Below are 62,136 nucleotides of genomic sequence, written 5' to 3' on the forward strand. Positions count from 1 at the left end.
TTATAAGTTGTTTTGACTTTTTTTCTAGTTAAGATTTGTTAAACCCGAACAAATTCACATGAAAAAAATAGTAACACTTAAAATATTAAATTATTTTTAAAAAATCTAATATTAAATATATTTTGATAATATATTTGTTTTGTGTTAAAAATGTTATTATGTTTTTATATAAATTTGGTTAAATTTAAATAAATTTGATTAGAAAAAAATCAAAACGACTTATAATATAAAATGGAAGGAATACATTCCAAGTCACAACAAAATGGGAAGAAATGATTGACATGGAAATTGAATGATTGCCACGAACAAGTATCGCAAGCACTACAGATTAACAGAAGCCGCAGAGGCAGATTAGAGACGGAAACATACATTGGTAGGAAGTCACAGTACTATCCACGTTTACAATTTTTTTATTCCTAAACTATCCTTATTGAATCAATGGTGCGTGTTCATCCGAGAGGGAGGTACTGGAGGTACCTCTCAAGCACAGTAAAAGCGTTTTGTGCACTCTCTTCGGTGAAGACCTGATAGTAAAATTGAGTACCAAAAAAGAGAAGAGCGTGCCACTGATTCGCAGTTTTGCAGGCTAATAACAACTTATCAACATTTAGAACATCTAATTGACGCTATCAACCGAATAAAAGGGCGAAATGTAGAATACTCTTGCCACTAAATATCTTTCAGGTCTCATCTCTCAAGTCTCAAGCCGTTCTTTTATTGGTAAATTGGAACCATGCCATTATAATTTTGCAAAGTTTAAGATATGTCATCGGTATCTCAATGATATATAGAACCCACATGAGTCAATGACACGTGGGTCAGGATGGCATATCTTAATTTTTACAAAATTATAATGGCATAGCTCTAATTTTTCCTTCTTTTATCTCTTCGATAACTAAGGGAAAATTCTGTATAAGAAGAAAGTAGCCGTCGGTGACCACTACCTTCTTGAAGTTGCTCTCCGCCATGAAGAAGTCGAGGCACTTGCTCTTCAGCTCCGGGCAGCCGTGCATCTCGGCGCAGCCCAGCGTCGTCGCCACCGTCTCCACTGACACGCTCTCCCACAGCTTCTGGGCGCACATCAGCTTCAGCCCGTCCAGCGCGTACCTGTCCGCCGCCGCGAGCAAACGCTGATGATGAAGCAGATGATCGCTCGTGCTCGCCGTCGTCGACGACGATGAGCCCTCGATGATCTGCAGAACGTCCGTGTACACGAAGTGCAGCAGAGCTCTGAACGTCGTCGGCTCGATGTCATGCAGCGTGACGCACGGCATGGTGGCCTCCGCCGTGGAGCCGAGGAGCTCCACCCTGAACACCGGCGAGCGCGCGGCGAGCACGGCCCGGTGCGCGTGGAACGTCTCACCGCCGACGGAGAAGGACACGTCCGAGCCGTCGGCGCTGCCCACCATGGCGCCGAGCTGGCCGCCCAGGTTAGAGGGCGGCACGGCTATGGCACCACCGTCGCCGAGAATTACGAGCCCACATATGAATGTAGCCATGCCGTCGATCACATAAATCGACTCGAGATCGCTCCGTGTGATGAAGCGATGCCATCCAATGGAGCGATGCCATCCGATGAAACGATGCCATCCAAGGAAGCGGAAGCCGGAGGATGTTCCCCTAATTACATCTATAGAGCTATTCTTTGCACAGAGTGAAGATGGTTTACCATCTTTGTTCATCAAGAAGACCTCAAAGATAACATTGATCTTGGGGTCGATCTCAGTAAGCAGCAGGAAGACAGCGATGTACTCACCATTACGGCCCTCACATCCACGCGGGAATAACAAAATCGTCGCATTGTGCTCCCCGGCCGAGATTCTTATTCCGGGCAAGCACTCGCCGATGGCAAGCTTCTGGGTTTCGAGGTAATCAAGTTTGTACTCGATGAAACTAGAGGCCAGCATGCTTGCTGCCGTGTACTCCATATTTGTTGTATGGGGGCACTGGTGGAGAAACCCTTTGTAGTCCCGGTTCGTAACCCCCCTTTAGTCCCGGTTTCCAAACCGGGAGTACCAATCCGGGACTAAAGATCGCTATCTTTAGTCCCGGGTGAAATAACCGGGAGTAAAGATCGATCTTTAGTCCCGGTTGGTAACACCAACCGGGACTAAAGATGGCTCAGCCACGTGGCCGGCTGAGCCATCTTTAGTCCCGGTTGGTGTTACCAATCGGGACTAAAGATCGAGCTGACCTTTTTTTTTTTCATGGCCCTGTTGCTGCATGGTTTATATATATATATATATATATATATATATATATATAAACCATGCATATATATGTTTCAATACATATATATGCATACATATATATATGTATATATATATTATATTATATTATATGTATATACATGCATAATATATATGTATTTATACATATATATGTTATGCGAATGCATATGTATATAGATATATATATGACCAAAATATATTTACATTATAGAAAATGTGTACACATGCATATAGAAACATATGTAGTCATGTATTAATTACAATCCATTATATGTCCTAGCTAGCTACGATTTTGACGTAGTAGTACTCGCTGCTAGCTCAGAAGCTAAGGACCGGTGAATTGTGTTTCCGTCGTAGTAGAATTCACCCTTGGGATCAAGGATTTCTTCGTTGATGAATCCCATGAGTTGTTCTTGAACCGCCGCGATAAATTCCTTGTGTGTGGTCAGGTTATCCCTCATGCGAATAAACTATATGAATGTATGAAATTGATTAGTAATTAAACAAGAAATCACTACGTAATGAAATTTTGAATTTATTTGTACGTACATCGAGCTCTCTTGTGGTGATGATTTGGTCTGCAAGGCAGTGGCAATACTCGCACACGTAATAGCCGCACAAGTTAGTTCCCTGCTTTTGCTTTGCGCACTACAAATAAATGACAAACAACGAGAGATCTAATTAATATACACTTGTATGTATTTGAATCGGAGAAATATAAATGTAGAGCATGTGTACTCACAGAAAATTTGAACTTCCGCCTAAGTCTTTCTCTCCATTTGCCGCGGACCAAATGACGGAACCGATACCAAGCCCTACATGGAGTTTAAAGCTATGATTCGTAGTAGCAATTAACATAACAAGATTTTCTTAATTAACAAAGGAACTTATGACGGTACCTGTCTATAAGTTCGAAAACCTTGTCAAACGTAGACTCTTTTTTATCCATTGAGTCATATACGTTGACGGTGCAGGCCTCCAGGTCGATGAGTAAAAGCACCCAGTGGAATCTGCAATGTGCGTGGGATGCATTACATATGAAACACTTAGCAAGTTCGTACGGGAATGAAATTTGGTATGTAGGAAGACAGTAAAATTAAACTAACTCTATGTTGTATGGCAACAGTATGAACGTCTTGTAATGCTGCGCCTTCAGGAGATGGACGAGATTGTCCTCTGTTTCTTGTGGATATTGGTCGAGCATTGCGACGTTTACTTTTCGAGGGTCGATGAATCCAGTATCGAAAACCCTCCGCCGTCGGGCCCTTTGAATCTCCATTCTACAATGATAAAAGGGAGTATATTATTTTCTATAGTCTACTTATATACAAGGACCTAATTAATTAAAGGAGGTGTATAGTAAGAAATCTAACTGAACGATATACTTACAAAATCCAGCAACTCATAATAGAGACGTCGAGGGCGTCCAGCTGGTATAGTTCGTAGATTCCCCTGAAATTGTTCCAGAGAATGTCATCTCCTTGCAAGAAGTCCGTGTCCCTGATCCTCGCTCCGATCATCTCTCTACCGGTGGCGCTCATCTCCATGTACAGCTGATGGAACTTGTACATTTATGTGGGTAGGGACTGCAGCAGCTCAGGCTTGACAAGCGGTTTACCGAGTTCGTACATGTATTTCACTTCCGCCTTTTCGATTGGTGCGACTCCTAGCAATTGATCCGTAGTTAGACCGGTGTCAGTAATAAATTGTTCTATCATCATTTCTTTACCGGTCACCAACGGCTCGATCTCCTGGTTTGGTTGCTCTCCAAGCTGAGGGACTGGTTTGGACTTTCCAGAAGATGCTTTCTTCAGCGTTCGCTCATAGTCCGATAGCTTGATGGCCTCCTTGACAGATGCAGACATACCCCTGAAGAAGTTCCTGACACTGGGGGTCTATAGGAATCTTCTTTTCTGGACTTCGAGGCTTGAATTGTCTCTTGACTTCTGATGCAACGTAAGCGTCAAGCTCCTCTTGCGTGCAATCGTACCCCGGGTCCTTGTTCTTGGCGGCGTCAACTTTCGCCTTCTTCGTTGCCCTTGTGTGGGCAGGCGGTGGAGCTGGGGGGGCCCTTGACTTTGAAGGTGCCGGAAGAGGAGCTTGCGGGGGAGTAGGTGTAGGAGCACGAGGAGGAGTCGGTGCAGGATCCTGAGGAGGAGTAGATGCTGGAGCCTGAGGTGGAGACGGTGCTGGCGGAGCATGAGGAGGAGACGGTGCAGGATCCTGAGGAGGAGATGGCGGAGCCGGAGGAGATGGTGCACGAGACGCCGCTTGTCGCCCAGGGAGGATGATGTACCGCCTGCGCCATAGAATAATGGCATGGCATGTGTCTCGTAGATGCGTCTCACCGTCTCCTCCAGGGTAATCCAGCTCGAGGTCCTCGTACGCGCCTTCGACCAACTCAACTTCGACCTTCGAGTATCCTGCTGGAATCGGCCTGCAGTGGTAAGTACCTGAAGGGTCCGTTGGGATGGCCATGCCCGACGCCACCTTCATGTTGTGAGAGATTATTTATTAGTAATCAACATATATAAGCAGCAACTAGCGGAATGGCTAAATCTTACCTTTATTGATAAGTTCTTGAAAGGAATATGCAGCTCACATGGTGTCCGCTGAGTGATGTCATCAACGGGACAGGTCGATTCGTCTTGTGTTTGCATGGCGTCCATGCTCTGTGATCCTACCTGCCCCGTTGAGGCGCAGCTGCTATGGTTTCCTGACGGGCTCACCATTGCAGGAGGAATGGTCGGCTGGGGATCATGGGACCGATGTGCGGCCATGCGTTCATCAACCTTCCTTGCCACCTCCTCTTGCATGTTGAGTTCGTAGCTCGATACCCGGAACTCTAGGTCTGCAATCTTCGCCTCGGTATCTCTCTTGCTCCACATCCGACTCCTGTACGTGTGGATGTCCTCCTTGAAACCAATCTTCCAAGGAATCACCCCTTTCCCTCGTGTTCATCCTGGATGCTCTGGAGTCTGCAGGGCGAGTGTCAGCTCGTCCCTATCTCTGTCTGGTCGGAACGTGCCCTGAGAGGAGGCTTCCACTGCATCTGTTAGTCGTCGCGCAGCCTCTCGTATCTGATCGCCGAAGACCAGTGAGCCATCAGCTGGGTTGAGCGTTCCACCGTGAGCATAGTACCAGAACTTCGATCGTTCCGGCCAATTGGCTGTTGCCGGTTCGATACCCCTCTCAATCAAGCTAGCCTCCATCTACTCCCACTTCGGCATCGCGACGCTATAGCCTCCTGACCCCAAGTGGTGATGGTACTTCTTCTTGGCGGCATTTTCTTTGTTTCTTTCCATCATCGCCTGCCCTTGTTCACCTGTCTTATATGCAACGAACTCGTCCCAGTGATCCCTTAGCTTTGGGAATGTGTCGAAGTTCGGTGTCTGCCCCTTCAGTATATACTTCTGGTACAGATCTCCCTTGAAGCTCTGAAACTGTTCTGCCATTTTCTTCAGAGTCCACCTTTTCACTTTGTCCTCTGTACCCGCAGGAAGGGTGAATGTCTCGAGCATTGTGGTCCACAGCATCTCTTTCTCCGAATCTGGGACAAAGCTCTCATGATCTCCGCGTGCCCTTGTTCTTCGCCAGTACACCGTACTGACAGGCACGTTATCCAGCACAACCTAACCGTTGTGACGTACATAGTTCTTGGCGGCTTCGGCCGGGGCACTAGGACGTCCATCTTCTTCCACTTCCGTTATGATGTGCCGACCCTCAAGCTTCTTCGCTGCACCTCGTTGCCCGCGTGCCCTCTTTTGTCCAACGGAGGGTTGACTACCACTAGCCTCCTCCTCCTGGTTCCCCTCCACATCCTTTTCCACGTGCCCCTGCTGGTTCCCCTCCGCATCCCTCTCCACGTTCCCTTCCTCGTTCAAGTACTGGTTTGGATCCTCGTTCCCCTCTTCTTCATTCCAGTACTGGCTGCTTCCCTCCGCGATTGTATCGTACAATATCTGTTCCTCATCGCGGTCAGCCATCTGTTGATACAAGAAACATCTGCTAAGTCACGAGACATTTATGTTTTAACAATCTAAGTCATATATGCTAAGTGTAAATGTCGTACATTAGAACCCTACACAACCTTACGTGCTAAGTCTAATTACAAATCGTGATATAAGCTAAGTCTAGGTGACGTATATTATACAACCCTAGCTAGTAAATAATTATATACTAAGTCTAATTACAAATAAAATAATCTTATATTAAAACTCAAATAATATTACATGCTAAGACTAAAATAGTCATATATATGCTAAGTGTTTCGTGCGTATATGCTAAGTCTAATTAAGACTACAATAGTCAATTGCTACTTGTCGCACCAATTCCGTAGTCAATAATTACATACTAAGTCTAATTACAAATAAAGTAATATTATATTAAAACTCAAATAATATTACATGCTAAGACTAAAATAGTCATGTATGCTAAGTGTTTCGTGCGTATATGCTAAGTCTAATTAAGACTACAATAGTCAATTGCTAGGAGTCGCACCAATTCCGTAGTCAATAATGTCATACTAAGTCTAATTTGCAATAAAATAATCTTATATTAAAACTCAAATAATATTAGAACACTACACAATCTTATATGATAAGTCTAATTACAGGTCTAATAATCTTAATTAATTGCATTACAAATATAACAATCATTTATATTATTACGTCACTTGCCTGCTCCAATTCCTTCTAGGGCTAGCTCTTCCACTCAGGCTTGACGGACGACTCCGACAATACGTCTTTTCTGCAAGATACAAAAAGATGTATTAGGATAAATGCGAAGTAACATATATATATATATATATATATATATATATATATATATATATATATATATATATATATATATATATATATATATATATGTATATATATATATATATATTGCATTTCACGTTAACGTTCGTCCTCGTTCGTTCGCTCGTTCTCATTCATGTTCGTTCGCTTGTTCTCATTCACGTTCGTTCCCTCGTTCTCGCTTGTCTTCGTTCGATCGTTCTCGTTCTCGCTCTCGTTCGTTCGATCGTTCTCGTTCTCGTTCACGTTCTCGCGGCAACGTACGTTGACGTGTTCGTTCTCGCTCTCGTTCGTTCGATCGTTCTCGTTCTCGTTCACGTTGTCGCGGCAACGTACGTTGACGTGTTCGTTCTCGCTCTCGTTTGTTCGATCGTTCTCGTTCGTTAACGGCGGTGTGGCGGCATCGGGGCGGCGGTTGGCGCGGCGGCGTGGCGGCGGCGGCGGCGGCGTGGCGACGGCGGTGGTGGCGTGGCGTTGCGGGGCCGTGGCGGCGGCGGCGTGGCGTGGCGTGGCGGCGGCGGCGTGGCGTTGGCATGCGGCGGCGGCGTTGCGCAGCGGCGAAGGCGGCGGCGTGGCGCGTCGTCGTCGTGGCGTGGCGTCTCGTGGCGGGCGGCGCGACGGAGAGAGATCGAGATCGGAGAGATCGAGATGCATGAAGGGAGATCTGGCGGCGGCGGCTCTCACCCCAGAGATGCGGCGGCAGCGGAGGAGGTGGAGGCGGCGGCGAGGACGACGAGCTCGAGACGACGGCGAGATACGGCGGCATCGGCGCGGGGATTTGCCCTAGGCAGTGGCGGCGAAGGAGAGAGGCCGAGAGAGATCGATCGGCCGAAAACGTCTAAGTGTTGGTGAAGAAGACGAGGGCGCACCGGGAATATATATACCCCCGGATCTTTACGCCCGGTTGTTCTCAACAACCGGGACTAAAGATATCTTTAGTCCCGGTTGTTGAGAACAACCGGGAGTAAAGAAAAGATCTTTACTCCCGGTTGTTGAGAACAACCGGGACTAAATCTTTAGTCCCGGTTGTAGATTTAGTCCCGGTTGTTGAGAACAACCGGGAGTAAAGAAAAGATCTTTACTCCCGGTTGTTCTCAACAACCGGGACTAAAGATATCTTTAGTCCCGGTTGTTCTCAACAACCGGGAGTAAATATCTTTTCCCGCTATTTCGAAATTCTTTTTAAACCCGGTTAGGGTTAAGAACCGGGACTAAAGATTATAGCACTGCATATGATTTTCGCTTACATATCTGTTTATAAAATAGAAGTTAATGCATTAACATTATTTAAAGTACAAAGATTAATGACAATTACTTCGAAAAATTATTTTTGTCTGTAATAAATTAAGTGGATAAATCGTAATAAGCAAATATAATTAATAAAAATTCAAATAATCATATATACTTAGCATATATATGAATGATATTATTATATTGGTAAAAACTCTAATTAAGATATGTATGTACATACTGCATGATTTAAAATTAATAAAAATTGTAATCATCATATGTACTTAGCGTAGGAATTATATTAAATTAAATGCTAAAAACTCTAATTAACATATGTAAATGCCACATGCATGATTTAAACCTTTTAAAAATTCGAATAGTCATATATAAGTAGCATATGAAAGATAGTAAATTAAATTGTGAAAAACTCTAATATATGAATGATAGTTTTAAAAATATATTAAATTTAATACTTTTAAAAATTCTCCAGTCAATTATAATTAGCATATGAATGATAGTAAATTAAATGTTAAAAACTCTAATTAACATATGAAATTGCCACTTGCGTGATTTAAAACTTTTAAAAATCCTCTAGTCAATTATAATTATCATATGAATGCTAGTAAATTAAATGTTAAAAACTCTAATTAACATACATATGAAATTGCCACCTGTGTGATTTAAAACTTTTAAAAATTGTAAGTATCACATATAACTAGCATATACATGATTTAAACTTGTTGAAACCTCTAATAATCGTGCGTAATTAACATATGCCATACATCAATTGATTTATATGGATAATCAATACATCCAAAATAGTTTACATCGTGTACACAATAATTACGGCACGTACTTTCTCCTCACTATTGTTCCCTCCTTGTGATCGCTGCGTGAGTAAGGGGTGTCTTCATTTGATAGGAGGATGCTAGGGTCAATCGTCACCGTGAAAGGGGGTTGCCCATCCAACTGATCGTAATCCTCGTCGGTCTTGTCCTCAACTCCGACGATTTTTATTTTGCCTGGGAGAACCACTTGACGCTTAGGCTCATCAGGCCCTCTGCCCTTCTTTCCTTTGCTAGACATGTCCTTCACGAAAAAGACTTGCGTTACATCATTGGCAAGGACAAAAGGTTCGTCCGAGTATCCAACCTTGTTAAGGTCAACAGTTGTCATCCCACTGTCATCAATCATTACGCCTCCACCAGTCAACCTAACCCATTGGCACCGGAACAGAGGAACCTTGAGAGGACCATAGTCAAGTTCCCATATGTCCTCGATGGCACCGTAATACGTGGCAGTTGTTCCATCGTGTCCCATGGCATCGACACGAACAGCGCTGTTGTGGTTCGTGCTCTTCATGTCTTGGGCTCTCGTGTAGAATGTGTACCCATTGATCTCATATCCCTGGAATGTCGCGATCGACCCAGACGGTCCCCTCGCCAGGAAGGCAAGTTGTTGGTTGATCGACTCGTTACCCATGAGATGTTGTCGTAGCCACGCGGGGAAAGTATCAATGTGATGCCGTGTAATCCATACATCGGACTTACCGATGTTCCTGGCGTGAACTAGAGCCAAGTGCTCCTCGATGTAAGGAGCTACCAATGAAGTGTGTTGCAGAACAGTGAAATGGGCTTTACGGAATAAATTGTTGTCTACCGTCGTTATTGCTTTCCTTCCGAGAGTTCCCTTTCCCCGTAGTCTCCCTTCATGGCGTGATTCAGGTACCCCGATTGGGCGAAGGTCTTCGATAAATTCTACGCAAAATTCGATGACCTCCTCTGTTCCATAACCCTTGGCGATGCTTGCCTCTGGACGAGCACGGTTACGAACATACTTCTTCAGAACGCCCATGTACCTCTCGAAAGGAAACATGTTGTGTAGGTACATAGGCCCGAGAATACGGATCTCTTTCACAAGGTGACAAAGCAGATGTGTCATTATATTGAAAAATGAAGGTGGAAATATCAACTCAAAACTGACGAGACATTGCACCACTTCATTCTGAAGGGCTTCTAATCTATCCGGATCGATGACCTTCTGCGAAATTCCATTCATGAATGCACATATCTTTGTTATTGTTGCCCGGACATTGTCTGGAAGGATACCCCTTATTACAACTGGTAGCAGTTGTGTCATCAACACGTGACAGTCATGAGACTTTAGGTTTGTGAACTTCTTCTCCTTCGTGCTTATTATTCGCTTGATATTCGTGGAGTATCCAGACGGTACCTTTATGCTCTCCAAGCATTCAAACATACTTTCCTTCTCTGCCTTGCTAAGAGTGTAGCTGGCTGGACTCAAGTAATGGCTTCCTTTCTCCTTTGGTTCCGGGTGAAGGTCGCCGCGTTGTTCCATATGCTTCAGATCATTACGTGCTTCCAGTGTATCTTTCGACTTTCCGTATACACCTAGGAAGCCAAGAAGGTTTACGCAAAGGTTCTTAGTGAGGTGCATCACGTCGATTGCGTGGCGTACGTCCAAGAATTCCCAATATGGTAACTCCCAAAATATAGAGTTCTTTTTCCACATCGCCGCGTGACCATCTTCGCTCTCTATATGCTGGCTTCCAGGCCCCTTTCCGAACACTACTTTAAGATCTTTAACCATAGCAAACACTGTTTTCCCGCTGCGATGTTTAGGCTTCGTACGGTGGTCGGCCTTATGTTCGAAGTGCTTGCCTTTCTTTCGTACCGGGTGGTTTGCTGCAAGGAATCGACGATGACCCATGTATACAACCTTCCTACAGTGGTTAAGATACGTACTTTCTGTTTCATCCATACAGTGAGTGCAAGCCTTGTACCCCTTGTTGGACTGTCCGGATAGGTTGCTAAGTGCAGGCCAATCGTTGATGGTTACGAACAGCAGCGCTCGTAGGTTAAACTCCTCCTGTTTGTCCTCGTCCCACACGGGGACACCTTCCTTCTTCCACAACTGTTTAAGATCTTCGACCAGTGGTCTTAGGTACACGTCGATGTCGTTACCAGGTTGCTTGGGGCCTTGAATAATAATCGGCATCATTATGTACTTCCTCTTCATGCATAGCTAGGGGGGGAGGTTGTAGATACACATCGTAACGGGCCAAGTGCTATGGCCGCTGCTCATCTCTCCAAAAGGATTCATGCCATCCGTACTCAAACCAAACCGTATGTTTCGTGCGTCCTTTCCAAATTCTTTAAATTTTCTGTCGATGTTTCGCCACTGCGAACCATCGGCGGGGTGTCTCAGCATCCCGTCCTGTTGACGCTCTTCAGCGTGCCATCGTAACATTCTAGCATTCCCCTTGTTCCTGAACAAATGCCTTAGCCGTGGTATTATAGGGAAATACCACATCACCTTAGCAGGAATTCTCTTCTTTGTTAGCTGCCCGTCAACTTCTCCTGGATCGTCCCGTCTAATCTTGTATCGTAGTGCTTTGCAAACAGGGCATGCTTCTAGGTTCTCATACTCCTCACCGCGATATAGGATACAATCGTTCGGACATGCGTGAATCTTATGAACTTCCAGTCCTAACGGGCAGACTATCTTCTTAGCCTCGTACGTTGTCTCGGGCAATTTGTTTCCCCCCGGAAGAATGTTCTTGACGAGTTTCAATAAATCGCCAAATGTCTTGTCACTAACCCCATTTTTTGCCTTCCATTGCAACAACTCCAGAGTGGTATCCAACTTTTTGTGCCCCTGCTCGCAACCTGGGTACAACGAAGTTCTGTGGTCCTCCAACATCTTGTCCAATTTATGGGCCTCCTTTTCACTTTCGCAGTCTTCCCTGGCGTCCTGCAACATCTGACCAAGATCATCCGCAACGTCGTTACCATCAGCAGCTATTTCCTCCTCGCCCGTTTGATTTCCTTCAAATCCAACATACTGAGCAAAGTCCGGAATATTGTCGTCTTCCACTTCATCTTCTTCCATTTCAACACCTTGCTCTCCGTGGGATGTCCAACAATTATAGCTTGGCATGAACCCCGACTCAAATAAGTGGAAATGAATAGTCCTAGATGCAGAATACTTCTTCTGATTCTTACACTTATTGCATGGACAACAAATAAAACCCCTTTGCCTGTTAGCTTCGGCCACTCTCAAAAAATAGTGCACGCCGTCAATAAACTCTTTGGACCGCCGGTCAGCGTATATCCATTGCCGATCCATCTACATGAGTCAAAAAAACCGTACACAAATAATTATTCTTACAATAATGACAGTCATACAATAATTATAAGATATCTTTATTCATACAAAAATCATAAAATATTACACCAAATAATTCTTAAAAACTATTTGTAAAGTTTTAAACTAATTTTAATGTGTTTTACTTCTTTTAATTTTCATTTTAGTTTGTTTTCTATTATTTAAGATTAACTTTCACTAGAGTTTTCCTTCTCAACTATTTTATAAAACCTTGTTTAGCAAATGAACTAAATTTCTATATATTCTTTCTTCCCCACACACATTTTCTCTCTCATCAACTTACAACTAAATTTTGGAGACAAAAAAAGTGTGCAAAACATAGGTGCAAATGTAGTATGACAAAAAAAACATTGGAGGATGAAGTTGTAAACCTTTTAGGCACCTCCGATTTGTATGTAATCACCAAAATAAATTCAATAGAAATTTTGGCATGACCTCCCCTCTTTTTTGAAGAAATTTTGAAGCTTGCTCGGGCAGCTGGAGGAGGAAGAAGACATATATATAGGGGTGGGACTTTAGTCCCGGTTGGTAGCACCAACCGGGGCTAAAGATCACCGGGATCTTTAGTCCCGGTTGGTATTACCAATCGGGACTAAAGTTAAGATCTTTAGTCCCGGTTGGTGCTACCAACCGGGACTAAAGATCCCGGGGGGGCCTGACAGGCCCTGACAGCATTCGAACCGGGACTAAAAATGATCTTTAGTCCCGGTTGGTAACACAAACCGGGACTAAAGATCAAATATGCCTGTTACCCTTTTGAATCGGGACTAAAGATCATCTTTAGCCCCGGTTTTTATTGCATCCGGGACTATTGTGGAAATCGGCCGACCGACGAAAGATGGTTTCTCCACCAGTGGGGATGAATGGATTCGAACTGCTCAAGGGAGAATTTATAGTTACACTATTAACAGCATGCATCGATGTAAACCGATCCAAGTGTGGATGCAATCAATAATTAAGTGCTTAATTAGGAACCCTTGGAATTCCAAGAGGCAGAGAGAAGGCGATGGATCAATCGGCGCCAAGTCTCCCAACCAACCGTTGCGTGAAACTGACGGTCACAGAAAAGAAGATGAAGATGCAATAAGAGCATGTACAATAGCATACTATAAGCTAGCTATAACCACATATCGAGAAGAAAAGAGAAGAGATAGAAGAAAACGGGCTACAGATTTATAGCCGGCTGCAACACAGACTCCAATACATTATGAGTGTATGAGAGGTATGACCGAGTATTAATGATGTAGTATATTTTTATATAGGTAACTATTGTATGAATGGACTATTAGATTGACTATAGATGATTTAGAGCCAGCAATTGGCTATACTATTGAACTTGCTCTAATGGAATTTCAACGGCGGCCGCTAGCTGATGAAATCCGGAGTAGATTGCCGGTTTGGCGCGGCCCATGAAAGAGTGCATAGTCAAGGCACAACCAATTCTACTCTACAGATTACAGAAGCCAAACCGCCAATATCCAATCAAACCTTACAATTCGAAGAACATATTTCTTCTTGATGTGCCGCGTTAACATTGGTATGTACCAATGAACTCGCCTATTCTACGGTGAAGACTTAATATTAGTATAATAAATAGTATAAAAATGCAGCCATGCATGGCTCATGGATTAATTTGCAGCTTTGCGTCTAAAAACTAATTATAGATGCAAGGAAATTCACGATACCAACGTACTCTCCATCTCTAAATAAATAAGTGCAATTTTAATTAATCAAATCAAGCATACAGAGTGAAAAAGAGACAAGGGGAAGAAAACGAGGAGAAGGGAGTGCTATTAAAAACGAGAAGAAAAAAAGTAAAGTACTTCCTCCATCGGATAATATAAGACGCGTACGTATTTTAAGATTCAACCTTTAAAACATTTGACGAACACTTAATATAATATGAAATGCATTTTATTTGTTAAAAATATGTCATTAGATTGAGAATTAAATTTACTTTTATATGGTTATAATTTCGTTGCTACAAACCTTCAAGTATATGAGAAATTATTAGCTAAAAATTAGTTTTTGAGACCGTGCCAATTTTGAATTATAAGATAGAGGGAATAGTAGTAATAAAGAGGTCTAATGGACCACTCTAAAACTACATTATTAATTAGAGACTAATCTTCAAGTTACAACTATACTTCCTCTATTCTATTCTAAAATATAAGTCACAACCACTCTTAACCCAAAACTAAGAAATAATTATTATCACATTATAGTTCGGATTATCCTAATAAATAGAATGCATGTACCCAATTAAATTAGAAATCTTGATGATTAGCATTTAAATAATAATATTTTAATGGAAAATATGTGTTAGTTAATGACATACATGCATGCACGTCTTCTATTATGAAATAACTTTAAAAAATAGTTGTGTCTTATGTTATGGAATAGAGGAGTACTTATTTAGAAATGGAGGGGTAAATCCCAGCCTCTATATCTAGGACATACAACTAGCTAGGATAAGACATGCGAGTAAAATTTTATACTTAGTTATAAATATTTAATGTTTAGGATGATATTTGATCATAAGCTACTTACCATAAGTTTGGTATTAAATAAAAATAAGTGTATAAAATTTAATAGGGTGAATAGCTAATTGAGTCCCTCGAGTTTTATCGAAGGCTCAATTTGATCCTTCACGTTTCATTTTGTCCACATGGCTCCTCTAAATATTTGCTTTGGTTTGAAATCATCCTTGGCCCACTTAATATGCCATATGACTATTTCTAGTTAATATTTCTATTAGAAAATATTCCTTTTGCCTTTAATTTGTATACAACTATATACCAGAAAAGAGAAAACCAAGATGAATAAACAACATTGCAGATGTACTTCCCATTATTTCAACATGTGCACATATCGTATACGCTTTCTAGTACATAATTTATTTTCGTTTTACATAATTTACTATGTATTATCTATAAAAAAATCAAGCATGTAATTTTTCTCTTATATATGTGAATGATGGGGATATAAGTGTCATTTATCAAGAGAGTTGTTGGTTCAAGGATATGTTTGAACTAAAATGAAAACAACTCGAAGGACTAATACGGGTAAATTGAAACATTAAGGACTAAACTGAGCCTCAAATAAAACTTGAGGGACCACTTTAGCTATTCACCCAATTTAATTGGCTGTTGATGGATATATATAGCATAAATATTTTAACTAAATTTGTATTTATAAAATTTAACTCTTAATTTACAGACAAAATATTTAGGACTTGAGGAAATGCACAAGTGAAATCTCAAGTTTCAATCGTCGCTTTTATCTCCTCGCAACGGGAAACTCTGCCCAAGTTGAAAGTAGCCCTTGGTTAGCACTACGTTCTTGAAATTGCTGTTCGCCGTGAAGAAATCGAGACATCTGCTCCTCAGCTCTGGGCAGTTGTGGCAACCGTCTCGGCACAGATCAGAGTTGTGGCAACCGTCTCTACCGACACGAGCTCCCAAATATTTTGGGCACACATAAGCTTCAGGCTATCCAGTGCAGACCTATTTGCCGCTGCGAGAAGCGGCTCAAGCAGGTCGGCTAAACCGTTTAAACGATTATCCATTAAATATTTAATGACAAGATGATACAAGTAAAATTTTATAGTTAGTCATAAATATTTAATGTTTACGATGATATTTGATCAAACTTGTTGAAACTATTGCCATCAGTTTTTTACACCCTCCAGGCTGATAATACTTGTAGTTTTAGATAAGGGTGAGGTCAAACTTTAGAATATTTGATTATGAATTATTTTTAAAATATTTATTTTCAAATATGGTGACTATATGTATAAATTAGTATTAAAAAGTACTTTAATAAAACCATATATTTGTTAACACTTTTATACATATTATAATGAAAAATAATGGACAAAGTTGGTTTTTGGAGATCATTCAATTGTCCAAAACGATAAGTATTATCAACCCGGAGGGAGTATTATTATAATAAGATTATAAAGATTAATAGGCTGTCGATGGATAGAATTTAAAAAAAAACTAAACTAAAATTTAAATAGATCTTATTTTACAGATAAAATATTTATGACTCGAGGAAGTGTATAAGATTAAGTTTAACAATATAGCCAACTACTAGCTCCAAAATTAAAACATTATCTATAACCAACCTAATAGTCCACCCATACAACAGTTAATTGTATATATATGTACCACATAAGTAATTAATGTCTAATCAACTAATCTCTCTCATATAGTTTGTTTGAGCCCGTACTGGAGCTGACTATAAATTTGTAGCTCACTTTTCTTCAACCTTCATCACATAAACAAAAATATGATACGGTATAACTTATATATCCCGCTTAATTTTGGCCTTGTTTGGATCCTCCGAGCTATTAAATAGCCCTCCGGAATCTTGCTATTTAGAAGTATTAAATATAGATTACCGACAAAACTGATTCCATAACCCCTAGGCTATTTTGCGAGACGAATCTAATGATGTATATTAATCCATGATTAGTGGCTGATTATTGTAGTATCACTGTAGCAAATCATAGATTAATATACCTCGTTAGATTCGTCTCGCAAAATAGCCTAGGAGATATGAAATAGGTTTTGTCAGTAATCTATGTTTAATACTCCTAAATAACAAGATTTCATAGGGCTATTTAATAGCCCTCCAGATCTAAATAGGGCCTTTAATGTACTTCTCAAAGAAGTCGCAAGTTTCAATCCTCGCTTTTATATCCTCAATAACCAACGGGAAACTCTGACCAAGGTGAAAGTATCCCTCGGTAACCACTACCTTCTTGAAATTGCTGTCAGCCGTGAGGAAATTGAAGCATCTGCTCTTCAGCTCTGGACAGTTGTACACTCGGCACAGATCAGAGTCGTTGCAACCGTCTCTACCGACACGAGCTCCCATAGCTTTTGGGAACACATAAGCTTCAGCCTATCCAGTGCATACCTGTTTGCCGCTGCGAGAAGCGGCTCAAGCAGGTCGGATGTACCTAACAATGGTGGCAAAACGTCCGTGTACACGAAGTGTAGCAGAGCTTTGAACGTCGCCGGCTCGATGTCGTGCAGCGTGACGCACGGCATGGTGGCCTCGGCCATGGAGCCGAGGAGCTGCGCCCTGAACACCGGCGAGCGCGCGGCGAGCACGGCCCGGTGCGCGTGGAACGTCTCGCCGCCAACGGCGAACGACGCGTCCGAGCCGTCGGCGCTGCCCCCCATAGCTCCGAGTTGGGCACCCAGATTGGGGGGCGGCACGGGGATAGGATTGCCGTGGACGTCGTTGCGCACAACCATGAACCCACACACGAATGTGACCGTGCCTTTGTCGCTGACATGATCCGGCTGTAGATCACTCTGCTTGACGAAGTGACGCCACCCAGTGAACCGGAGACCCGATGCTGTCTCCATGTTTGGCCCCATGGTCCTCTTTGCATGGTGCGAGGAAGGTTTCCCGTCTTTGTCCATCAAGAAAACCTCAAAGATAATGCTGATTTTGGGGTCGATCTCATTCTCATCCAGCAGCAGGAAGACAGAGATGTACTTGCACCCTGCATGCGAGTAGAAGTGGAACACAATCGTCGCATTGTGCTCCCCGGCCGAGATTCTTCTTTCTGGTACCCATTCGCCGATGACAGTCATCCAAGAGGCTTCTAGGTAGTCAAATTTGTACTCGATGAAACCGGAGGACAGCATGGTCGCCGGCGGCGTATGTTTTGTTGCGTGCGGATATCCCAAAAGGAGAATTAATTTGATCATACGAGAGAGAGGACAATTTATACTACCGAAAGTAGCGATGAGTTGTTCGGTCTGGTGAGGAATAAACGACAGGGGATTCAGATAAATTTTTAATTAGGATTTGTAAACAGATCATCTCCGGACTCTGGTCGATTGGTGATAAAATAAAGGGCAAAAAAAAATCGAAGCTATTTTCATCCGTATCGGTGAGACCGCGTATGCGTTTCTGTCTCCATAAGCCGTGGCCAACTCGGTGTCATACCCAGATTGAAAATTTTCCCCAAAAAACAGACAAGAACAAATCTCAAAAAATAGCATCTCAAATTGCATTTCGGCTCATTCATTTGCCCAAAACAGCCATAACATCTAAACGGAAAAAAAAGAAAGAGCGATGCATCCACCAATCATGTGCAACAAGCAAGCCCACCGGTTGCAGATTGGTGCTAACCACTTCGAGATCGAAGGAGTGGCGTGGGGAAGGAGGTCTTCTACCTGCCCGCCGTCGTCACGCCCATATGACCAACCAAATACCAACACAACCAATTCTCAGACGTGAATAGACAGTACAAACGCGGAATTATTAAAAGAAATGCACGAGGTGCGACGGATTAATATGCAGTTTTGCAACTTATAAGACTAATAAGCAATATTCAAATAATAATTATGATATCTATCGACGTAATAAAAGGGCTAAACGTTATATATAGATCAATTTGGAATGGAGGGAGTATAATGTTTCAACGTTCACTTCTTAAGCCGTGGCTTTATCTCTTCGATAACTGACGGAAAACTCTGCCCAAGATGAAAGTAGTCCTTGGTTACCGCTACCTCCATGAAGTTGTCTTTCGTCACCACGAGATCTATGCACCTGTTCTTCAGCTCCGGGCAGCTGTGCATCTCGGCGCAGCACAGAGTCGCTATCACCGTCTCCACTGACACGCTCTCCCACAGCTTCTGGGCGCACATCAGCTTCAGCCTCTCCAGCGCGAACCTGTCCGCCGCCGCGAGCAAACGCTGAAGCAGATCAGTTGTACTCGTCGACGAAGAGCCTTCGATCTGCAGAACGTCCGTGTACACGAAGTGTAGCAGAGCTCTGAACGTCGCCGGCTCGATGTCACGCAGCGTGACGCACGGCATGGTGGCCTCCGCCATGGACCCGAGGAGCTCCGCCCTGAACACCGGCGAGCGCGCGGCGAGCACGGCCCGGTGCGCGTGGAACGTCTCGCCGCCGACGGCGCTGCCCACCATGGCGGCGAGCTGGCTGCCCAGGTTGGACGGCGGCACGGCGACATGGTCGTCGCCGTCGTCGTCGTTGCGCAGAACTACGAGCCCACATATGAATGTGACCATACCGTCGAGTGATTCGAGATCGCTTCGCATCACAAAGCGATGCCACCCAAACCAGTCGTAGCCATCCTGGGACGCCCAACACTGCATAGTCCTCTTCGCATGGAACGAGGATGGTGTACCATCTTTTCCAATCAGGAAGGCCTCAAAGATCACCTTGATTTTGGGGTCAATCTGTTTCAGCATCACGAAGAAGAGAGAGATGTATTCACCATTGCCGTACCCAAACCCATGCGGGTAGCACATGATCTTCGCATTGTGCTCCCCTGTCGAGATTGTTGTTGCTGGCAATCTCTCGCCAATGGCTAGCTTGTGGATTTGTTGGTAGTCAAACTTGTACTCGATGAAACCGGAGGACACCATGTTGCTACTGGCGTCTATGGGACCTGACCGCCTGAGTAGTAGTAGTATTATTATTTGATCTGCTGGTTGACACTTTTTCACGGCCAACACAAGATCACCTAACGATTTACGGTATAATTAACAGAGTTGCCAAAATCGATAGATCAAAATCGGCTAGCGGAACCGATTTCGAGATTAATTCAATTTCATGGAATCACACAGCTAATTTACGAGCAAATTAGTAAAGAAGATAATATCGTACTTACGTGACGACGAACGACTAGTTTCCGAGTAAACTAGCAAAGGATAACCTCCTCATTTTTATAGAGAAGCACAACCGTTTTTCAGCGCAAAACGGTAAAGATCAACCAAATCCTAGGATTGCTATAACTCAGGCATAAAAGTAAAATAGAAAATAACGGAAAAGTAAAGGAACGAGAAAAATAGCAGATCGGTAATGTTCGGGGTCGTCCTCGAATCTAAAACCCCTGATATGTATAAGATTATAAGGGTATATGCACTGCTACGGCGCAGACGAGAAATCTACGGAAACAAGGTACCAGAAAATCCTAACAAATAAACTACCAAAAATATCTATCTTCCACTCCTGGCAACCACGCACATCCACAGCTTCGGCATGCAATCGATCAGTACAGGAGCCGAGTTGTCTGCTGTGAAATTCAATGATCCAAGCATATGTCTCCAAGCTAAGTCAGCCATTATGGCCTTCCATCAATTACGTATATAATCCCAGTGCATCACAACTAATCCTGACACACATAAATTTGTCTTTCCAGCAAACCACTTAACACATATAGTACAAGTTATTTTAGATAATTTGGCCTGCTCAAATAAAATCAACTATGAGCCAAATTATGACATAAAGACTGCTAAAGAGAGAATTTATAGTACAGCAATGCATGCATACGCATCGATGCAAAGTACTAGGTGGTGTTTGGATCCAGGGACTTAACTTTAGTCCCTGTATTTAGACACTAATTTATAATATTAAATATAGACTACTTATAAAACTAATTACATAAATGAAAGCTAATTCACGAGACAATTTTTTTAAGCCTAATTAATTCATAATTAGATAATGTCTTTCCAGCAAACCACTTAACACATATAGTACAAGTTATTTTAGATAATTTGGCCTGCTCAAATAAAATCAACTATGAGCCAAATTATGACATAAAGACTGCTAAAGAGAGAATTTATAGTACAGCAATGCATGCATACGCATCGATGCAAAGTATTAGGTCGATGCAAAGTATTAGGTGGTGTTTGGATCCAGGGACTTAACTTTAGTCCCTGTATTTAGACACTAATTTATAATATTAAATATAGACTACTTATAAAACTAATTACATAAATGAAAGCTAATTCACGAGACAATTTTTTTAAGCCTAATTAATTCATAATTAGATAATGTTTATTGTAGCATCACATAGGCTAATCATGAATTAATTAGGCTCAATAGATTCGTCTCGTGAATTAGTCCAAGATTATGGATGAGTTTTATTAATAGTCTACGTTTAATATTTATAATTAATTTCCAAACATCCGATGTGATAGGAAATTAAAAGTTTTAGTCCCATCTAAACAGGGTCTACTCCCTCCGTCCCAAAAAAAGATAAACCCTGGGTTTCCATGTCCAACTTTGACTGTCCGTCTTATATAATTTTTTTTAATAATTCATATTTTTATTGTTGTTAGATGATAAAGCATGATTAATGCTTTGTGCGTGACTTGTCTTTTTAATTTATTTTATATCTTTTTTAAATAAGACAGACGGTCAAACGTTGGACACGAAAATCAAGGTTTGTCTTTCTTTTTTTTTTACGGAGGGAGTAATTAGTAACGCTTTGGAGTTCCAACCGCGGAGAGGAGAAGATCCATGATGTCTCCATACAACGCCTCTTCCAAAGCGTCGAGAATGTGAAGACGACGACGCCTGGACGCCTGGTGCGTGTCAGTGCGATTGATAGTCAAAAAACAAATGAAACGAAACTGCGGATACACACCGGATTCTAATCACTATAGAGTAAAAACATGTTAACTAAATGGTTATAAATTTTTTAAAAAATATTTGATAAAATAAATTAATATGTAATATACAATTCTACAAACATGCATGTTCAAATTCAACTTCTACAAATATATAACTAATATAAATATTCTTATTTTTTCGTTCGTCACCTCATATGTGCGGTGATTTTTTTGTCCCCCTCGCCTCTCCTAAATCTTAGTCGGAATTCCATCACCCCGACCCAAAAAAACTTCCCAATCAGAATTCAATCAATCACACAAATAAAATAAAATCGGAGGAAGCAATATACACACACAAATATATCAAAAAAGGATCAAAGGGGAGGTCGCCGTCGAGCCGCCACCGCCGCCGCTGGGACGCTGGCGGGCTGTCGATGCCTCCCTGGGCGCCGCAGCCCCCGCCGCTGCCGGTTGTGGGGGAGCCGCCGTCGCCGCTCACAGGGGGAGGGCGGCACCGCCACTGCTCGGGGGGGGGGGGGGGGGGCCCGCCGCCGCATCTTGGGCTCGGGGGAGGGCGCTGCCCCCGCTGCCGTTCGGGGGGAGGGCGCCGCTGCCGCCGCTTGGGCTCGGGGGGAGAGGCGGCGTCGCCGCCGCAGTCGCTCGGGGAGAGAGGCGCCGCCGCCGCCGCCGCTTTGTCACGGGAGCATCAGGGGCGCGGAGGGGAGGGCGGCGAAGCGAGAGAAGGGAGAGAAGGAAATGGGCTAGGGTTTTTGATGGCTAAGGAGAGGGAGGGGGTTTTTGTTTCCCCGATCTCGACGCTCGGCCGTCCGATCAAAACCCTAGAGATCGGACGGCCGCCGTCAACCGGGCCGAAATGGGCCCAAGAGGGATCGAGAGCGAGGCCACTTTTCCGGCCCAAGCCTAGGTTGCGGCCTGGGGAGGGGTAGAGCGCCCGCGCATGCGCAAAAGGCCATAGGCCGACCGGCAAGGGACGAAAAGAAGTCTATTTTAGGTCCCTCGGGCCGAAGAAAAAGATTCAGAAGCATTTACAATTATAGTTATTGAATGTGTTTATTTCGAATCAAACCTAAAATGAAGGATTTTCTTTCTTTTTCCAATTAAATAATTGTTAAATGATGTTTGTATTATTAAAATTAACAATTAAGCTCTAAAAATTCCAATAAAATTCTAAAGAGCGTAACTAATCATGGAGAATTTAATAAAATTAAATTTAACCATGTTATTTTATTTCTCACATTTGCTTTACTTGTAAATTTATTTAATTATACACATACCTACTTAAAAATACCAAATATGTCAATAAATTTGTATTTAATTAATTGCATATTTTTCTGATATGTACGCTTCCAAATTCAATATTTTTGTGCACATGTGTTATAAGTACAAAGCAATCTTAAGCATCCATGTTTGTTTGATATTCACCCGGTGCAACACACGGGCATATTTGCTAGTTATAACAAAAATAACAAAATTAATTGTTACAATTTATAGAAGTTGAATTTTAACTTGCATGTTTATGAAGTGGTATATTACATATTGATCTATCTTATTAATTATTTTAATTTTTTTTCATAACCATTTAGATGACATGCAATAAACGGGTGGACATCCACCTAGGTGATTAAAACAGTTTCCCGATACACACAACTATTAGTTGCTAATAATTTTATAAGCTAATGTATGAGTGATTTTGTACTACTTGGGAATTACCGGGAGATATCATATTTTTTATATAAAATTTGGTATATGAGCATCTTTGATACACTATAAAAAAGGATTTTTTTTCATACCGCTAAAAAATATTTTCACATGCAGGTCTTTGATCCGTCTGCATCAGGTGTATGTGAAAATCACCCGAGTTCAAATCAAGAGATCGCAAAACTTAGAAAAAAAAAACATAACAGAAGAGCAGTCAACGTGGTAGCTAGAGAGCTAGTACAAGATATATAAATATTTCAGCTACAATTTCTCAACCCTCTTCTTCAGCTCAGCAACAATGACCGGGAATTTCTGCATGAGCAGTGCAAAACCATCGGTGAACACGGCCTTCCTGAAATTCTCCTCGACGGCAAAGAAATCGATGCACTTGTTCTTCAGCTCCGGGCAGTTGTACATCTCGGCGCAAACCAAGATCGCGGCGACCGAATCCGGCGTCATGTTGTCCAGCAACCTCTGTCCGCACATGATCTTTAGCCTGTCCAGCGCGTACCTGTCGGCCATGGCGAGCAGGTGCTTGAAGAACACGTTCGTCGACGAGGAGCCCTGATGGAGTTTGCCGGCGTCTGCAGGCAACTCGTCCGTGTAGATGAATCGGAGCAGAGCTCTGAATATCGCCGGCTCGATTCCCTGCAGCGTAATGCACGACGACGACGGCGAGGTGGATTCGGACTTGCAGCCAAAGAGCTCCGTCCTGAACACCGGCGACCGGGCGGCGAGCACGGCACGGTGAGCGGCGAACCTCTCGCCGCCGCCGCCGACGACGACGAAGGTGACATCCGCACCATCCTCGCTGTCCAGCAGGCCGCCGAGATGGACCCCGATGTTCGGCGGCGGCAGCGGCAATAAGCCGCCGTCGAGATGGCCGCCGGTGACCCCCGGCGACGGCAGCGGCACACGGTTGCCGTCGCCGTCTCCGTCGTCGTCACGCAGGACGACGACGACGCACATGATCCTGACCTTGCCATCCACCACGAACACCGATGACAAATTGCTTCGCTTCACGAATCGTGGCCATCCCCACGCGGGATAGCCCGCGGGTGGGTAGACCTGCACTAACCTGTTCGATCCATCGGACGGGTTGCCGTGTTCATCCACCATGAAGGCGTCGAAGATGGCCTTGATGTTCTTGGACTTGCTGATCAGCTCGAGGTAGAGCGAGATGTAGTCGCCATTGTTGTCTGCCTTGTCGCCGCGCGGGTAGCAGTTCACCCTCCAGGTTAGCCCTCCGGCGGTGAAGAGGTCGGAGTTGATGGGATCGCCGATGGCAGAGGCGTTCGTCGCCGAGTAATCCAGTCTGAGCTCCACGAAACCGGAGGCCGGCGCCATGCTCGATCGATCGTGTGCTGAGATGAGACGTACGTGTGATTTCAGCAGAAAGACTGAGAAGGATAGATAGATATCGAACGAACGCCAATGTGTATACCGTATAATGCCGATGTGATGAGTTATATATATGTATTGTGATCTCTTTCTCTAATTTTGGATGTGTCGATCGATTTTCTTATTGGATAGTACAAACTCCTATTTCGGTATTTCCATAATAAGAAAATCGATTTGTCGTGTCGATCGATTTTTGGATGTGTCGATCGATTTGTTGTGTCGTAGTCTTATTGGATTCGGATACATGCCCGGCACATGAACATGATAAGATGAATTTTGCAGTCCTTTAGAAAATACTTGAGATACCTAAATTTTGCACTATAATTTTTGGTACCTTAAGAAACTTATTATAGTATCTAGAGGTATCAAATTTTACACTAGAAAATAGAAAATGCTTCTCATCGAACGTTCGAAGCAATGACAAAAATCGGACAGGCAGCCTCTGACACACATACACATATCCAAGCCTATATCTCTACCTCCAACCATATAACATGCACCTTTAACGATATTTAAAACGATTTTTCTCTTAAATTACTCATCTAATCTATAATCTGATCACACCGTTGTATTCGTTGTAATTAAATCTTTACAACAAAATGTCGCATGATTATATTCCGATAAAAAATAATCATATGTTTCAATCCATTAACACTTTTTGTTTCATACGTGATAGATACATGTTTCAATATGTGTCTTCAGCGTCTCTCCTCTCTCTCCACATGCATGCATTTTAGCTAGTTTCAAAACGATTTTTCTCTTAAATTAATTATCCAATCTACGATCCGATCACACCGTTGTATTCTTTGTAATTAAATCTTTACAACAGGATATCGCATAATTATATTTTGATGAAAGAAAAACATATATTTCAATCCATTAACATTGGTTGTTTCATATGTGATAGCGATATGTTTTAACGTGTATCTTCACCATGTTTCATAAACTTTTTAAATGTTTCAGTTGCTGATTTTTTTTAACCCTATATAACTTGATATTTCACTCGTTAGTTAATTGGAACATTTGACTGACTGATTCTTTTTTTTTTTTTGCATATTGCATACGTAGGTGGTGTGATGACGCGTAAACAGTCGGGCGTCCGATATTTGGTGGAATATCGGACGTCCGACACGGAGTCGTCTCCCTAGAATATATAGCATCTCTAAGTATCTTAAGAATGATAAAAATACCCAATTGATAATATGGTCGATTCCAGGCGCCTGGTGGTATATTTGGAACCAAAGAAATGCATGAAGCTTCCAACAAACCCCAAGATCAGCTGATGAAGTAGTTGGACAAATTCTGATGAAAAGCAAGAGCATTCAGCTAGTACATATAACACCCCCAATATAATTAAACATGATAAAAAAAAACAAGTTCAAAGCCAGACATAACTTAGAAAAAAAAAACATAACACAAGTGCAGTGAACGCGATAGAGGACTAAAAGATATATATGCAGCTACGGTTTCACAATCCTCTTCTTCAGCTCAGCAGCTATGAGCGGGAATTTCTGCACCAGCATCGCAAAACCATCGGTGAACACGGCTCTCCTGAAATTCTCCTCGACGGCAAAGAAGTCGATGCACTTGTTCTTCAGCTCCGGGCAATCGTATGTCTCGGCGCAAGCCAAGATTCCGGCGACTGAATCCGACGTCATGCTGTGCAACAGCCTCTGGCCACACATGAGCTTAAGCCTGTCGAGCGCGTACCTGTCAGCCATGGCGAGCAGATGCTGGAAGAACGCGCCCATCGAGGAGCCCTGATGATTGAGTTTGCCGGCGTCTGCGGCCGGCAAGTCGTCGGTGTAGATGAACCGGAGTAGAGCTCTGAACGTTGCAGCGTCGATATCTTTCAGCGTTATGCACGACGAGGTGGATTCGGACATGACGCCGAACAGCTCCGCCCTGAAGACCGGCGACCGGGCGGCGAGCACGGCACGGTGGGCGGCGAACCTCTCGCCGTCGACGACGAAGGAGACGTCCGTCGTCCCATCCCCGCCGTTTTAGGAAGAGCGATAAGTAATCACCATTGTTGCCCTCCTTCTCGTAACCACGCGGGTAATAGTCTACACTCCAGGTGAACCCACCGGCCGAGAAGACGTCGGAGGTGAGCATGTCGCCGACGGCGTAGGCGTTGGTCGCCGAATAATCTAGTTTGAGCTCCAAAAAACCGGAGGCCGGCGCCATGTTCATGGTGGTGGCAGATGGACAGTCTGCGAGATGGGGAGATAGATCGAAAAGCAATGTATACATATACTAATGAGTAATTATGAGTATCATTTTTCTGTTTTTTGAGATCCGTAGATCGATTCACTTTCCTATACGGAAATATATCTAGGCCAGTTCAGATGCATAGGCGCATCACCACTGACCCATATCGATGGGACTGACTAGGTGACTAGGGCTGTGTTAGGGAGTGAGGTTGGGAACCCTCTGCTTCGCACGTAAAACGGAGCAGCGTTTAGTGTATGACTAATTAAGTATTAGCTAAAATAAATATAAAAAATAGATTAATATGATTTTTAAAGCAACTTTCATATAAAAAATTTTTATAAACCGTTTAGCAGTTTGAAAAGCATGTGCGCGGAAGAGCTGGAGAAAACTCAGCGTAGGAAGAGGAGTTTTAGGGTGAGTTTGAGATGAGGGGAAAAGAGACGATTGAGAAGATATGCAAAACGAGGTAAGCCATTAGTACAAGATTAATTGAGTATTAATTATTTCAAACTTCAAAAATGGATTAATAAGATTTTCTAAAGCAAATTACATATAGAATTTTTTTTTTGCAAAAAACACCCTATTTAGTAGATCAGCATGCTTTCTCCAGCTGCCAAACGCAGCCTTAGAGCAGGTACAATAGCAGGCTATAAGCCAGCTATAAACATATTTTAAAGAGATAAAGGAAGAGAGAGAAGAACAATGGGCTACAGATTTGTAATCAGGCGTAGCATGAAATCCAAGACGTAATGTGTGTATGACAGGTGAGACTAGGTATTAATATTATAGCAAGTAGCTATTGTATAAATCGGCTATTACTTCCTCTGTTTCATAACGAGAGTTATTCTAGTATTGCCCACATTTATATATATGTTAAATGATGTGAGCAATGGTAGAATGCTTTACATTATAAAACGGAGGGAGTACATTGGCTATGATGATTTGGAGTTAATAGTGGGCTATACTATTAAAACTTGCTTAGTACTTGAGAGGGGAGGTATCAAATCTCAGCCATTGATTAAGGTTAATCGGATGGAAATGATTGATCGGTACCTGTTGCCTGTTGGTACTAACGTCGTTCCGCCGCGGGGTACCTAGTGGTTGGTAGGGCAGCTAAGTAATTTCGTTGTGTCATGGTTGACTCTGGCGATGGGTATCTCACCAAATCGGCTACAGATCAGCTCCACGGCTGCTGCTTCTTCGCTGGCTTGCAAATTGCAATCGAAGAAGAAGAAGAGGAAGACGAAGAGGAGGATGGATGGCGGCGGCGGCAACTGGAGGCCCACCCAGGGGGCCGACCCCGCCGCCGCTGGGGGCATCGATCTCAGCGCCCCCGCCCCCGCCCCCGCCGGCGGCGACTGGCGCTCCCAGCTCCAGTCTGAGGGACGCACCAGGATCGTCAACAAGATGTATCTACTCATCCCCCTTCCCTTCTATGTTCAGATGCCTCCGGTTTCTTATTAGCTTTGACATTCTTGTCTAGTTCACCTAGTCTAGATATCCAATTGAACTCTGTTTACATTTCATCGGACACAGTTACATAGAAAAACACATACATACAGTATAGAGGTTTGCTTACCTTCGACTGGAAGATGCACCCCTTCCCTTATGTTCAAATGGATCTTCCCTTCGAGGGGATTATGATGGCAAGGCAAACTGTTTGATGGAGAAACCACCTACCTCTCTCGTTTATTTTACTTCTTTATGTTGGATCATGTATGTCCACTTTTGGTCATAGCCACTAGTAGTATGATATTTGAGGGACATTTAACTTTTTTTTCACTTTTAAGATGTGGCAATTAATTATCTGCCACTCGCTGTGTATAACATGTGAGCCCTCATGTGTATATGACATGTGGATCCAGTGGCAAATCATTTATCACCCCTCGTAAGAGTGACAAATAATTAATTATTCCGATATTTGAGCGCGTAACGTGGGCGATGCCTACTCATTTGGGGAAAATATGTAGTACAAACCACATATGTAGTGGAAACTTGGAACTACCGTTGGATCGAGAAATGGACGTCCGAGATTCGCCCACGTCACCATGAGTTAAAATTTAACTCCTAGTAAAATTTTAACTCATAAGTGAATCTGCGAGTTAAATTTTAACTCATGGTGACGTGGACGAATCTCGGACGTCCATTTCCCAATCCAACGGTAGTTTCCAAGTTTCCACTATATATGTGGTTTGCATTACATATTTTCCCACTCATTTGTCCAACATCTTAAATGGTAGACCGACACATTATGCCTTAGGTGACAATTTTTTTTTTGCACAAAACATCTCAAAAGCAATATATCTCTCTCTTTTTTTTTCTGCATGGGATATATTTGTCATTTACTTGCTTGTTGCAATCTATGTACAGACTGGAGACTCTGAAGAAGCATCTACCAGTATCAGGGCCTGAGGGGCTGAATGAACTTCAAAAGTTAGCAGTGCGATTTGAAGAGAAAATCTATACTGGAGCCACCAGCCGGGTACACTTAGCCTCTTGCTAACTTCCTCCGGTTGATCCAATCTTTCAGTTGTGGGGCTCAAGCATGGCATTTGGGATCTTAGTAGAAGAAATCGATCTTCAAATGTTTGCAAATATGTCTGTTGATTTTGAAGTTTGTTAGAGTTTCACCATGAAGTATCCACTTTTTTTTTGAACCGATGGTAATATTTCACACCTCCACCAGATTATCCAAGGCTGCTGAAACTTTTTCCTTCCATTTTATCGGTAGAAAATCTCCTTTGCGCCTTAATACGGGGACTAAGACTGATTCAGTCCTATGCTAGAGGTGTTGATGTCCCCACATCATTTTTCATTAATAACATATCTCAATAGTAAATTAGTAATAATGAATTATAGAACTAAACAATATTTTTACCATGAGACTGGTTTCTCTCATTGGCCATGTTAAAAGTACAGGAGTTGTACCTTGAGTTCTGTAAGCCCATCATTTCATCTGTTCATGCTTGTATAAATCACCTGTAAAATATTCCCTTTATCCGAGATGAAACATCAAACAATGGTTTACTCCAGTCCTTCCTTTTGTGTTAGTACTTCATTTTGGTAAACATTTTTGTAGGAGCTTCCTTGGCTGGGTATAGGGTTTCATAATCTCCATATTCCAATTGTTCTCCTGTTCATACTTCATCAGGCTTATTCATGCCAAAGTAGCTTGCTGTATAGATAAGAATTTGTATAATTTAAATCATAGTATAAAAAAACGAAGCATATGTTTCAATTGTGCTAACCACCAGGATTTAGGGTGGCAAGTTATTTATTACAAAGCCAAATCTTACCATTGTATTCTTTTGCATTACCAGTCTGATTACTTGCGGAAGTTGTCTCTAAAAATGCTCTCTTTGGAGACAAAGACTCAACAGAGTCCTGGAAACGCCCAAGTGATTCAAAACCAAAATCCCCCTGGCTCAGGTATCATATGACGTATATCCAATATCCGATTCTGAAATACTGGAGTAATAGTAAGATATTTGGTGGTACCATATTTTGTTCACCTTAAGTTTTTATCTCTATCTCTACTATTATAAAAATTGAAGATGTTTTTGCTGGTATTTTGGTATGTCATTCATGTTTGAGCCGGTTTTTAAATTCGTTTGCTTTTGGAAATACATATCCATGTTGAGTCGGATTTTAAGTTCGTTTACTTTTAGAAATACAAAAGGAGTCGTATAAGAAATCTCATTAAAAATACTTGCATGTTAACTTGAGATGAATGTCAAACTCCTAATTGCAGCACATGATTTTCTAGAAAAAAAATATCTAAGCGAATTCCCACAGTAAATTTTACCCTAGCCAAACCGTATAACAATAATAAGATTAAAATAGTATTCACCCGTTGCAACGCACGGGTATCTTTTCTAGTGTGTGTCTATATATATATATATATTTATGATGTAACTATATTGCATTTAATGGTGACCCATGCATGTGTGTTGACAACCCCATTTATGATAGGAAACCATCTGATGGATGCTGTCAGTGGCAAAGCTTGGGCTCTGCCATACTGGGAAGTACCCCTCCGTCAAAAAAAAAAAGTCCAATTCTAGCTACGAACCTGGACATGCGTGTCCAAATTCGTAGCTAGAGTTTGCCTTTTTTTTTTGGACGGAGTAGTACAACATTACAACAGTGCTCTCTCGTTTTAGAGCCTGTTTAGTTACCAAACAAAATTTTTCACGTTGTCACATAGAATGTTTAGACACATGCATAGAGTATTAAATGTAGAAAAAAAAACAATTATACAGTTTGCCAGGAAATTGCGAGACAAATCTTTTAAGCCTAATTGCGGCATGATTTGACAATGTAGTTATAGACTACGTCTAATACTTCAAATATGTGTTCATATATCCGATGTGAGGGTCGGCCCTGGGCCTAGGCTGGCTGGGGGCCCATCACCAACCCCCAACCCCCCTCCCCCAGCAGCCCAGCCCAGCCATCAGCCCACGCGCAAGCCAGGAGGGAGGGATGCAGAAGGCCGCGACGCCACTTCGCTAATCGCTAGATCGCTTCGTTTTCTGTTTTTCTCCTCACGAATCACGATTCCGCTTCCACGAGTGACTCCCTAACTCCGCGACCGCGACGTGTCTCCTCTCCGGCTCTCCGCGTCGATGGCGCCAGGTCGCCGGGCGCCTGGCCGAGTGGCCGGCTGGCCACCGGCACGCCAGGGCCGCCTCTATCCTCTAATCGCCAACGCCTGAACGCCCAAGCCTCTCTGAGCCTCACACGCCTCTCCCCGTCTCCAGTCTGGCAGTCTCCTGTTGCGGTGTTGCCGGCCATAAGCCCTTGGCAAACTGAGGTTAGTTAGGTACTTAGGTTAATTAGGCAAACAACAAACCGAAGTTTCTTGCTTGGCATCATTGTATGATTTTTCCACTCGAAAAATTAGGTTAGTTAGGCTATAATTTTCATGGTTATTGCTGTATAATTTACTTTACAATATATATATTTACTATTTCAGGTGTTACAATGTTACCAAAAAAACATTTGTCAGGTGCTCAGAAAAGAAACAAAAGAAAACGGGGAGATCAATTAATCGGTTCACAAAAGAAATGATTTCGCTTCAAGAAATACGTGAAGAAGCTCTTTTTTATAAGGGATATAGGATGTTTGTGGTCTCCTATTAATGTATTCATACTACTTTGTTTCTATAGTGTTTTTTAGTTGTCAATTATACTATCGATATTATTTATCGATAATAAATTGTTGTATTGCAACTTGCAAACTATTTGATTTACTATTTACCATGTTAGAAATGTTTATTTGTGTCACTATATAGTATATGTGCTTTATAGAGTATATGTATTAGAAGTAAAAAATATTTAGCCTTAATGCCTTAAGGGCCCATAGTGTCGAGTTCTCCTAGGGCCTCTCAAATGTCAGGACCGGCCTTGGATGTGACATGCAGGGGCAAAATTTTTGCCAACTAAACAAGCCCTTAGCTTGTACCGGATAATGCTCAAGCAAGTAAATTAAGGCAAAATGCCTGCAAGTTAAAACCTCCAAACTTGTTGATCACTCGAACCTAATTAAGTAATTAAGTAATGGGACTGTCTATGTGGGATTTGCATGATTTTTTAGACTTCCATCATGCAGTGTTTCACCAAGTAGATCGAAAATGTTTCAATCTTTTAAAAAGCTGTACAAAATCAAATCACCCTATGATATATTTTACTACAACGTATGAAACAACGGTTCCGAATATATTGAAACGTAAAACAAATCCGAGTACATCGAGAAAGAGTCTATATGGGATTCACATGATTTTTTTAGGCTTCCATCATGTAGATTTTGAAGCCAATTAGGCGTTGTTTCACCAAGTAAATCAAAAATATTTTAATCTTTTAAAAATATGAATCATAATCAAATCACCTCATGAAACATTTTACTACAATAAAACAACAGTTCTGAATATATTAAAACATGAATGATTTAGCTATTAAAAATCATTCGACAGCCATTTAGCCTTCTCGGGGATGATTGCTGATCCTGATAGCAAACACACCTTTCGGTTGTTGCTGGCCACGAACCCTTGCGTGGTCAGATTCAAAGCTTTTGGGCACCAACATCAAAACAAACGACCCCTTCAATATGCTTGTTCTATTAGAGGATAGATCAGCCATGCAATGTAGAAAAGCAAAGCAAGGCTCACACCATCACGTCTGCTGCCAGCAGCCCAAAGACCAAAGCTACACATAGCTTTCTAGCACCCATTATCTTTTTTTGTTAATCAAAGACTAGCATCATAGTCTAGCCCATTGGCAATACACAATCACTTCATCGATATAATCCATCTTCCTTCACCATCATCGGTAACTAGGATGGAAGTAAATCACTCAGTCCTAACCCAAGCTCGCTTCTTAATTTTCTTCAAACTCCGAATGAAATGATTTTAAATACCCCAGTAAAATCATGCGCTACTATAAGGTGATCATAACAACGAAGAAATAGTTAACAAACCCTAGAATATGTACTGATTGGTCCTTAACTATACGATGATTCAAAGTGATGATAAGAGACAATTATCTTAGGCTGGGTTTAGTTCCTAACTTTTTCTTCAAACTTCCAACTTTTCCATCACATCAAAACTTTCCTACTCACATAAACTTCTATTTTTTTTCTTCAAACTTTCAATTTTAGTCAAACTTCCAATTTTGGCGTGGAACTAAACACACCCTTAGTTCGTTAGATTAAGAGCAATCAATGGCTCTAATGTATGCCAAGCATAGTAGAAAGTCTCCCAGGGGATAGTATTTTCTACGGCACCTAGGTATATGTATGTTGTTTACATAGTTATGTAAAAATTTTATAAATTTTGATTAGTAGATCTTTATCTTTACCCTTTTACCTCCTTAAAAAATTCGTAGTGTTTCTGTCGTCCAACGTCAATAGTTTTCCCAATAAAATAAATAAAAAGGCAAAAAACAAATTAAAGTCCGACTCCCTAAAAAAGACGAAAACAAAAAAGAAGGGCTAAAAAAACTTCCAAAAAAATAAGGGCCACGTACGAGTATGGGCCAGAAACGTGCACGAGTTAGTCTGATGGCGCATACGCGCTAATTAGCAATTTTGAAGAGGTTGTGTGCATGGGTGCTCACCAAGGGTGTGGCAGAAGCAGTAGGATGGACACCGGCAGCGTCGCTGTTGTCAGGATGGAGACTACCGGCGGCGTCGCGGGTGAAGACGCGGGGAGTTGAGGCCACCAGGATCGACGCGCTGAGGGCCTCCCCGCCTCCTCCCCCTCCGTGCAACGATGGCTGTCGCCCTCCACCCTTTTCCCCGCCTTCTCCCTCTCCTCGCGCGCACGCCGACCTCCCCGTCCCGTTCATCGGCCTCCCCACCCGATGGCTATCACCCTCCGCCCTTTTCCCCGCCTTCTCCCTCTCCTCGCATGCTCGCCGGCCTCCCCATCCCACTCGTCGGCCTCCTCGCCCCCTCGCCGGCCTCCCCGTCCCATTCATCGGCCTCCCCGCCTCCTCCCTCTCTCCGCGCATGCTCGCCAGCTTCCCAACCCGATGGTTGCCGCGCCTCGCCCTTCTCCCCGCTAGCAGGCAGCCTCCGCCCTTCTTCCTTTCGGTGCGACCTTGTCAGGCGGCGAGGGAGCTCGAGGATTAAAAGATGGCCGGGAGGGAGAAGGGAGAAGGACGTGGTGGAGATAGAGAGGAGGGTGGGACCCATTAACATGTGGGTCCCACTATTTTTTTCCTTTTGTTTGACCAACATGTGGACCCCACATTTTGTTTTTATTTGGTACCTCTAGGTACTAAGTATCTCAAGGTACCAAAAATTTTAATGTAAAATTTAGGTACCTCAAAGTACTTTCTCAAGGACTGTAAAATTCCTCATATAAAAATATTATTTTCTTTGTTTGATAAATTATTTAAATGTAATGAACTTTGAGTATTTCTGGTAAAAAGTAATGATATTCTTAATTCATACAAACTCCAAACTTTGATCACAAAGAGACATGTCGATTGCCATCAATGTGGATATCGAGGAATGGACTATTAATTTGAGTAGAAATAAAATGAGAAAACTAGAGCCTGACAGTACAGGTCCTGAAAAAGGCAAATTTGAACGGCCAGACAAAATATCACTCCATTACATTGATTTAGCTCTCAGCAAACCTCTGATCTCATCCTTAATCGAGGGAAAACGCTGCACCAATTGCACATAGCCCTCAGTTAGCACGGTCTCCTTGAAGTTCTTGTCCTGCACGAAGAAGTCAAGACAGCTACTCTTCAGCTCTGGGCAACCATGCATCTCAGCGTGGATCAATGTCGTCGCAACCGTGTCCACTGACACTGCCTCCCATAGCTTCTGCGCACACATCAACTTTAACCTGCTCAAATCATACCTATCAGCAGCTGCAAGCAATTTCTGGAATAGCTCATCGGTCGCCATTGCTGCCATCTTGAGCTGATCACCGCCGTCGTCGGCAGGCAACTTGTCGGTGTAGATGAACCGAAGTAGAGCTCTGAACGTCAAAGGCTCGATGTCGTGTAAAGTGATGGAGGACATCTTGGACTCCGCCATGGAACCAAGGAGCTCGGCACGGAACACCGGCGAGCGGGCGGCGAGCACGGCACGGTGAGCCGGGAACGTCTCGCCGTCGACGAGGAAGGAGACATCCGTCCCTTCCCCGCGGTCCAGCAGGCCACCGAGATGGGCACCAATGTCAGACGGTGGCACGGGCACGGTGTTGTCTCGTATGACGATGACCACACACATGATTCTGACCTTGCCATCCACCACGTACGACGACGACGACGACTCGAGATCGCTTCGCTTCACGAACTGTGGCCATCCCCATGCGGTATAGCCATTGGTTGGGTGAACATGCACGCCCCTGTCTGCGTGGGTGGAAGATGGCTCGTCGTCTTTTTCCACCAAGAAGGCGTCAAAAATGGCCCTGACATTGTTGGAAGTGGATTCGCGGACCAGCTCGAGGAAGAGCGAGAGGTACTCACCGTTATCTTCTTTACTATACCACTCGGGTAGCACCTTATCCTCCATGCGTGTCCTCCGGCAGGAAAGACATCAGAGCGGACGATGTCGCCGATGGCACAGTTCTTGTTGGCCGCCGCATAATCTAGTTTGAACTCGAGAAAACCGGAGTCCGGCATGTCTACGCAGACGATGCAGCTGAAACCAGAACGCACTCGAGAGAGTACGGAGTGTAGGATCGAACACGAGTAACCAAGCCTACTAGAGAAGGGTGAATAGTTGATAAAACCAAAAACCCAAAAACTTTTAGCGGAAATAAAAGTTACCCTCAAATCAATGGAGAACTTGATGTAGTTCTATCGCTGCTGGTCGGACCGCTCGCACGCCGCCGGTCTAACCACCGCCTGGTCGCTGGTTGAACCGCCTCCCTGCCACTGCCGCTGGTTGAGCCGCCGATGTGACCGCCCGCCGGTTAGACCAATGAATCGCCTCCGGTCAAACCGTTGGGATCCAGAAAAACACGTATCGACGAAACACTTAAAAGTATATCAACTTTATTGCATCAATATATGTTTACAAAGTGCACCTAAGGTACTCCTCTCTCAACTCACGAACTAGGATTGAAACCTCGAAGTAAACCCTAACTTTTCTCTACCAAAAAGTCAATATCCATTTAGTCTCAACCCCTCATTTATTTATAAAAAAAAACTCTAGGACTCAATACCTCAATTTCCAAACCTTTTACAATTTAACAAAACTGCAGCCGCACCGGCCACAAACAATCACACCGAGTCGGACTTCCTTCTCTGTCTCCTGCTCGGTCACCTGCGCACGGCTGCTTCCTCTCCAGCCGCACAGGCCAGCTGGGCCGATGCCTTGCTGCCTCTCGACGTGGGCCACCTAGGCTGCCCTGCAGCCCACCGCATCTCATACCAACGTGGGCCGCCAGCAATCCAAGCCAGCCCAACCATCCAGGCCGACATCCACAGCACACACGACACATGTATGCTACAGTGTACCGCTACAGTTCATAGTGTACTGTAGCAACCATGTACTTGACATATACTACCTCCGTTTTATAATAGATGACGCCATTAACTTTTTCTCACATGTTTGACCATTCGTCTTATTCAAAAATTTTATGCAAATGTATAAGATATAAATCACACTTAAAGTACTGAGTGATAAAACAACTCATAACAAAATAAATTATAATTACGTAAATTTTTTGAATAAGACGAATGGTCAAACATGTGAGAAAAAGTCAACGACGTCATCTATTAAAAAACGGAGGGAGTATATGCATGCTCCAACAGTACCTCGCCGTACTGTAGCATCATATATACTCCACTCCAGTGAAGTGAGCATAGCTCAACTGGTTAGGTTCCTTGTGGTGGAACTAGCCCACCCGAGTTCAAATCCTAGATTTGACACGGGTGCTCGCATTTACGGCTAATTATTCTTTCAGTGGTAGGCGACGTACCCGTCGACAGCGAGGTGCTCATAGGGGTAGGGTGTGCGTGTGTGCGTTCATGGGGGTGAGTGTGCGCACGTTGTGAGCGCCTGCGTTTGTACTGTGTTTCAAAAAAAATATATACTCCACTCCAATTTCTTTCAATCTCCTTCACGAACACCGACGCTTATATGCACACCTTGTGAAACCTGTTGCGAAGATCTCTCCCACACGATGTCCATCCATGGTGTGCCATCTCGTATCCAACTTCGTTATCCGGTATCTTTGACCGTCTGGATCTCAACTCCTCCCTGAGTCTAGTCCCGGTCCCCAGCGTTAACCGAAGTTGATCTCTAAGAATACTGACTCTAGTCACCTTCTCACATGGTATCTCAACAGCACTAGACCTAATCTGCTCCTCCCTGAGTATAGTTCCGGTCCTCACCATTGACCAAGGCTGACCTCAGGTCACCTGCACATAATCAGACAAAACAACTGTTTCTAAGCACAGATATCACAACCTGACCCACATTAGTCCCACGCATTCACACCAACATTCATACATATTTTCAAACCAATTTATTGATTAAATCTTTTGTAAAGCCAATTATTCATCACAAATATTAATGGAGATGTATCTATTGAAGCATCGAACAATAATCCTGATGGCTTTAGGGCAAGTACTATAAGGGCAAGTTTTATGTTAGAGGTGACTATCACATCTAATATTGTCCACATCATCAACTAATTTATTAAGGGCAGCTCACATACTAGTCTCAATGCAACATAAATATTTATTTTATTCACTCTTATCCAATCAACCTCACTCTTTTCTCCTTCCTCCTTGAAGTTTATGAAGAGGTTACCCCTTGCATGAGGGGTGGCTCATCCTCTCTCTCATCTACTCTCTCCTCCACATCATCATTTAAAATTAGGTGGCATCTAGGTGATTGTGCTTAAATGCCTATAGTACTTGCCCTAAGGTTCTAAGCACAAACTCCAAAGTGCCATGTATGCTTAAATAATGATGTGGAGGAGAGAAGAGAAGAGAGGGGAGGAGCCATCCCTCATGCAAGGGGCAACCTCCACACAAATTTCAAAGAACAAGAGAAAATAAGAGGGCTGATTGGTGGCAAGTGTATTGGGACTAGTGTATTAAATGCAATGCATTTATATAAGTTAATTTTAATTTTTTGAATGGATGATGTGGATAAAATTGGAGGTGACCACCACATCTATTATAAAACTTGCCCTTATACTTATACTGATCAAGTGATCAGCAGTGATTTACTCCACCTCGAAAAAGAAAATTGATCAGCACTGAGATATGGAACTCCTCGAGTTTCGAGTAGCAGTAATTCTCATTCTTATTCATCAAAATGACTAGCAGCGCTGCTATACAACAAGATCATTGTTTTACTAGTACTGCATCTGTGTGATGTCTAGGTTTGTGCTGAACTCTTCGATCACCTTGACCCGATGCTCGTCTCTTCGGTTCAGCTCGCGCGCTTGTTCGCCCGGCGTGCAAACCAGACGTGGTCCAGGGGGCATCTACCAGGCCTTGGTCCGTCTACGGGCCTGTCTAGGAGAAGCCCAGCTTTGCACGTCCAGGCCCATGGACAACACGCACAACCTCATATAAAGGAATAAGTTCATTTGGGTCCCTTAACTTTACACCGAGTTCAATTTTCCTCCCTGAACTGCAATACCAGATGCAACAGGTCCCTCCGCATGTCACTGATACAACACGCCGGCTTCTTCCTCTCTCACCCTCTTCCCCATCTCTGTCTAGCTCTCTAGCGGAGCGGCGGCCGATGGCTGGTGGGGAGGTGCTAGGCGACGGCCGCAACGTCATCGAGCTCGACCACCGGTGTGCTCGGGAGATATGAGAAAGAGGATGGGGGCCTCCTATCCCACGCGTGCACGTGGGGAGATTAACTCGCGCGCGGGATCGGCGGTACGGGTAGTACGGGTAGCGTTCTCGCTTTTCTTTTCTTTTCTTTTTTCTTTTCTTTTTTATTTGAAAAAATAACTGCCCACACATTTTATTCCTTTTATTTAGGACACGACAAATTGGGATAGGTACGAAAATTTAACTGCAACAAACTTTTAAATTGAAGATTTAAAACTTTCAACTTATGTTTGAAAACTTGTAAGTCAAGATTTGAAACTTTCAACTCAATTTTTTTTGAAATTTTCAACTCAAATTTGTAAATTCTCAAGTCAAGATTTAAAAACTTTAAACTCAGATTTGAAAACTTTCAACTTGGATTTGAAAATTTTCAACTTGGATTTGAAAATTTTCAATATAGACTTGAAAACTTTATTCAAATCAAGATTTGAAACTTTCAAATCAATATTTGAAACTTTCAACTCGGATCTGAAAACTTTCAACTCAAACTTAAAAAAAGTTTAAGTCAATATTTAAAAACTTTTAACTCAAATTTTAAAACTTTTGCCTCAAAATTCAAAATATTCAATTTAAATTTGAAAACTTTCATCTTAAAATTCAAAACATTCAACTTAAATTTTAAAAAAAATCAATTCAAATTCAAAATTCTCAAGTGAAATGGGAGGTAAAGATTTAATTTATAAAATATCCTAAAAAGAATCACGCATGTGGAGAAAAAAAAGGAAAGATTTACCCAAAATAACAATCGCCAGAAGAAGCGTAAAAAAAGGAAGCGATGGGGTAAGCGCGAGTGTGTGGGTCGCGTATGAGTATGGGCTAGAAACGCGCGCGAGTTAGTCTGATGGCGCATACGCGCTAATTAGCAATTTCAAAGAGGCTTTGTGCATGGGTGCTCACCGAGGGTGTGGCAAAAGTAGTATGACTGAAACCGGCAGCGTCGCTGTGAGGATGGAGACTACCGGCGGCGTCGTGGGCGAAGACGTGGGGAGTCAAGGCCACCAGGATAGGGAGATCGACGGGCTGAGGGCCTCCCCGCCTCCTCCCTCTCCACGCAAGCTCATTGGCCTCCCCGCCCGATGGCTATCGCCCTCCGCCCCTTTCCCCACCTTCTCCCTCTCCTCGCGTGCTCGCCGGCCTCCCCATCCCGCTCGTCGGCCTCCTCGCCCCGTCCCGCTCGTCGGCTCTCCGTCCTGCTCATCGGCCTCCCCGCCTCCTCCCTCTCCGCGCACGCTCGCTAGCTTCCCAGCCTGATGGTTGCCGCTCCCCGCCCTTCTCCCCATCAGTAGGCAGCCTCCTCCCTTCTTCCTCTCGGTCGCCATTGCTGTCGTATTGAGCTCGCCGCCGTCGTCTGCAGGCAACTCGTCGGTGTAGACGAACCGAAGTAGAGCTCTGAACGTCACAGGCTCGATGTCGTGCAGAGTGATACACGACATCTTCGCCTCCGCCATGGAGCCAAGGAGCTCCGCCCGGAACACCGGCGAGCGGGCAGCGAGCACGGCACGGTGAGCGGGGAACGTCTCGCCGTCGACGAGGATGGCACAGTGGTTGGTCGCCTCGTAATCTAGTATGAGCTCGAGAGAACCAGAGTCCGGCATGCCAGCATATGGAGCTGCAAACCAGAACGCAATCGCGAGAGGGATTGAGTCGGAGATGTATCTATCTATCGATTCGAACAGTATCCAACTCCCATAATCCTGATTATATACACTGATCAAAGTGATCAGTACAGTGTGATCGAACTCCTCGAGTTTCGAGTAGCAGTAATTCTCCTTGTTTGTCATCAAAATGAGTAGCAGTTTGATTTCCCGCGTTATTGTTACTGCAGCTGTGATCTCTCTGGGTTTGCGCTGAGCTCTTCGATCACCTGAGCCTCGTCTCTTCGGTTCAGCCGCTGCATTAAATCTGGCGCTGCAACGGCCGGCCATACTTCAGTACGCAGATTCAGAGCAAGTATAATATTAGGCTATAAGCCGGCTAAATGCTGAGGTGGAGGAGAGAAGAGAGGAGAGAGAGGAAAAACGGGTTGTAAACTTACAGCCGGCTTGGACACAAGAACCAAAAAATTCTGTGAGAGAGACAAGTTGGCCATATATTAATTATAAAGAGCTAACTATTATATGGGTATGCTAAGAGAAGGCTATAAAGAACCTTATAGCCAACACGTCGACTATATTATTAGCCTTGCTCTCATCTACGAGGCCGCCTGGTCCACCTACAGGCCTGCCTAGGAAAAACCCAGCTTGTACATAAAAATATTCATCTTTACCACTAAAAATATTAAAAGGGTCGTGCCTAAAATTCAAAAGTTACTTATATTTTGAAACTACTTTTTTTAAGAAAAAAAAGAGGATAAAAGTTGTATCTCATATATATTGATACAACAAAGTTAGTGGTAAAAATACTTAAGACTTTTACAAGGGCAAAACAAATGGGTTAGGACACGTCTCCCGAATAGATGAACTACCGCAAGGGAACTCGCCCCGCTTTCACCCACGTGGCTCCTTTCCAAATTAATCATCATATATGTTTATACACCAACACCAAGGATAATTTAAATCACATCAATCAAGAGACCATGCACATTTTCTCTTAAGAGCAGGTACAATAGCAGACTATAAGCCAGCTATAAACATATTTTAAAGAGATAAAGGAAGAGAGAGAAGAGCAGCGGGCTACAGATCTGTAGCCAGCTGCAGCACGGACTCCAAGATGAAATGTGTGTATGACATGTAGGACCGGGTATTAATAGTATAGTAAGCAACTATTATATGAATTGGCTATTATATTGGCTATAGATGATTTGGAGCTAGTAGTTGGCTGTACTATTAAACTTGCTCTAAAATCCATGCATCGATTAAAACACCATGCCAATTATACCTTAGCATGCACATATTATTCCATGCTGCATTAATTGTATTCGGATGAAATGTGTGTCCGTGCGGTTATACGATGATCAATTTGAGAAATTTTAAATTCCATTATATGATATTATATGATGATCAATTTGGGAAGAATGGAGTAGTTGAGAATTGAGATAGCTAAAACAACAGCTAGCTGCCTAGAGTACGATGTTTTATAGAACATGCTGTCAAACTTTTCTGAGTTTTATAAGATACTCCCTCCGTCCTAAAATATAAATATTTTTAGTATAGTATCAAGTCAAATATTTTTAACTTTAACTATTAATAGCAAAATAAAAATAAAAATGATCAATCATGTAAAATTGGTGTTATTAGAGTTATCGTTAACCAAACTATCATAATGCGCAACTCTTTTTATTTAAAATAAAACATCTTAGTTTTATAGATATTATTAGTCAAAGTAGTATCTCGAAGACCCTATCGAAGTCAAAAAAATGCTTATATTTTGGGACAGAAGAAGTAATACGGATACAAGTAACTGGAGTAGTACTATTCATAGACATTGTAACAAGCTTAAACTCAATAGATACCACATCAATTTTCACTCCATTGCATTGTTTTAGCTCCCAACAAACCTTTAATTTCATCAATAACGGATGGAAAATGCTGAACCAACTGAGCATAACCCTCATTCAGCACGGCCACCTTGAAGTTCTCCTCCTGCACAAAGAAGTCGAGGCAACTCGTCTTCAGCTCCGGGCAGCCGTGCATCTCGGCGTAGATCAGCATTGTCGCGACATTTTCCACCGATACTTTCTCCCACAGCTTCTGCGCACACATCAGCTTCAACCTGCTTAGATCATACCTATCCGCGACCGCGACCAAATTCTGGAGCAAATCGGTTGCCATGGAGTCCTTCTCCTCGAGTTCGTCGGTGTAGATGAACCGAAGCATGGCTCTGAACGTCACCGGCTCGACGTCGTGTATGGTTATGCGTGACATCTTGGCTTCCGCCATGGGTCCGAGAAGCTCTGCGCGGAACACCGGTGAGCGAGCGGCGAGCACGGCACGGTGCGCAGGGAACGTCTCTCCGCCGACGACGAAGGAGACGCCATGGAGTCGGGCGTTGGGTGGGCACTGCTGGATCTGGATGATAGCGTGAGCTAGTGGCGGAACTAAGGGGGGTGGCAGGGGCCATGGCGCCTCCCAATAAATTTTTTTTTAATTACCCCTATATATGGTACCCAGGTCCAACAGGCCACCGTATGGCCCAATTCAATCCGGCTGGCCCATAGCAGCGATTTCAATACAGTGAAGACTCGTGCCGTGAAGTTTAAATGAACATGTAAGTATATTGTCCACTTTTGCAAACTATTCGCTTTTATGTATTGCCAATGCATGAAAAAAAAAGGAGAAATTGCCAATCTTTTGAACTGTCAAAAGCCGGCTGGCCCCCCTTTGATTTTACGATTTTGCTAGATATTTGTCATCAAATTTCTCCCCCTAATATTTGTCAGATGTAATTACAGTACAATCGTAGTGTAATTACACTGTAACTTGCATGTAATTACACTGTAACTATAATGTAACTTGTATGTAACTTTCAAGAATCTCTCGGTAACATGTTATTTCAGTAAAATAGAGGTCGTGGGAACAAATTCTTTCATATATGTGTGTGATGTGATTTTTTTCTTCCTCCATAGAACAAATCTTGTAATAGATCTAACGATTCAAAATTACGTGAAACTTACATACAAGTTACACTGTAGTTACATGCAAGTTACAGTGTAATTACATACAAGTTACATTGTAATTACACTACGATTGTACTATAATTACATCTGTCAAATTTTTAGTAGAAAATTTGTCGACAAATGTATAGGTGGTCCCTTGATTTTATGTCTAGCTCCGCCACTGGCGTGAGCGGCTACCGAGAAATTTGATAATTTAACATTTTTCCGTCGTCCACTAGCTTTAATCGATACTTTTGAGGCTGGCATGTAAGACCACCGAAATGAATGAAAGTGTGTCTAAGTCACTCAATTCAGCCCAACCCAATACACCCAATTCAAACTTGAGAATTGGACTTGACATGATTGTGCTTTGTGATGTAATGTTGAAATTTGAAATTTGAGAATTGGATTTGACATAGTTTAAAGCTTAGTTTGAGACTTGTATTTCGATAAATTTTTGTTACCGTATCAGCACCGGTCCGTTTTTGGTTTCGACAATATTTGATTCCGTTTTCGTATCTGGGGTTTCCGATTCCGATTCCGTAAAAAATATGAAAACGAAAAGATAAAGGTAGTTTCCATCCGATTTCGTATCATTTTCATCCCTAGTACGGAGCAGTTACAACAGCAGACTATAAGCCAGCTATAAATACATTTCGAGAAGATAAAAGAGAAGAGAGAAAAGCAATAGACTACATATTTGTAGCCAGTTGCAGCACAGACTACAAGATACATGTGTGTATGACAAGTGGGACCAGTTATTAATTGTGTATTTGTTAACGAAAAAATCGAACACACTGGCCTGGGAGATCTGCTTAGCTCCAGTGCAGGTCCAAATATAATGAGATGCGGGCGTGCCAGTCAGTTTGATCCTGCAACTGACAAGATATGTAAACAGTAGATAAAACAGCCTATCGGCTGACAAGCCGATGGAGTAGTTCCAGCCGATAGCCGATAATAGCCGATAGCGATAGGGTTTAAGCAATCGGCTATATGTCCAATGTAGATAATGATATAAAGGCAATCAGATGATGATGATGATGTAATAAAATAACAATATAATCCAGTATAAACCAATCGGCTAGCATTGATATGATAGAATAAGCATCGATCCAAAGGTTAAAGCACACATCGGCTGGAGGTCCGATGTCATGAAATCCACAAGATTAGATTAAACAGTGAAACCTTTGTTGTCATCGGCTAAATCTAACTTATATGTATATGCAATCCTTATGAGCTGATGCAACGTCCAGATAACTCACCGGCTGAAACCCCGATGAAACCCTTATTGACAATCAAGAAGCAAGCTAGAGATTATGGTTCTAAGCACGACTTAGTAGATCAAACTTAACTGATGCAGCACTAAGTATGAAAAGAAACATAATATCTAGACAATCAAGCCGTTGACTGAGTTTTCAGGGTGGTAGATGTCTAAGCTAATCTAATCTAGCAACGCAATTTAGCCGATACCAGCAGAAACCCTAAAACGAGAAGCAGCCGATAGAGCTAAATTGATATGCTAAGACTAGATTAACAGAGACATATGATAAATAGGTAGGCAAATATATTATCCAAAGCAGAGTAATCCAAGAGGTCGAATGTACTGATGTAGCCTTGAACGACGCCGACGTAGATGATACAATTGCTTGGACCGATGGAACATTGGACTTATCCCTTCGCCGGAGATCGAAGACGATGCAGCCTCGCGTCGGGTGCCAAGTCCCGCCGGACGATAAAATAAAGTAGAAAAGGTAAAAGGTGGCGATGTGCGGAATTGTATTGATCGTGAAGAAGATTACATAGATCCCAGGTGTACATATTTATACCCATGGGTTGATACAAGTCCTTGTCGGACAAGAAATAAACTTTCCTAAAGATAAAAGGAAAAGATAAAGTCCTTATAGGACACTAAACACACTTTACTAAAGATAAAAGGAAACTAACAAACTATTCCTAATTAATAGATAACTTGCCATGCCACATTCTCTTTGAACTCGGTTTCTTCTAGATAAGCTTCCTTTAGTAGATCAATTTCCTTAACCGAATATAGTAAGAATCCGACAATTGACGACTTGACAACTCTCATCGGCTAATCTCAAGACTTCGAAGCCGATGCTGACTCTAAGCCGATGACTACTCCGGGCTTACCAAATTTCACTGTTAACAGTATTATATGTTTAGGGTTAATTGGATTCATGCCATATTATAAATTTGACTGTTTTAAAAAATACCATTATAATTCGTCTAATTGGAACGATGTCATTAAAACTCTTCTAAAATCAGATTCATGCTATCCTATACACTTGATAAGCTATTTGAATCCTTTTTTAACTAACATATTTTCGTATGGACCAAATTGCCCATTTCTTCTTCCTTCATCTCTTCTCCTCTCTCTCCTGTTCATCCTTCCCATCTGTTAGATCCTATCGATCTCATCTTAATTTCTTTTTCCCTTACTTTGGGCCTCATCTCTAACTGACCAACAACAACAAGAAACAAGCCCCCCGACCCCCCCCCCCCCCTCTCCTCTTTCGGTGAGCAAGTAGCAACAGCAGCAAGGGAGCAAGCGGCGGCGGTGACGTAAGCAGCAGCAGGGGAGCAAGCGGCGGCGAGCAAACACGACGGGTCTCCGGCGCCGGTTTCTGGTACTCACCTCGCTCGGCCGAAGTTCGCCGCTACATTGAGTTGAGCTCGGTGCTGCAGTGGGAGGGCAGCTCGTGTGGTGGTCGTCGCCGGCGAGCTATTGACCATTCCATGCCGGGTGGGCAGCTCGTGTGGTGGGCATGTGTAATTTTTTTCTAATGTATATTTAGCCAAAAACTACCACAACCAAAATTTTGGGGAAGCAGAGGTGGTGTAGTGGTGGAGTTGTGACTTGTGAGTGCATGACTTCACCCACAAGGATTAAATTTTGGTGTCCACCAATATTACGCACATGCGAGTAGACCTTCAATATTACTTTGGTGAGATCAAGGATGTACCATTGGTTTCCGTCTCTTAGAGCATGTGTTAGGCGACGCGTTCGTAAGATGTGAGGTGTGGTGTTGCGAGTGTAGTGGTTTATGTGCGCGTCTGCCATATAATCTTAAAACACTACCATAATTTTAAATCTGGTTTAAAAATTTAAGCTGAAATCAACGAAGTATTTGAAATTCTCGAAAGTCCAGACACACTATCAAACTATTGTTACACTGCACGAACTTTGTAGTGATGTCATATAAAAATGGTTAGCGGTACTACGAATATATATTGACAAAATGTTCAGTCGAAAAAAATAGAAGACCATTTAACATTTATGGTCCAAAATAGATCACAGACCGCTACACTCAAGCACAAGACAACAATCCATAATTCTCCCAGTATATGTACCATGAGGTCATAAATTAATCAATATTCTCAACTTCGAAAACTATGAATCGGCAGCTTGTGTTCTCAACTACATCTCTTCATTTTTCGCACGCATATATTTCTCAGACTACTAAATGGTATGTTTGATGAAAAAAAATTCTACGAAAGTTGCTTTAAAAGTTTATATTAATATATTTTTCAGAAAAAAAATACTAATACTTAATTAATCACGTGCTAATAAATCACCTTGTTTTACGTGTTTGACCTACCGAACACAGCCTTAAAACAAAAGCAAACCAAACGGATTTACCTCACATTAATCCCTGGAATTTCTATTTCTAATTTAAATCCAGCCACCACATCGATCCGCACTAACTGTCTCATCTCTCAATCACAGCTCGTATTTCATCCATGAGGGAAGGGAAATCCTGCAACAATCGAAGGTACCCCTGCGTCGTCGCCGCCTTCCTGAAGTGTTCGTCCTCGCGCGCGAGGTAGTCGAGGCACTTCTTCTTCAGCTCCGGGCAGCCGTACGTCTCGGCGCAGACGATGATCCCGGCGACGTTCTCCGGCGTGACGTTGTCGAGCAGCTTCTTGGTGGACAGCAGCTTCAGCCCGCCGAGCTCGTACCGCTCCGCCGCGGCGAGCAGGTGCTGGAACATGTCCACCGGGGAGAATCCGGCGAGCTCGTCGATGTCGTCGGGCAGCGCGTCCGTGTAGATGAAGTGGAGCACCGCGCGGAACGCCGCCGGGTCCATGTCCCGGAGCGCGACCGACGGCGCGGTGGCCTCCGCCATGGAGCCGAAGAGGGCGGCCTTGAAGACCGGCGAGCGCGCGGCGAGCACGGCGCGGTGCGCGCGGAACGTCTCGCCGCCGACGACGAGCGCGACGTCCGCGGTGTCGTCGGCGGCGCCGTAGAGCAGGCGGCCGATGTGCCCGCCTCCTCCACCGGACGACGGAGGCGGCGGCGGCGGCGGGGACAGCGCCTGTGGGCTGTCGCTCGGGATCAGGACGCCGCAGACGACGGTGACCCAGCCGTCGCCGGACACGAACTTCTTCTCGAGCTCGCTCCGCGACGCGAAGTACATCCACCCGGCGGCGGCCTTGCCGCCGCCGCGGCCGCCGGCGCCGAGAGGGTAGACGGCGACGAAGCTCTTGGCGTGGACCGGGGACGGGTGGCCGTCGAGGTGGACGAGGAACGCGGCGAAGATGGCCCTGACATTGGTGGACCGGGTGACGAGGTCGAGCTTGATGGAGAGGTACTCGCCGCCGATCCGCTGGCCATTGCTGTTCATCGCGCCGCCGCCGCGAGGGTAGCAGAGGACACGCCACGTGTGGCCGCCGGCGTAGATGTCGTCGGAGCGGACGAAGTCGCCGGCGGCGAGGTCCTCGTACCGGAGCTTCAGCTCGATGAAGCCGCCGTCCAACATGGCGATCGAATCGTGTTTCGTGCTAGATGGAACGCGATTAACGAGAAGAGGATAACGATGGTTTACGTCATTTTAAACCATGTCATTTTTTAAAAGTTACCAAATATTTACATACATTTTTTTCCAAATTTTGATAAATACATAAGAAATTCTACAATATTGTCAACTTAACAAAATTTGGTAAGGTTTATTTTAGCTATAATATGGACAACGCTTAAATCTAAAAAAAAAAAACCCTGCTTATTCTGTTGCGTATGTTGCCTCTTCAGCATCCGTGGGCTTCTTGGCCTTCTCCCATAAATTTTACAAATATTTTGACAGAAATTTGTTAAAGAAACAAATGTCTGGCAGAAATAGTTTTTTCTTTCAAATTTGCCATACGTTTATCAATAAATTTTATTAAAAAATTGATAAATGTAAAAAAATGTAGAGTAAATATATTGTAACTTATATATCTACACTAAAATATAAGTTTACCAAACATTGTTTAAGTTTTTCATACCTTATACTCCGTATTAGGTAAATTTGACCGAGTTCGCCCCCTTTTTTATGTATAGACGCACTTGTGGCAAGATCTCATTTCTCATGGTTCACATATTATCAACTGAAAAATCTTATTTCCTAGAGGAATTTCACAGTTGTTAAAAAAATATCTCAAGATACCTAAATTAACTTGAAATATTTAGTACTTAGATATACCAAATTTTGAACTAGAAAATATCTCATTTCTTATGGATGATAAAATTATCTCATTTCTTATGGTTCACATATCATATGGCTAATGTATGGCTCACTTTTTGCTAGCTATAACTTGAACAAGTGTGATAAATGATACTACTAGCAAACTTAGAGCAAGTTTAATAGTATAGCCAACTACTAGCTCCAATTCATCTATAGCCAATCTAATAGCTCATTCATACAATAGTTATATACTACGCTATTAATACCTGGTCCCACATGTCATACACACCCTGCATCTTGGAGTCCGTGCTACAGCTGGCTACAAATCTGTAGTCTGCTTCTCTTCTCTCTCCTTATTTATCTTCTTAAAATATGTTTGCAGCTGGCTTATAGCCTGCTATTGTACCCGCTCTTAGAATACTCCCTAGCATTCAAACAGCCCCTTCATACCAAGGCTTGTTCTCCGGGACGCCGATGGGGTAGAAGGTCCCCTTGCATCTGGTGAAATGTCGCTTGCCATCTGTTGTGGTCGCCGAAAAACTCGAGGTGCCCCTGCACAAGCATCATCTTGCGAGGGGTACCCGTGTTTGCAATGCCGGTGTTCATAATTTGATCCGGAGAGAGATCTTGTTTAAATACAAGTCGTATAGCTTAGCAAGGCGAGAGTCTGATAAACGTTAAAGAGTTCAGGCCTCCAGGGCAAGCATAATACACCATAATATAATATTAAGACGGTCATGCATGCCAAGAGGCAAGAGCAATGTGTCTGTTAAGAGTTAGCAACGAAAAGTTAAGTTCAACTGAATGTCCGATGCTTTCCTTTCAAGAAAATGTTGAAATTTCTCACACGCATGAATGGAATGAAGCAGATGCAGATGAGATGATGAAGGTTTTCCTTCTTCCATCAGGAAAATCAGTCTCCGCTTAGATGACAATTTTGAACGAATACAAACTCTATTCTGTAAAGGTCCGACAACTCTAAGGCCTAAGCTTTCACATACTCACGAATGAACTCCTCAACCGCTGAAACATTACCGGTCAGACCAGCACCTTCAGTAACTGTCACCTTGTTCTGGCATTGGCTGAAATTAAATGCTTCTCCAGGGTTCCCAAGCTTGACTTCATCAGTGATGTCAGCAGATGATATGGCGTTCCTTGATTCCCGGAGCTTGTTTCTACACAACAGTAAAATCAGCACACAAGTAGTTTAAGTTAAATGAGTTGCTGATTATAGTGACCTCGGTTATTTCAAGTATGTAAACATGTGTACTCTAGAGACTTGTATTGCAGAATAATTTATTGTATCCACTAAAGCTACATCATAAGTTATAGGTGGACGCATTAAAATTGTAGAAATTTAATATAAACACCATCACAATCTGATGCACTATAGTTATACTAATATGATATGTTAGAAGAAAAAACATACAATTCCTTTTCCAATTGCTTCTTGATGAATTCTTTTGAGTGAGCTGTAACTTTATCTGTCTTGTTGCAGAATATCAGAACAGGAACCCTCTTCTTCACTACAGTTGCCTTTGTCAGGATGTCATACAAGTACCTGCGGAAAGAGAATATTGTAAGACCATAGCAACTGCAACAAAAGGCTGACACAGCACACAATTTATTACTCCGTATTTGTCTCGGCATGACAAGACGGAAGCTCCTAGTCACACTTCTAATCTCATTCCAGTAAGAGATGGATTTCAATTTAAGCTAAAATAAACACCACATATTTTTACTAAGAACAGGATGTAAGTCAGCGAAATTACTCTGCAGCAGCATGCATGGTAGACAAGAAATCTTGAGCATCAACAACATAAACTATTCCAGCTGCTTGAGGCAGGACTTCATCAAGTTTGGGTTTGAGCCTTGCATGACCAGGAACGTCAACAACATGAACAGGTTTTACTTTGCCTCTCTGCAGAGCGAACAAGAACATGCATCAATATATTGTAGTCAGCAAATGCATGGTTCTATATAACAGGATAGTCTTCCTTTCATTTCATATCAAGATGTTTAAAATATTTGTCTCTAAGAAGTTGCCTTACCCTCTCCAGCTCAGAATGAAGCACGAAAGTATCGTTGTTTTGTTCCATTGAAGTCACAGTTCCTTGATGTGTTGATCCATCCCGAAGCTAGAGAAAGGGAGAATTAGCACAGACCACAGAGACAAAAGATACTCAACTCAAATTAACATGAAAAGGGAACAGTGGTGATGTATGATGTTGCGATTCAATATATCATGGAAAGAATACAGACAGGAGCATATTAAGTCGAAGCAAGGTAAGCTGAAGAGATACCCATAGATTACAACATCAAAATCAGATTGAGTAGGTTATTTAAAATGGTCATTTCCTAAGCTACTGAACTGTACATGTATAGAGGTTGAAACAATAGAAAGAAAAACGAGTTCAGAATTGAAGACCATTAAATGTTTAGCCATTATTCATCAATTTGATACAATTTCATTTCTCCGCTTTAATCCATCAAAAATAAAAAATAACTGTCACTGAAGGAGTGAGAAACACACATAAAAAGGAACCATATATGGGCATTGAATGATTGAAACAGAAAATTACCTGGTAGAAGAGAATAGTTTTGCCACTACCACTGAGCCCAGATAGCACTATGGTGTTTGCTTTCGAGGATTTCAGGCACGAAACTGAAATAAAACAGAAGCCAGGAATTGCATATTAATTACTGCACATGCAGCTCCATCAAAATAATGTAGCAAAATGACTACTTTAGAAGTTCCACTTTTTGGTGATGGTGGACTCACTTATACCATACTGAGGAATTTGTGTGTGCGCTTGTGCCACAAATTAAACAGATACACATATGCAATTGATCAGATGGATTGAAGGCAAACTAGGTAATATGAGTTACTCAAACATTATCGCAACATGTAACAGCGACAAGGGTACAAAAGGTAAGCTCAGGCTTCAGAATGTAACCTTATTTGAGCTTGGCAACAATATACTGTATTATGGCTGGCTATTGAGCTACGCGATCAGATGCACAAACTAGTTCATTAATTCGCAATTATGGCTATGAAACAAACTGCTGGATTATGGAGTTGCACTGGAAACAACTCTAGCCAGTTGCTAAATTCTCGAAGCCTAAGCAATTTCAGTATCACTTGTGCCCACGCTTCCTAGCTCTTCCATAAACCAGTACTCTCGTATGCAAGATTTGAAGCAACCAAAAAAAAAAACTAGGCAGGCTTGAATAGTTGAATTGATACATCACCTGCGACCAGCAACAGAACCGTCACGGCGACCACCGCGACGGCGACGTAAACCTGCTCGGGAGGCTGCTGCCGGATCCACCTCTCGGCTTGTCCCACCCACACCTCGGCCTGGCGAACCCACTCGTCCATCCCTGCACGAAACGAGGCGACGGAGGTGGGGGTGAGCAAGCGGCGAGCGGAGCGCGTGGGCTGGAAGAAGACGATCAGATCTGAAGGAGCAGCGGAGATGCGCGTTACCTCGCTGCACGCGGAAGTTCCCAGAGCAGGACGACGGCGCAGGCCTGCGCGTGTTACACCCTCCCTCTCCGTACGCCGGCGGCGAGCCGGCGCGAAACCCTAGGATGCTCCGCCGCCGCGGAGGTGGCCGGAGTCGGAGGGGAGAAGGCGGGGGTTGGGGGGGAAGCCGAGCAGGAGAGGAAAGAATAGAAGGATGAGGAGAATTTTCTAGAGGAACACGAGATTCTCGAGTTAAGCCCAATATGCACGAAGGAGTACGGCCCAGTATGGGATTTCGGCCCAATTCCTCCGGAGAGGTCGAGATCCATATATTGGGCTGGATTTCCTTGGGCCTCAGGATTTAAATGGGCCCTGATTTTATCACTGCATTGAAACTATTGTTTTTTTTTTGTTTTTCATGCGACCGAGTTCAAATTCAAATCGTTACTTAGCGATGCTTGTATCATTTGTATCCACCACAACCAATAATCCCAAACACCAAATGAAAAATTCGTGGTGGCTCCCATAATGGTTTCCAGTTATGATATCATTTGCAAAAAAAATACTATTAACTCCGTTTTTTAATAGATGACGCTGTTGACTTTTTCTCACATGTTTGACCATTCGTCTTATTCAAAAAATTTATGTAATTATAATTTATTTTGTTATGAGTTATTTTATCACTCATAGTACTTTAAGTGTGATTTATATCTTATACATTTACATAAAAAAATTTAATAAGACGAATGGTCAAACATGTGAGAAAAAGTCAACGGCGTCATCTATTAAAAAACGGAGGTAGTATATAGCTGAGATCGCAAACTTGCAACAGATGAAGAGAGAAGAAGAATGACAGCATAGATTCCATGGAACAGTGCCAGGTAGCTCCAACCATTGCCATGGAGGTAGGTGTCAGGGTTACGGATACCACATACCTAATATTAGTTGACTAAATCTCGACAGGATCCACCACATACCATGTCTTATACGGAAACAACCTTCGGATATAAGAGGAGTTTCGCATAAGGAAGGATGACTAGAGTTCTACATTGAAACGACAAGGACTACTCGGATTGTATCCATATTGATTTCCCTAGTTCTACTTGGACAAGAGGACACCTATGGGTATAAATATAAGGCCCCCTAGGAGGAGAAGGGACAGACCCACCATAGAAGATACGGAACAACAGAAGCCACAACATACAAGCCAACATACGCCAAGACAAGACGCCGGATATCGACTTCAGAGATAGGCATGGCTAGTCCCCTACGGTGCCTACAGATACCGTTAGGAGAGATATAGAGTTGTCTCTAATCTCGCCGGATACGGATTCGAGGAGGAAGGCTACCCTGTTGTCGACTACGAGCCAGTACTACATACCGCCAAGTCGACAACAGTTAGATAGGCTACCCCAAATATTGTACTAGTTTGATTATGGTGAATAAGAGCGATACCGGCTTCGGCCAACAGGATGTAGGGTTATTACCTGACAATTCAGGGGCCCGAACCTGTATAAAAATCCCTATCTCCATCTCTTTTACCTCAATCTCGCATATACCCTAGTACCAATGATCCCCATGCTATGCAAATACCGGAATCGCGACATCAAACATCGACAGTAGGGCTATCAAAAAAGCTCGAAGCTCGCAAGCTGCTCGAGCTTGATTCGTTACAGGCTTGATTCAAGCTCGGCTCGAATACTAGACAAGTCAAGCTCAAGCCTAGGTTGAGGCTCGCAAGCCTAGCAAGCTCGAGCTCGAATAGCTCGACAGGGCTTGATTAACATAAGATGTATTGCATGTAAGAAGATATTCTTGATGGGACAATATATACTGGTCATCGTGCTTGACCTGCTCAAGTCTCAAGACCTCATCAATGCTTCTCAATAAAGCACTTATCCGGCTGCTAGTAATAGTACTACATTCCTATTAGATGTAGTAGCTAGCTTTTGTTAATTGCAACATTTCAAAGTCATGAATTCATGAGAAAAACTACAGAGGCTTCATTCAATACAAGTAGCATCCATTAATTTTGACTACCAATAATTTGTATTAATATCTCTTATACAAAAGTAAGTTCTTTGGAGTTTCACCAAGTCAAGCTGTCAAGCTCGAGTAGGCTCGAAGCTCGCTCGAGCTTGAACTCGAGCTCACTCCCAAGCTCAATCAGTATCCAGGCTCGGCTCGAGCTCAGCTCGAGTTCATGTCAAGCTCAAGCCTACATAGCCAAACTCGCTCGAGCTTAGCTCGTTGATAGCCCTACATGAAGGAGGAAGAAGGAGCTCCATACCTATGCCTACCTGCCAATATATCAAATCCACTCCAAGAAATTTAAAAGAACCCTGTGATGGAGCGTGGGGCTCCTTACCGGGAGACCGCGCAGGCCCCCCTTTGCCGGTTCGGCCGGGAGCCCTGGGTGAGATTCTAAGCTCCTGGTCTGTGGAAAGTTCGCGAGAGTGGAAACACAAGACACGGGCGATGTATACAGGTTCGGGCCGCTGAGAAGCGTAATACCCTACTCCTGTGTTTTGGTGGATCTGTGTATGAAGAAGCTACAAAGTGCGAGCCAGCCCCCGATCGTTCTGGGATCCGAAAAAATTTTCCTTCTAAGTGGGCAAGGTCCTCCTTTTATACCTCAAGGGGATACCACATGCACCATCTCTCTCTTTTTTGTGGGGACTTATCCTATCTATTCATAAACAGACGGAGACTTGTATGGTTGCCGTCCGAATGACCTTCTGATGGGACGGCCCATACCTACCTCCACTTCCGCCGGAAGCAGGCGCGACGTGGGAACATGGCTGTCTGCTGACGACATGACCAGTGTCAGACCGGTCACAAATCGGTCATTCTTGTCCACCATGCGTCAGTTTATCAATCTGCATGTTCGCCCCTCTTCATACAATGTCTTGCTTGTAATGGTTAGGATGAAGCCTGGTATATATCTGACCGGGACCAACGTGCCATCTCCAGGAGCTAACACGCCGGCTCCGGCTAGGGACGAGTGCTTGGAGGCTCTCATCCTGACGGGATGGGGCGAGGCGTGCGTCAGACCGCCTGTCGCCACCTAACCCACGATCTGATCGGTCTATGACTGGTCACTGACCGGATAAACGAGCGTGCTGCACTGCGATACATGCGGCGTGACGCGCTCGTCCAAACCGCAATAAATGTGGTTAGGTGAGCCCCGCTATGCTCACCTACCCCATATACACGGCACAAAACCCACAAGGGGTCGGGGCGCCTCGGCCCTCGGGGCCGAGACGGGAGCGGTCCGACCCCTCGGGGAGACAAAGAGAAGGGCGAACACATCACCCTCGGGCCCGACGCCCCCCGAGGGTGCCAGGCCACGTGGGCGATTGTGTCTGCCTCAAGCCTCTAGTCATGATACTCCCGGTCCCATGTCACCGACAGTAGCCCCCGGCGTTATGCCAGGGCGATCGCCCTCCCCGAGGGAAGCGGTCGGGCGTGACGCCACTTCTAAGGCCTGGTGACAGGTGGGGCCGGTTCCTACAGGTGCCGTCGAACTACATCACCCAGAGGGCGGTGTGAGGCAGCTGCGATGGGCTCGAGCTGGCCTCGGGAGCGGAGACGAGCTCGGGAGCTGGGGTCCACTCCACCACAAAGTCGGCGAGGGCCTGGCTCTTGATTGCGTGGCTTGGTTCAAAGCGCAAATCGAATTCAGAGAGTTCGATTGCCCATTTCACCACCCGTCCAGTACCCTCTCGGTTATACAAGATTTGGCCGAGGGGATAAGACGTAACCACCGTGACCCGATGCGCCTGGAAATAATGGCGCAGTTTCCTCGAAGCCATCAGAATAGCGTAAAGCATCTTCTGGGCCTGAGGGTATCGGGTCTTGGCGTCCCGGAGGGCCTCACTAACAAAGTAGACGGGCCGCTGCACCTTTCGGTGGGGCCGATCCTCTTCACTAGGGGCCACATCCCTGGGGCGCTCTTTGTCCAAGCGGCCTCGCGGGGTGCACTCGTCTTCTGTGCCGACGACCTCGGGGTCGGAGGACGACAGGGGCGGCCTTCCCACAGTGGCCTCGGGGCCGTCCTGGGGGTCGGGGGCTCCTGGCGTCGTCGGACAAGCGGGCAAAGGGCCAACTCCGGTCGTCAGGGGCCTTAGGCCACCGTTCGGCTCGGGGGCCTCTTCTCCCTGCTCTCTCCCGGGTCGAGTCGGCACAGGGTTAGCCTCGGGGTCAGAGGGCGATAGGTGCGGCCTTCCCGCAGTGGCCCTCAGGCCATCCTGGGGGTCGGGGGCGCCTGGCACCGTCGGACAAGCAGGCGGAGGGCCAGCTCCGGCCGTCGGGGGCCTTGGGCCGCCGTTTGGCTCGGGGGCCTCTCCTCCCTGCTCTCTCTCTCTCTTCGGGCAGAATCCCGGCGGTCGCAAATTGCGCGCATCAGCAAAGGAAAACCGACCGACAATAATGAGCGGCCCCTCGGCTCGCGTTTGCCTTCAACTCCAACGAGGAGTGCGGTGACGACGGTGCGGACGACAGCGATGGCGAGGCCGGCTACCCGGGCGCGTCGGAGTGAGCCCCCAGGCCTCCGCCAATCTTAATAGCTTTTCCTTCTTCTTCCGAGGCCTTCGGGCCCCCTTCTTGTTATAGGCTGATTTAATCTGCAATCAAATAAAGAGGAAATTTTTGTGTCAATTTCATTTGTTCTGTGTATGAGACGAGGATGGTCTGTGCCACGGTCCTTCTGTGTCTTGGCTTGAACAAGGGCTCGTACCCAGGTCCCAGCCTCAAACGGCGCGGGTCAAGGCTAGTGCCTGGGGAGATCCACATGTCGAGACTGGCCAGGCCGGGAGCGTGGTGACCGAGGGTTATGGGTGACCCGATTATGGGTTTTTGCCGATTCCCCCCCGGAGTTCACCACGTCCCGGGGCACGGCTCGGTTCTGGGCCCCTTTTGGCGATTTTAGCCGACCCGAGCCCCCGAGGGTAGGATTGAGCACGAGTGACCTATTTCAAGTCAAGATTCTTCAAAAGGAAACAAAAGCACAGACACAGCCTTTAGGAAATCGAAAATGCTTTTATTGAAATACGGAAGAGAAAAAAGATAAGCCCCCGGCCAACCCTGCACGCCCGGGGGGGTGCGGGGTTGGCCCGAGCCCAAGACCTGACACCCAACCCCCACTAGGGGTAGAAGCGACGAATGTGTTCGATGTTCCACGGGTTAGGCAGCTCTGTGCCGTCGCCCGTGGCCAGCCGAACGGAGCCCGGCCGGGGGACGCCGATCACTCGATACGGACCCTCCCACATTGGTGAGAGTTTGCTCAGTCCAGCACGCGTTTGGACACGGCGTAGGACGAGGTCGTCGACGCAGAGTGATCGGGCCCGGACGTGGCGCTGATGGTAGCGCCGCAGGCTCTGCTGGTAGCGCGCGGCTCGAAGGGCCGCGCGCCACCTTCGCTCTTCCAAGTAGCCGAGGTCAGGGAGCGTCGGCTTCCTTCTTTTTGTCGCTCGCAGGCCTCCCCTTTCGGGTGGCCAGCGAAACACCTTCGACGGCGAGGACATGACCCTCGTCGTCGGAATGGGCCGACCTCTTCTTCCTCCTCCTGTCCCGCCGCCCTGACCGAGCGGCGGACCCGGGGGCGGCCGAAGCTGCCACACCGGAACCGGAGGGGTTCCAAGTCTGGGCCTCCTCCTTGCGAGCCACTCGGTCCGCGAGCTGAAGAAGCTCCGCGGTAGTCTGGGGCTCTTTGGAGGCGATCTTTTCGAGCATGCGGTTGTGCCGCACACCCCCCCTGAACGCGTAGATCACCGCGTGTGCAGGGATGCATGGTATGGTGTTGCGGACTTGACAGAACCGCTGAATGTATGAGCGAAGTGACTCATCATCCCTTCGCTGGACTGCATGTAAGTCCGCTTCTTCACCTGGGTGCGGATATGTGCCTTGAAAGTTCATAGTGAACTGTTGGCACAAATCCTCCCAAGAGTGGACGGACGCGGGTGGCAAGTTCATTAGCCAACCCCGTGCCTGTCCCTTCAGGGCCATGGGAAAGAAATTCGCCATGACCCTGTCGTCACCCCCGGCGGCCTCGATCCCGGTCGTGTAGACCTGGTGAAACTCAGCGGGGTTGATGCTCCCGTCATATTTTTCGGCGATGGTGGGCCGGAACCTTGGGGGCCAACGGACGTTACGAAGGCTCGCCACAAAGGCTCTACAGCCGACACCACCAACCGGGGGCACGGAGGGCTGATCCCCGCATCCGTGTTGATGTGACACTCCGGACGAGGAGGCGCCCTCCGTTGCGTGGGCAGCACGTCGGCCATTACGCCGGCGCTCGATACTGATGCGGGCATCCGGCCCCCCACGCAGATCTTCCTGGGTCGGAGGCGCTGACGAAGGAGTGGCGGCCGAATGGCGAGCAACCGCCGCCGCTCGCCGCGCCCTCCGCCTTGACGACACGGAGCCGGTGGTAGCAGCGCCAGAGGTCTTGGTGGCGGAGGACCGCCCACCAGCACCTAGGCGCTGCCGTGCCGTCATGACCAAGTTGGCCACGTCGTCCAGCCAACGTTGGGCTGGAGACTCCGGGTCAGGGACAACGGGCGGGTGACGTAGGAGCGCGCCCGCAGCTTGGAGTGCGCCCTGGGGCGTGCTGCCGTCGCCATAGACGAGGAGGCGACGCTCCCCATCTCGGCGCCCTCCTCCATCACCCGTGGATGTCGAAGTCGCGGATCCTTCGACCCTCTCGAGCGCCTCCTCCCGCCTAGGACTTTGGCGTGGAGGGGGCGGTGGAGTACGAGCTCGACGGCGTGGGTTTGGCTCCCCGTCGTCACCGCTAACACTCGGAGAGAGGTTGTGCGCCTTTGCTTGTTCAGCCATTGGGCTGAACAGGAAAAGCTTGGCGCACACGAAAGAGTGCGAGAGCTTAGAAGAACACACGCAGAACCCCCTACCTGGCGCGCCAGATGACAGAGTGTGGGGCTCCTCACCGGGAGACCGTGCAGGCCCCCCTTTGCCGGTTCGGCCGGGGGCCCTGGGTGAGATTCTAAGCTCCTGGTCTGTGGAAAGTTCGCGAGAGTGGAAACACAAGACACGGGCGATGTATACAGGTTCGGGCCGCTGAGAAGCGTAATACCCTACTCCTGTGTTTTGGTGGATCTGTGTATGAAGAAGCTACAAAGTGCGAGCCAGCCCCCGATCGTTCTGGGATCCGAAAAAATTTTCCTTCTAAGTGGGCAAGGTCCTCCTTTTATACCTCAAGGGGATACCACATGCACCATCTCTCTCTTTTTTGTGGGGACTTATCCTATCTATTCATAAACAGACGGAGACTTGTATGGTTGCCGTCCGAATGACCTTCTGATGGGACGGCCCATACCTACCTCCACTTCCGCCGGAAGCAGGCGCGACGTGGGAACATGGCTGTCTGCTGACGACATGACCAGTGTCAGACCGGTCACAAATCGGTCATTCTGTCCACCACGCGTCAGTTTATCAATCTGCATGTTCGCCCCTCTTCATACAATGTCTTGCTTGTAATGGTTAGGATGAAGCCTGGTATATATCTGACCGGGACCAACGTGCCATCTCCAAGAGCTAACACGCCGGCTCCGGCTAGGGACGAGTGCTTGGAGGCTCTCATCCTGACGGGATGGGGCGAGGCGTGCGTCAGACCGCCTGTCGCCACCTAACCCACGATCTGATCGGTCTGTGACTGGTCACTGACCGGATAAACGAGCGTGCTGCACTGCGATACATGCGGCGTGACGCGCTCGTCCAAACCACAATAAATGTGGTTAGGTGAGCCCCGCTATGCTCACCTACCCCATATACACGGCACAAAACCCACAAGGGGTCGGGGCGCCTCGGCCCTCGGGGCCGAGACGGGAGCGGTCCGACCCCTCGGGGAGACAAAGAGAAGGGCGAACACATCACCCTCGGGCCCGACGCCCCCCGAGGGTGCCAGGCCACGTGGGCGATTGTGTCTGCCTCAAGCCTCTAGTCATGATACTCCCGGTCCCATGTCACCGACACCCTGCTATACACACGAAGAAATCTGTACGAAATTCGTACGAAAACTACCTGCTTACGTGATTTCCATGGCTAGAACACTAGAAGCCCACACAAGATCACAGGCCTACAACACTCTAGATTATTCAATAAGAAAAGCCCATATCAAATTGATAGGTTCAATATCATGCTACTCATTCAAACTTCAGAGCTTCGCTTGAGTGGAGATGCAGAAAGCAAGGATAAAATAAATTTAATCAGTTCTAAAAAAATTCAATTCAATCAAGCATATGAGCTAGGTGGCGGCTATATGCCTAGGCCTCACCGCCTCAGCTGCCGCCACAATACGAGCAGTAAATATTGGGTTGCTTCCTGCATAGTAGGTAGGATCTACCATGCCCACACTAATAATAAATCATACATTGATGCACCGATGTACTTGTTTGATATGCTAGCTGATCACTTCGATGCTGCAAAGGACAATATATATTAGTTGTGTGGTAGTCGATAGTGATATGAGCATGCAGTAGTAATTCCTCAATATGATTTGAACACGATTTACTTGTTTATAGTTTGAACATCTGCAGCCTGTGTATAGATTTTCGTAGCACATGGTTTTACAGACAAGTAGAGATATAACTCTTGCTTTTTCGTTTGCACCATACGTGGGCCTGTATTTGTTACGGGCTTAGGTACTTGCAAGATGATTATAGAGCATACAAGCCGAAAAGACAGGCTGCATGTGCTCTTCGTACATGTTTCGTAATAAAAAGTTTCGTACGTATAGACTTTTCCAATTTAAAATTAAGCATAAACACGATCCAATCCAATCACAGGACCTTGCCATCGATTGGACAATACGATTTTATAATCCACCTGATCAGCGCCCTGAGCCCTGAAGATTAGCCACACAATTTGTTTATCCTCGATCGGTGCCAATGTCATCAAACGTCAGTGACCTTAATAGTTAATTAATTAATTGCTTGATTAATTACCAGATGAACTGATTCTTCTGGCAAGTCCAGATCGACACGAAACGTACAGGAGATCACGAATTGCCTCTTCCGATCAAGCCATAGCCAGGATACTGCATCAATTAGCCAGGATACTGTGTCGATTTGACTTGATCGACCAGATCAAAGT

At 44.6% G+C, this 62,136-nt stretch overlaps 10 protein-coding genes and 1 pseudogene across 10 annotated transcripts; 1 reads left to right on the forward strand and 10 right to left on the reverse strand.

The window, feature by feature from the left end:
- Positions 1-848: 848 nt before the first annotated feature.
- On the reverse strand, positions 849-1,928 carry LOC107275448 (BTB/POZ and MATH domain-containing protein 1). Its single transcript, XM_015793857.1, has one exon. The coding sequence runs from the start codon at positions 1,926-1,928 to the stop codon at positions 849-851; it is 1,080 nt and encodes a 359-aa protein (XP_015649343.1).
- A 15,167-nt stretch (positions 1,929-17,095) lies between these two features.
- LOC107276006 (BTB/POZ and MATH domain-containing protein 1-like) lies at positions 17,096-18,120 on the reverse strand (annotated as a pseudogene).
- Positions 18,121-18,721: 601 nt separating this feature from the next.
- Positions 18,722-22,615, reverse strand: LOC107278563 (BTB/POZ and MATH domain-containing protein 1). The gene has a single exon (XM_015795061.3). It carries the CDS (start codon positions 19,870-19,872, stop codon positions 18,907-18,909), a length of 966 nt encoding a protein of 321 aa, XP_015650547.1. The 5' UTR covers positions 19,873-22,615; the 3' UTR covers positions 18,722-18,906.
- Positions 22,616-23,823: 1,208 nt separating this feature from the next.
- LOC107275830 (BTB/POZ and MATH domain-containing protein 1) lies at positions 23,824-24,909 on the reverse strand. Its single transcript, XM_066303360.1, has one exon. The coding sequence runs from the start codon at positions 24,907-24,909 to the stop codon at positions 23,824-23,826; it is 1,086 nt and encodes a 361-aa protein (XP_066159457.1).
- A 1,514-nt stretch (positions 24,910-26,423) lies between these two features.
- Positions 26,424-27,150, reverse strand: LOC107281970 (BTB/POZ and MATH domain-containing protein 1). Its single transcript, XM_015793859.3, has 2 exons — positions 27,051-27,150; positions 26,424-26,968 (listed from the first exon to the last, which is right to left on the reverse strand). The coding sequence occupies exons 1-2, from the start codon at positions 27,148-27,150 to the stop codon at positions 26,424-26,426; spliced, it is 645 nt and encodes a 214-aa protein (XP_015649345.1).
- A 1,133-nt stretch (positions 27,151-28,283) lies between these two features.
- On the forward strand, positions 28,284-32,447 carry LOC4346081 (mediator of RNA polymerase II transcription subunit 15a). Its single transcript, XM_015795063.3, has 4 exons — positions 28,284-28,586; positions 29,548-29,659; positions 30,498-30,606; positions 32,186-32,447. Exons 1-4 carry the CDS (start codon positions 28,327-28,329, stop codon positions 32,245-32,247), a joined length of 543 nt encoding a protein of 180 aa, XP_015650549.1. The 5' UTR covers positions 28,284-28,326; the 3' UTR covers positions 32,248-32,447.
- A 2,845-nt stretch (positions 32,448-35,292) lies between these two features.
- LOC107276392 (BTB/POZ and MATH domain-containing protein 2) lies at positions 35,293-36,207 on the reverse strand. Its single transcript, XM_026020017.1, has one exon. It carries the CDS (start codon positions 36,205-36,207, stop codon positions 35,293-35,295), a length of 915 nt encoding a protein of 304 aa, XP_025875802.1.
- Positions 36,208-40,492: 4,285 nt separating this feature from the next.
- On the reverse strand, positions 40,493-41,284 carry LOC136351360 (uncharacterized). Its single transcript, XM_066303361.1, has one exon. It carries the CDS (start codon positions 41,282-41,284, stop codon positions 40,493-40,495), a length of 792 nt encoding a protein of 263 aa, XP_066159458.1.
- A 1,674-nt stretch (positions 41,285-42,958) lies between these two features.
- Positions 42,959-46,566, reverse strand: LOC136351607 (BTB/POZ and MATH domain-containing protein 3-like). Its single transcript, XM_066303795.1, has 2 exons — positions 46,555-46,566; positions 42,959-43,510 (listed from the first exon to the last, which is right to left on the reverse strand). Exons 1-2 carry the CDS (start codon positions 46,564-46,566, stop codon positions 42,959-42,961), a joined length of 564 nt encoding a protein of 187 aa, XP_066159892.1.
- A 1,222-nt stretch (positions 46,567-47,788) lies between these two features.
- Positions 47,789-48,875, reverse strand: LOC136351361 (BTB/POZ and MATH domain-containing protein 1-like). The gene has a single exon (XM_066303362.1). The coding sequence runs from the start codon at positions 48,873-48,875 to the stop codon at positions 47,826-47,828; it is 1,050 nt and encodes a 349-aa protein (XP_066159459.1). The 3' UTR covers positions 47,789-47,825.
- A 1,476-nt stretch (positions 48,876-50,351) lies between these two features.
- LOC4346082 (uncharacterized) lies at positions 50,352-53,241 on the reverse strand. The gene is made up of 7 exons (XM_015795064.2): positions 53,047-53,241; positions 52,809-52,940; positions 52,139-52,221; positions 51,608-51,694; positions 51,329-51,477; positions 50,986-51,117; positions 50,352-50,731 (listed from the first exon to the last, which is right to left on the reverse strand). Exons 2-7 carry the CDS (start codon positions 52,936-52,938, stop codon positions 50,542-50,544), a joined length of 771 nt encoding a protein of 256 aa, XP_015650550.1. The 5' UTR covers positions 52,939-52,940; positions 53,047-53,241; the 3' UTR covers positions 50,352-50,541.
- Between the last annotated feature and the right edge of the window lie 8,895 nt (positions 53,242-62,136).

This window comes from Oryza sativa, chromosome 8, assembly GCF_034140825.1.
Source record: "Oryza sativa Japonica Group chromosome 8, ASM3414082v1".
Lineage (NCBI taxonomy): Eukaryota > Viridiplantae > Streptophyta > Magnoliopsida > Poales > Poaceae > Oryza > Oryza sativa.

Coding starts and splice junctions, on each gene's coding strand:
- LOC4346082 (XM_015795064.2), bottom strand. CDS start 52,938: ATGGACGAGTGGGTTCGCCAGGCCGAGGTGTGGGTGGGACAAGCCGAG. Junction 51,118..51,328: donor ACCATGCATGCTGCTGCAGA/GTAATTTCGCTG, acceptor CTCTTTCCGCAG/GTACTTGTATGACATCCTGA. Junction 50,732..50,985: donor AAGCAATTGGAAAAGGAATT/GTATGTTTTTTC, acceptor ACTGTTGTGTAG/AAACAAGCTCCGGGAATCAA.
- LOC136351360 (XM_066303361.1), bottom strand. CDS start 41,284: ATGACAAACAAGGAGAATTACTGCTACTCGAAACTCGAGGAGTTCGAT.
- LOC4346081 (XM_015795063.3), top strand. CDS start 28,327: ATGGGTATCTCACCAAATCGGCTACAGATCAGCTCCACGGCTGCTGCT. Junction 29,660..30,497: donor ATACTGGAGCCACCAGCCGG/GTACACTTAGCC, acceptor TTGCATTACCAG/TCTGATTACTTGCGGAAGTT. Junction 30,607..32,185: donor CCAAAATCCCCCTGGCTCAG/GTATCATATGAC, acceptor AACATTTGTCAG/GTGCTCAGAAAAGAAACAAA.
- LOC136351361 (XM_066303362.1), bottom strand. CDS start 48,875: ATGTTGGACGGCGGCTTCATCGAGCTGAAGCTCCGGTACGAGGACCTC.
- LOC107275830 (XM_066303360.1), bottom strand. CDS start 24,909: ATGGCGCCGGCCTCCGGTTTCGTGGAGCTCAGACTGGATTACTCGGCG.
- LOC107281970 (XM_015793859.3), bottom strand. CDS start 27,150: ATGGCGCCGGCCTCCGGTTTTTTGGAGCTCAAACTAGATTATTCGGCG. Junction 26,969..27,050: donor CTCCGACGTCTTCTCGGCCG/GTGGGTTCACCT, acceptor ATCGCTCTTCCT/AAAACGGCGGGGATGGGACG.
- LOC107276392 (XM_026020017.1), bottom strand. CDS start 36,207: ATGGAGGATAAGGTGCTACCCGAGTGGTATAGTAAAGAAGATAACGGT.
- LOC107278563 (XM_015795061.3), bottom strand. CDS start 19,872: ATGGTGTCCTCCGGTTTCATCGAGTACAAGTTTGACTACCAACAAATC.
- LOC107275448 (XM_015793857.1), bottom strand. CDS start 1,928: ATGGAGTACACGGCAGCAAGCATGCTGGCCTCTAGTTTCATCGAGTAC.